A 72,089-nucleotide genomic window follows, 5' to 3' on the forward strand; every position below is an offset into this window, starting at 1 on the left:
AATATAGTGTTTTTTTTTTAACTTTCGGTAGGAGTTTGTGTTTTTATTACCAAAGCATCAAAGTCGCGATTACCATTGAAATTCTACTCTCACTAACATTATGTGGAAAACGCTATGTAGCGATAAGGCCACCAAATTGTACTATTAACCGACTTCAAAAAAAGGAGGAAGGTTCTTAATTCGGTTGTATTTTTTCTGTGGTGTATTCATTTATTCATTCATTCATGTTACTACTATTACAAATGCGAAAATGTGTTAGTTTGTCCTTCTACTTTAAGCAACCAATCTACTTGATTTTCGGCACCGAGTTAGTGGATATGACTGAGAGTAGAGTAACATAGGCTACTATGGCTGGCTGTTTGTATTTCTGGATATTTTTATCCAGAAATACAAACTCTTATGGGATTTGTAAAAAACCGTAAGGGCCAGATAACAGCTGGTTGTATGTATTTTAAAAATCTTCCGTTTATTCTTGAAACACTTAAGAGTGCGTTAGAATGCAATGTGAGACGTCAATGTAATGTCTTTGTCACTTCGTACCCTGCAACAATTAATTTCAACCCTCCATACAATAAATGCACGCCTGGATTTACCGAATCGTTTTCCAACATGTACAACAATATGACAAACTTAAGAGAGCTTCCCAGATTATATGTAGAGAACAATTAGTAACATAGTGCAATGAATATAAGTACAACAATATGTCAATAATAATAATAACTATAAATGTAAACATATTAATGCACCGAGCATCAAAAAAACCTTACAAGACGCCAACGGAAAATCTGGTCCCAAAGAATTAATGTACCAGCGCCTTACCAGAGACCCGAGGAGAATCCGCCTGGGGGCACGCGCACGCGTTTGGGGGCATCAGGTTTGGAGGTTTCCGTAGGGGTTACGGCTTTGGGGCTTTCAGATTTCACCTCTGTAGGAGCAGATGGAGCTGATGGGGCAGTGGGAGCGGTAGGGGTTACTTGAGGGGTGGCCGGAGCAGGCTGGGGTTCACTGGCCTGCCCGTTTTGGGTCGGGGCGTCTGCGCCGTTAGTAGGCTTCGCCGGCTCGTCCCCTTGACCTGTAATTTGATACGAGGAAAACATTTAATACTCGTCATACTTAAGCATATTTCACACGCAGAAGTGTGATCATCCAACACGTCAAAAGCTTCTTTGGGAGTAATTGGATACGTGAAAAACATTTTATACTCTTCATACATAAGTGTATTTGACTAGCAGAAGTGGGATCATACACGTGAAAAGCTTTCTTGAAGTTATTTGACATAGAAAACATTTAATACGTGTCCATCACTATCACATCAACGGGTCAATGTGAAAGGAGATCTGTGGCCTATAGTGGTGGTGGGTAATGGGTTGATATGATCATTTATTTTGCTTGAATATGGTACATGCAATGTTTACATAGGTGTTAATTAAATTTTATAAGTATCACATATCCTGCCAAGATTGGCGTGCAAAAATTATTCGTTAATTATTATATAAATTTTCTACATTAAATAACAAGTCACATTTAAATAATTAATTAAAAGTAAAAACACAAAAAAAAGAAAATGAAAATATCAGATTAATACTTAATAAATAAAATGAATTCATGAATGTCTATAATTATAATAATTTTCCATTTAGGTAGTCATTGATATGATAATAAAGTCAATCCAAAAGTTTGACTGATTAGAATCTAATAAAACTGATATGATGGTGAAGATGATAATAAATATTTAACGGGGGTGAACTTCTCCTTTTCCCTGTTGCCTTGCCGTGCTTTGGTAGGGGGACACGTTAATTTTATCCCATGTCAGGGGATATAATTTTCGTCCCCTGCCTATACTAGTATACAACTACCGTGTATGAAGGTCATAATGGTTGCTTCATACCTTGTGCCATGTTGGCGAGGACCGAGGGCGCAGGACGCCTCCCGCCTGCCCTGGGGGGTTCGGGCTCTCCGCCGAAGATGTCGGTGTGGCCACCGCCTGGAGGGCGAAGCACCCGGCTGGACAGCCGCGACCCGTCACCGATGCCAACGTTGAAAGATGTGGAAGTCATTCTCAAGTTTAATTTTCAAATCTGGAAACAAAATGAATATAATATTAATCCTTACACACTCTATAATATAAATAGAGCAAAGGTGTGTTTTTAGTTTGTCCCAAAACATCCCGGTGGGAAGAGGCTGTTAGTCCAGCAGTGAACTGTTACAATCTAAGGCAAATGATTGCAAAAAACAGAACGGTCGTGTATTAACACGTTTTTACTAAAACGCTGTTTTAAATCTCTAAGCAAACAACACGTTAACATATCGCTGCGTGAAAGTTGTTGTTTGTGGGTGCGGCTTCACTACAAAGGTACGCGACCTTACCTAGTGTAATTTGCCTAATAGGTACGTTGTGTGGAAGAATCCGAAAAGTATGAGGCCATAATCGAAGGCCAAATATCTTTTTTTTTAATTCCACTAAAATTTAGCTGTTAACTACAATGGCAAGCTAAGTGATGATGCAGTTTAAGTATTACTTATAAACTAGGTCTAATTTAAATAAATTAATTTTGATTTTATTGAATTTTAAACATGGTAACGGGCTAACCTATTAGGGGTAAGGCGAATATATCAAACATATCTTTATATATATATTTCTTGTGTGCGTGTGTATGTCACTGAACTCCTCCTAGATGGCTGGACCGTTTTGAATGAATTTTTCGGTATGGGTTTGGGTGGCACCCTGGATGGTTTAGATTCACAAATCAGCCCGACAGATGGCGCTGGGATCCGCTAGTACCATTATAAAGCGACACGACCGACATCGTACCGGAACGCTGAAACGCTAAGCGGCACGTCTTTGTCGGTAGTAACTAGCCACGGCCGAAGCATCCCACCAGACCAAAGACCCGTTTAACCCGCGCTGCGTGTAAAAAGTAAAAACCCACAAGCATACTTAGGAATTCACTACAAAGGTACACTCTTAACTAGTGTAATTTGACTAACAACGTACCTAACGTTGTTTCCAAACCACAAACTACTCGACCCTTCCGCAGGTATACATGCTGCCAACAGACGGGCCATATTGATCCTGCCAATTAGCTAGCCGGGAGGGTTTGGCATGGGGTGACAATAAAAGCATCGCAAAAGGGAAAGTCCGACAAGTATTTTTCACCAAAGTAGTTACAAAGATATAAACATAACAAATAAATATACTACGAAAATACACGCATCGCAATCTAGCCCCAAAGTATAATGAATTTTTTTTTTTTATGAATTATAAACAATAATGTGTACTTATAATATAAACATTCATGTTCGTAACACAAACATTTTCCAGTTACGGAAATTTAACCCACGGCCTTGGATTCAGAAAGCTGGGTCACCGCCCACTGCGCCAATCGGCCGTCGAAATACAACAAGAAGGCACAATTTGGTATAACTTTAAAAATGGCTTTTTTAATTCGTTTACAAGTTAGCCCTTGACTGCAATCTGACCTGCTGGTAAATGATTATGCAGTCTAAAATGGTAACGGGATAACTATTAGGATTATGGAAATTATTCAAAAATTCTTACTTATGAAGCGTTCATACATATATATAGGTATGTTTACATTATTGTAAGGGGCTGGTGATAACTACGTTCGCCAGCTTAAACCTAAAGCTAAAAGGATTCCAAACGCGCCCTGGTCTAAGAAGAGCTCACAACAAACTTAGCCAGGTATTTTTTTTGTTATCACCATCTCACAATAAATTAATATTAAGCTATGAAGTTAGAGCTATTCATATCCAAGAATTTTTACCGTTAAAGTAGTCCTTAACATTATAAAAGGATTTTTCTGTAAAGTTACGGTTCAAATAAACTTCGAAGTTATTGAGAGACATCTGACAGATTTCATTCGATAATTTATTATAATATAATATACAATTTCCCTTGAATGACTTAGCAATTATATGTAGCCTAGTAAACTGCACAACGAGTTCATGTTGGTTTTTGTATCTAATATTCTCCATACCAACCCATAACCGCAATCGGTTCCTATCGTATCCTTAGCGGCACATCTTGTGTCGGTTGGGTGGTAACTAGATACGGCCGAAGCCTCCTACCAGACCACTCACCTCACCTCACTTAAAACCACAGCGCTCACCGCTTCGCCAGGGAGGTCGTTGAAAAAGGAGGTGGCTAGACGAAACATTGTGACGCTCGGAATGTGTCTAGACATTTTGATTGTAAAAATGTATCATGCATAAGGCATACCCAAGACAATAGGATGGCGGTCAACCGTAAACAACTCATCAATCCACTTCAAAGAACACAAAATGACTAGAAAAAAATCTTTTTAATCAAAGTAAATTTGGATTAAATTAGGAAACAGGAAGTATTTATATGTACGAATTATTTATAAGGTAGATACTAGATGTTATCCACGCTAACTTCCGTTTTTAAAAGGCTTCGCTGCGAAGCTGTACAAAGGTTATCTATTTTGAAGCCTACGGAAACGTTAAACAAAGTCAAAGTCAAAAATATATTTTTATTCAAGTAGGCCCAATTCAATAGATTTTGATGCGTGTGCTAAAAAATATAGAGAATGGAAGGAAGGGGTATTCAGATATTCACTTCAATACCCACAATGTTCAGGATGGCACTTAGATCTTTCATTAATTAACAGTATTATTGAAGCTAAATACCTAGTTTCTTATATTAAAGTATTCATTTTATAAAAGACATCATTAAAGCCCACCAACCTGCTTTAGAGCAGTGTTGTGGGTCTGTACTCTATAAACCTGACTTCCCAAGGAGTGAAATAAAACAACTAGACTGACTCTAATACTGTATATTAGGCTTCTCTATAATTCATATTACTTATTACCTTCAAATGACTCTACTACCAGTTCGGAATGCTGTCTTCGGCAGAGAAGACCACTGGCAAGAAACTCTACCGTTGCTCTTTTATTCAATCAATTAAAACAAGACTTATAAACACAATTACAACATTATCATATGTTATAACGCTAGGCCCTTTGATACAAGACATATAAGACAGGTCAAACATAACTACTATTATCACTTATAACATCAGGACTTTTGAAACAAATTGTTTGTATAGAGCAACGTATGCTACATAAGCTATCTGTATGAAATAATGCTAGGGCTCCATATATGATACCTGAATAACCCAAAGGATATAAGAGATATACTTATCTGATGCTACATCAGGTACAACCATAGTACCAACAACTTTTAACAACTTATCTCAACTCCATCACCAGTATATACGACTCTTGTTTTGCCACAACAATATTTCGTTAAGTATGTCGTTTCCATTATAAATCATCTATTCCCAATTTGTAACGTTCTATCCACAATACTTTACTTAATCTTCTATTCTCAATTCATTAATTTAAATCCGTCCTCACTTTTCTTTTGCCGCCAATCTAACTTGTCAAACTCGCGTCTCCCGCCATAGATCCTATACTTTTGTTTGACAGTTTACTAAAGTCCTTTATTCTATTTTCAATACATTATCAATGAGTATACAAACTATTATTTGTTGATATATTTAATATAATCATCGGGTTTATCATAGATAAAGTGCTGTAATTCCCTATTTCCTAACACGTGCATTACAAGAGAATTCCAGAATAAATTTTATCTAATAACTAACTCAAGGATGCAAACTATACCTACGTGTATGTTTAGGCATACATTGTGGCAAATAAAAGACTAACTTATGACATTCGTTACTTTAATAGTGTGGATTGCAATGGATTGGAGTGCAATGACATTTGAACTGGCTCCAAGTGAACATTACGAAAAGTAAGTCGACGCCTGACGGAAATACACTGCAATGTACACTAAACTAAGAATTGGTGATCCCAATGTCTTAGGCCGCTTAATGCCCTAGCCCGGGACGTCCTAATACCTTGGGCCGGAACACTACATGTTTTCAATTTTATCAATAGCATAGGTTACAAATAAACAGACACACTTGCGAATTATAGCAATGGTTAATCTATTTTTTCAACTGTTTAGAAATTCAGAGTTGAAACCACTGAACAATCAATTATCATTATAAATTTGAAAACAGAATATAATAGAAGACGCCATTCAAATTATGACGTATCCGCAACAAAACTGCACGTTTGGTGACACTAGTCGCACCTATTCCTCGAATAGCATCGACAGGTGCAATGCACCGTGCACGCAGAGCCACAAAACGAAACATATGGATTTACAAAATGATACCAACATGGGTTTTTCGCACCGCGTTACATCAAACGCGGAAGGGTGACAACCCTTCATAATGTAACATCGAAGAGGCTTCAGACTAAATTACTTTTTCCAACAAACTACCTGTACACTTATTGGAAAGAGTAATTTATTTAGCAAACACCCCCTATTGCTTTGCTTTTTTTGTGTAAGTAACTCACGTTACATTTTTACCCGAGTACAGGGTATAATGTTGCTAGTTTGCAACAATGGTGACACACCTCAAAATGTAGTATTGACAATGTGAGATAGTGTTAACAAAAAAAACAAACATCCGGCTAAGTTTGTTGTGGGCTTTTTAGACCAGGATGCGTTTGGAACCTTCGTAGCTTTGGTTTTAAGTTTACGAATATGGTTATCGCCATCATCTCACTACCGTGTTCTCTTGTAATGTACGCATCAAAAGTGCCACCTATGGGCCTACTTGTACACAGAACATTTTTGAATTATATTTTCGAAACGAAAAGATTAGCGCTCTATCATAGCATTTTCTCTCCCGCCATTATCTTACATATTCGAAAAATTCCCTCATTGTAGCTAAAACTAGATTTTTTCTGTTATTAGATTTACAATTAACCAAAACATTTTTTTTGTTATAAACTTTGTTGCAAATGCATGAGGTGTGTAAACAGTCTATGTATGTATAGATATTCCACTTTTCTTTCACGTTGGATTCCTCTTAGCGATCCAAGTATTCTTCAAATCGCTATTTGACGACACAATATATCTAATATCGCGGATATGACAGTTTTGATATAATAAAAAAATATTTTCTCCGTAATTGGGCTTCGGCTTTTGAACACACCTGTTCTACGTTTATATTAACATCCCCTTGGCTGAAATCATCGATCAATACTACTACTACTAGATATTCATACGAAATCATACAAGTTAAGCTTCTTAGATGTCTTCGCATTAAGTTACGGGGACCTATGTGTATCGCCCGAGAGTACAAATAATATTAAACAAAATCATGTATACTAAACATGTGCTTTTTAAAGCGCGCCTAAGCTCCCGAAGTAGCGGCCATAAAAGATCAAGAGGAGATAAAAATAAAATCAAGTACGACCATCGTCTTACAATTAAGTTTCAAACTTTTAACTAGCAATCATTTTACAAGTGGTTTAATACAAGTTTTATTACACTTGTGATATACATAACTCTAATAATAACACAACTTATACAATATACAAATAGATTCACTCGGATCAATCCGGGTCTAAGTCCTTAAAAACTGACGAAAGTCTGTTAAATTGTTACTATAGTCTTTTGATTATTTTTCATGTGCCTTACAAGACAAAATGTCAAAACTACAACCTGACTATTCTCTTTTGAAAAAATAACTCTTACTCTTAACCCCCTTTGGTAATCCCCAGATTGATTCCCTAAATAAAAGTAGACATGTCCCTGCCTGTTTGGCTGTCGAGACTTAGTATATATTCATAGTAAAAAAGCAACATCAATAGCCCGTATCAAATCGCTGCTGGACTAAGGGCTATGGGAGGGATGAATACGGCGTCTATTTTGTCTCTGCCCAGAAGTATGCAGACCGCGCCTTTAGACATTCAGATCGACAGTAAAATCGTAAACGCCTGCGATATCATGAGAATCACCAACAAATCTATAAGTTTCATTGTCGAAATGCTGGAATGTTCGCTTATAATAGAGTTAAAAATGCAAACAATCATAAAATTAATTTTAGTTCATAGGTTAGTGTTTCTCGCAAGCTGTGATCGAACATCGCAACTAAGAGAATCAACTTTCCTCATTAGATGTTTGAACTTAGGAGTAAAAAACCTTCATCATATCAACTCACTACCGGCCCACTACAGGGGTCTCCTCCCAAAATGAGAAGGGGTTAAGGCTGTAGTCCACCACGCTGGACCAGTGCTGATTGATGCGTGCGTCGAGCTCGGCTCCCCGAAAGTAAAGTCGAACTCCTGCCCACTGAGGTAGCAGCGGTAGAAAAGCTTAAAAAGATATTATCACAGCCACATAAAGATGTTCGTGTAGCTATCATGTTTTATGGATAGGCGAGTAACATTATACAGGCCATAACTTATTGCTTATCGCATTTCGACCGGCACAGTGAAAGCCACGATGATAACGCGAGATAACAATGAGAGAAAGAACGGAAGCACAGCACAGATACGTACGGATGGTCATAAATAATTAATTATTATAATATCAATTTAATTGCATGTTTGCATAGAAAGTATATATGATAAATATAAAACAGTTTATAAAAATGTTTGTTTGTCCGTAATAACTTTTTCAGAGTAATTTCTGAAAGGACTGGACCTTTTTTGAAGGAACTTTCAAAGGTTGGCAGGGGATTAAACATGGCTAGTTTTTATTACGAAAACCTACCCCTAAACTGGTTAATAAGAGTTGAAGATAGGATTAGAGTTCTGTTTAACAAAGTCAAATATTTCTTTATTCAAATAGATGCCACTTTTGATGCAACATGTAAAATATGACATAGAAGTGAGTTGTTAGCGATAACTAAATTCGTCAACTTAAAACTAAAGCTACGAGGGTTCCAAGCTCGCCTAAGAACCACAACAAACTAAAACGATTTTTTTTTTGTTATCATCATCTAACATTGTCATTTAAAACTAATAAAGGGAACCTCCCTTTAAGTTATTGGTATTCACTAATTCGAAAAATTCGAAAAAATAATCAAAATTAATGTATTTCAAGTACTTAGGCACTTTTGAAACGTCTAGTCTGTCTGTTTGTAGTGACTCTACCATTGGTTCGGAAGGCAGATTCTACCGAGAAAAAGCCGGCAAGAAACTCAGCAGTTACTCTTTTTCACCATCAACTGTTAACATTTTACATTTTTCAATTTAACATTAATTTTTCTATCTTGTGAGAGATGAATGCCGAACCGGGCTTCCAAGCTACCTTGTCATAAAGAAATTAATTAATTGTATAGTAGCCTCGCTGTAATAAATGTGTTTTAAAATATTCTTTAAACTTATGCATTGGTATGTCCAAAAAAAAAATCGAGATTAAGTAATTTTACCCTCCATAGTGGGTTTAAATTTGAAGTTAAAATAATTGTTATGGTTTTACTTTTCATTTCATTCGTGTGAACTGTTCGTTTCCCGAGAATATTCATAAAGCGAAAAAAACGGAAGAAGTTCCTGGCAACAGTTAATTCCTCCTAGTTAATTATAATTAATTCTTCGAATTAAGACCAAGCGGTGTACATTGTTAATTTATGAAAGCTTCAGTGTTGAATAAAATGTAGAAAGTGAATAGTTAATTTGCTCTAATACGCCAAAATAAAGAGGTTTTAAACATATTTTTATTTCTAAGTTCGAATTCCGGATCGGGCCAGTAATTTTAGGTTATTGAGTATTCCATTTAAGAAATTTTTAGTGTCAGGTGCCAGGAAATTCACGTCAGTACCGGTTATATTATCAGTAATATGAGATATTAAACTTATCGAGTGCCGCCAACTCGCATTGAAACAGAGTGGTGGGTCAATACTCTAATTCCCTCTACTATGTGAATGGATAGACACCTGGGATACATAGTTATACCCAAACATACAATGCAATAACATACACATAGCGTCTTCTTTATTCATCAAAGTTGGTTAAAAATGTGCGCAACGGTGAGCGCTGTAAATTTAACTAGGTGGACCCGGGTTCGATTCCCAGCAGGGGCAATTTGGGAATTTATAATTTCTGAAGCTTCAGACGCTCGTACTAAATTATTTAAGGTTTTATCGATGCGGCACCCTATAACACCTATTCGTTTTCTTTTTAGTTTTCCTAATCCTAAGGTTGCCTGGCAGAGATCGCTACTTAGCGATAAGGCCGCCTTTTGTATCCTGCTTCATTCTTCATGTGTTTGTTCTTTTTTTTTGTCTCGTTTTTCTGAGTGGTGTACAAATAAAGAGTATAAATAAATAAATAAAATAAGAAAACCTTTTACTATATTGTTTAGACTTAAGATTTTTTTGGAAATAAACATTATGTGTGTTCCGGTGTGATGTCACGTAGAAAGCGATAAGGTGTATTACTACCATACCCCGTAACCCCTAGCCCGCTATCATTTTAGAATGCATCATCACATGCCACCAGGTGAGATTGCAGTCAAGGGTTAACTTGTATAGGATAAAAAATGTATTTAACAAATATCTTAATGATCCAATAGATATAAATAACCGTCCGCCATCTTTAATACGGCACGGCGATGGATATGTAAAGATTATCATCAAGTCAACTACAGTTATGTCTGCGCGGTACACAGTGGCATTACCATCTGGCGGGTCGAGCCAACCGCTTTGTGTTTTTTGTTCGGATTTTAATGGAGCACCTTTTATTTGAGACGCATCAGTTTCCTCCAAGAATTATTAGCGGATTTAAGCCATATTGAACTCTGTTTGTAACGGAAAATACTAACTATCGGGTAATTTTGTATCGGCCTAAAGTGCCTCCCGTTGGAAGACGCCTTTTGTCCGGCAGTGGACTGTTATAGTAGTATTTTGATGACGCTTTAACTTCATAGCTTATTAATTGACTGTGAGATGGTGATAAAAAAAAATACCCGACTAAGTTTGTTGTAGGATTTTCTTAGACCAGGGCGCGTTTGGAACCCTCGTAGCTTTAGGTTTAAGTTGGCGAACGAAGTTATCCACATCCTCTTACAATTAATTAACATATATGTATGAATGCTTCATAAGTGCCTGATAGGCCTGCATGAATAAAGACATTTTAACTACACTACACTACACTAACGTTGAACAAGGCAATGCCTAAATAAGTAACTCCTAATCTAAGGAGATTCCTAAGCACGCACCATACGCTCACCAATAGTTACACCTAAGAGTTGGTGAAATGCTATTTTTCTACAGACATTGCATTTCAAAGTTAGGCATTCCATTTAGGCCATGCCCAGGTTTAGTGTAAACGGGTATTAGTATACCAATAGTAGGCACAGGCTACCTGCACACTTGCAATATTGTTTGCCAATACTTCAACTCTTCGACAGGCAATATGATTGGTCATATGCTGAATCATCGTCATCATAACGACCCATTACCATCCAACTACAGAGCACGGGTCTCCTTCCCACAATGGGTAGAGGTTAAGGCCTTAGTCGACCACGCTAGCTTAATGCGGATTGGTGGACTCCACACGCCTTTGAGAACATTATGTAGATCTCTCAGGCAAACAAGTTTCCAAACAATGTTTTCCTTCACCGTTGAAGCAAGTAATATTTTAATTACTCAAAACGCACATAACTTGGAAAAGTTAGAGGTGCGTACTGGGATTCGAACTCGGCCCCCGAGTGTGAAGTCGAGCTCCTACCCAATGCGCTATCACCGCTGCCATACATGTATATGCAGAATACTGACAGTCAAATTGACGTGTTTGCGGGCAGCCATACGCAATGAGTGTAGACTATAGTTAAGAAATAAGTCTTAAACCAGTTGTTATCGCGGCAGAGTGACTAGTGAGACTACGTTATGCGTAATGTAAAACAACACCCCTTTTAGTCACAGTTGAGCAATAAAAACATTATTGTTACGAATAGGTGCGTTGACTCATAATGAAGCAAAACATTTCTCATTAATGTGAGTAATAGAACAGTTACTTTTTTCCGTATCGAACCTAGCTTGGTTTGTGCTGTCGACTTAACGCCCCACCTACCCGCGTTGGAGAATCATTGTGGGTAAATGCTCCCAGCAGCAGGACGTTATTATTAACGTCCTACTATTGACTTTATTGACAATTGACTTTATCATTTTTTAATAAATTCCAACAATCCTACTTAATATATACTAAGTAGGATTGTTGTAATTTACAAGTACTAGTATGTTTATCCATGGTTTTTCTAAGCTTTATTTACGCAGACCGTGTTGCACCCTATTTTCTCTGAATTTAATGCAAACAGCTATGAAAGGCTTCCCAGATAAACTAATCTAGCCTAAATTATGCTTAGAATCTGGGCAAGGACGTTCCCAGAAAAAATAACGGTTAAAAAAAACCCAAAAAAATTGCAGACTGAAGTCGCGGACATACGCTATATGCAACGAATTACGAAATACCGTTGAACGGTGCATAAGTATAAGTCATAAGGAATATCTTTGTAAAAATATTAAATAAAAATAGCATATTTATTGTTCCATACAAAATAATTTAAAACACAATTGTTTACTTATGACAACCCTATTGAAGATAAAAGACCAACACGGGCATAGTACCTACGGTACGCGACGCGCACCTAAAGTCACTTGATTTAAATTTTGCATGTGATGATGGGGCTGTATCTGATTTCTTTCAGTACAAACTATGGGTGTGGTTTACTCGAAAACAATTAGCGTTTCGGTTTCACAGATAAGTCTCTGAGACAGATTGTACCTCCATAGACTGTGAAGTTATATTTCGGTTTTTATTTACACGTTGTACATATATTTTTTAAAACCTTTAATTAAATTCGACAAAGCTTAAAATTGCAACATATGTAACTGTAATAAACTGGGGTAAATTTCTGCTTTTGCCTTTTGCCGTGCTTTAGCAGGTGAATACATACATTGTATATCTTGTCAGGGGTTTTTTTTCTCCTACCTACCTATGTTAGCCGTGCTAAAGGGCTAGCATGCGAGACATGAGATAATGATCTCTACCGGTTACTCGCATTTTTTCTATACATATACCCTACTGGAGAGAGTAAGCGCTTGGTTACATACGGATCGAAATGGAGAAGCATTGTGTCTGCCCTTTGCCCTAGAGGGGGACTTATGACACAAAGATAGACCCTTAGTCAAAGATTAGTACGTACGCAATCATAAGAGTTCTATTCGAGTATCGAACCGAATATACTTCCGGGTAAAATATAACTTATCCTAGTTTTTTTAAAGCTCATATTCGTCTGCTCGTATACAGCTGCTACTTTTGGCGGAACGTTTGTATAAGTTGTCCCGAAATTTGCAACTCTAAAACGAGTGATATATTGTCCATTTTGCAATGACGGTGCAGTTTCGATACGCTAATACGGTCTATCGAGCGTATTGTTAGTTATTGAAAAGTGTGAAAGTGAGCTACAGATAAAGCTGAAACGTTAAAATTAATTGGTAATCGTAAATGATTACGGTGCTACATTATTAGAAATTTATAGAAAGCATCACAAAATCGAGACTTCAGAGCAAAATTCACGCCTTATCCATTATATAAGTCTTTTTAGTTTTCCTAATCCTAAGATCGCTACTTAGCGATAAGGCCGCCTTTTGTATCCTGATTCATTCTTCGTGTGTTTGTTATTTTTTTTCTCGTTTTTCTGAGTGGTGTACAAATAAAGTGTATAAATCCCTACTAATATTATAAATGTCAATGTAAGTTTGTTTACGCTTTCACGCAAAAACTACTTAACCGATCCTCATGAAACTTTGTACACATATTCTTGGAAGTATTAGAAGTATATAGGATACTTTTCATCCTGACATTAAACTCAGTTCCTTTGGGAGAGGGGAGTGTTTGACGATTTTACACCATAACTCCGACAAATTATAACCGATCTAAATAATTATTTTTGTACTATTGAGGTTATATTATGTGTTTAATTTTTCCTAAACTTTGTGTAGTCCCTCATTTAAGGCTTAGCGATACTGAATACTTTAAATTTTTTTAGTACTACAACTAAAATTGAACGCCACATCAAACAAAATCAAACGCAGACGAAGTCGCGGGCAACAGCTAGTAAACAAATAAACCCGACACAAAAATACTTTATCGTTCAGGTTTAGCGCATTAGAGCTAAAATAATTACTGTCCACTGCTAAATGGATGGAATTAACTAACCGCCTGTTCGAGAAACACTACTAAAGTGTAGTGGTTTTTGATGCTCTAATATTTGTCGTGTACGGGTTTCTGTACGTTCTGAATTCTGTGTTACAGGCTCATGAGGCTTAACACCTACGTCTCAGGTTTATGGACATAGGACGGCACGTCGCATGCCCTGAAATTGATGCGCTTTTTATAGGCGATGCTTTTCCACTTACCATCAGGTGGGCCATCTGCATGGTCCGACAATACTTACTAATTTCATAAATGCGAAAGTGGAAAGTGGTGAAGGTAGGACAAACAAACAATGTTTGTCCTACCTTCACGCCCTAATGAGCCAATCTTTATTTCTTCCAATATTTTGGGTTACTTAAAGTAGAGTTAGTTAGAGTAGACTTTTAATCCCAGAAAACAAACAGTTCTTACAGGATTTGTGAAAAACTATAATAACTGTAAAAAAATATATGTTTAACTGCTTTTTGTGTGTGTGTATCCGTCTATGTAATTATATCACTGTAACGGATACGAACATAGCTAAGTTAAGAAACATCGCGTTTAAAAGCTTCAAATTAAAAATAGCCCGTACTCAAGTCGCTCCATCCATGACACATACACAGATAAGCAAACAAAGAGGTGTTTGTTATACACCCTTCTCCCTGAGTATGTATAAAAAATGCCCTACTTTTTTTAATCCACTACATTTTGTTAAGTGTGATGCAGACAAAGCAAACGTTTAAGTGAGTGATGTCACCTGTTTGGATAGTAATAGTAAGAGGATAGTAATAATAAAACAGAAAACCATTCGCCTAAAAGCAGAGCAACAAGTCTCAGGGTAAGCAAATAGCCACTTCCTGCAACATCCCGCCCTCGGTCCATCCATTTTGGGTACAGGTGTTGACAGTGGCGTGCATTTCATACATGCACAAAAGCACTGCTTACGCTAAAATTTAAATATAGCTCGTATAGAAGTAGGATTTTGACGTTTTTTGCCATTTTCCTGCTGTATGCATACCCTGGTAAGAAACCCAGTGCACGTCACTGGGCGTTCAGCCTCACGAGCCAGTAATTAGACCGGCAACCACGCCCATAATTTAACTGACTACCTACCTTGTTTTTATTTAATTTATTTATGTCTTATTTTTGTTTCTATTCATTTTTTGTTTGTTTTTCTTTTTATTGTTGTGAGCATTATTATTAGTGTTTCTCACTTATCAATTTTTGTACCCTAATTTAAAAAAAAAAACTTTGTTCTTGTAGTTCATACATATAATGAGAATAACAATGTAATTAGTGTAAATGGATTTGTCCGTACTAATTAATTGATAATAAATAAATAATATGAGCATAACGTGTTCAGAACAGAACACAGCATTATGATATGTTTAAAAATGCATCTTCATCATCATGTTTTATTTTATAATTTCAATGCATTAATTTTAATTTTTCATTGTAATATTTTGTTTTATTGTAGAGCACTGCCTGAACCTTACTCCTTGAGGGTCTCTTCTCAGAATGAGTAAGGTTCAGGCCATAGTCTACGCTGGCCAAGTGCGGATTGATAGCTATATTTCACATGCAGTGGCGTGCACTCCATACAATCGCAAAAGCACTGCATACCCAAATTATTTTATATAAGTCATAATTTCCATTTTATGCCATATACCTGCTTTATGCATACCCTGGTCAAAAACCCTATGCACGCCACTGTTCACATGCTTCGAAAACATTATAGGGAAATCTCAGGCGTACTATTTGCTTTCACAGTTAATGGTTATATTCAATTGCTTAAAACGCACATAACACCGAAAAATTAAGAGGTGCGCACCGGAGATAGAACTTTGTTCTTCGAACAGGTGGGGTAAAGACTATAACGCTTTGTATTAGAATAATAATGATTAAAAATTGTAAGGTTAGAATTCTAGAAACCTTCGATGCCTGATGTCCTCACTGTCAGAGTGGCCTTCAGGTTTGATTACCGGCGGAGGCAATGTGGAATTTATAATTTCTGAATTTTCTCTGGTCTGGTCTGGTCTGGTGGCTTTCGCCGTGGCTAGTTTATTTACCGACAAAGACGTTAAGCGATTTAGCGTTCCGGTACGATGTCGCGTAGAATCCGATTAGGGGTAAGCAATAATTCTAAGACCACCAGCTAAGATTGCAGTCATTGGTTTTAACTTGTATTTTTTTGTTTAATCACAATAACTCTTCATCCATACGTCGAACACGAAAAGGAGCGAGTTTCTCCGAGCTTATTGGACCAAACGAATAACGCTATTGTCTCGCTGACCGCAACGGACACTTGCAACGGTCGGCACTCCCGCGTCATCACAATACGCATTGCAATTTCTATCGGAATCGGTCCGATGCGTCCGCGGGAATTAACTCGCAGCTCCGCAGGGTTGCCAAAATCATTGGCTTAGTTTCAATTGGAATCGAGCGGTCCATGAGCAGTGGCCTGCACTGGGTTTCTTACCAGGGTATGCATACAACAGGAAAATTGCACAAAACGGCAAAAAACCTCTTCTAATAAGAGTTATAAATAAATTTTAGTGTAGGCAGTGCTTTTGTGCATGTACGAAGTGCACGCCACTGTCCATGAGTACATGAAACAATGGACGGTTTCAGACCAACCAGGTGCGAAAACGGCTCAGGAACAGAAGAAGTACATGAAACATGAAGCTTAAACTAACATCCACGTTATTTTAAATGTCATTTTCATACATCATGACCCGGTTTCGGAGATTTACGTAAATTTTCAGTAAAATGCCTGTAAAAAAATATCTAGACAACCTATCGCGTTTCTGAACAATTTATCTTTATCAAAAAAGAAGATAGAAACTACTAGAAAGTTTCAGTAATAACGGAATGAGTACATCAGAGGCTTTTTTAAAGTTCTAAGACTGGAGGGTCGACCCCGAACAGAGAAAGCATCAGAAGATAGGAATGTTTCAGTAATAAAGAACGCGACCGATCTTCAGCAAACCGGTAGATCTAAATATCAGCACGAGTGACAACCCTGTCCGCCGAGCGATACAAACGGAAACGTTTACCAACATGGTGGCGTATGCAATATTAAAACAATCAGTCATATAACACAACATATCTTTATTCAACAAGGGCGTCGAACGTGAGCTAGGCCTTATAGAGACAGGAACGATTCATACGAACCCAATTAAAACAAATGAAATCAATATAATGTTTATTCGAGTAGTCTGTCCATAAAAAGTTTATCTATAACTACCACTAGTCGCTCAGGGCTTGAGAGTCGATTATCGTTTCGACAGAATTTCGTTTCGCCAGATTTTTGTTTTGTGGGAATTTCGTTTCGCCAGATTTTTGTTTCGACAGTAAAAGTACAATCAAAAGGAGCGATGCATTCAGTTTAGTTAAAGTTATATATTTTTCATAAGCTCTTACTTATAATTTAAATTTCACGCAATACAAACCATTATATTATGCTACTTCCTATCAGACTTAATTCTGATTCCAATTTCCGATTGGAACTAATTAAAAAGTATTTTACTGTTTCATAACTACACTTGATAATAAAACTATTTATTTGAATAAAAATTGATACCGGGATTCTAACTTCGAGCGATGTAACTTACGTTTGTTTCTACCGGCTACGTATTTAATAAAATTTTAGAATACAAAACACACTATTATAGTTAGATTAAATATCATGTAATACATAATTTTCATGTATCATCAATAGTTTTCTCAGCGCACGTAATTAATTGAATAGGTAAAATATTCCTTCTTTAGTTACATTATTGTAACTTTCTTAAGGATCTCAATTTTTTTTCCCATTAATTATATCCTATTTACTTCTTGATAGTTTACCTTTCTTTTGGCGATGTAATGATTAAAATCTTTAAAATCTATCGAAGGTTATTTGATACAAACTAACAAAATTCTCTAATCTAAAAAATATTAATATATACTAAAATACTATTATTTCCTCCAAAATATGTGCCAACCCTACTACAGACTTACCTCTTATAATTTGCATTTGATAGACTACACTGGAACTATCTAGACTCGGCCGCTAAGCCAGCTAATCTTTCGGGTTTACCAATTTTAATTAGATTTATTTTTAGCACCGACATAAATACGTCTAAAAATATCCACATAATAAACCTGATTACTTAGGTATTGTTTTTTCCTGTCTGCCCCCTCTAGTCATTACTAATTACACAGCACTTGTTTACTAATTTGACGAACTACCTGGTGCATAGGTGAGAATCATCATCATCGTCAAAGCTTTACAGCCCTGGATGGGCCTTGGTTAGATCAAGCCCATTTCTCCATTTGAGGCGGTCAGAAAAGCTGCTTCTTTCCCAAAACCCTCATATCCCTCTTAACACCATCACTTCACCGACCCCAAGGTCGTCCTCGGCCTATACGCCCCTCCATGCCCTCCATAAACCTCTTTGGTGCTCTCATGCTCTGCCCATCTCATTCTTAATAGTTTAATGGTTTTGACGACATTTGGCAGTGGTGAGCGTTGCGTTCTTATAAAGAGAGACCCCGGGTTGGATACCCGGAAGAGACGATTTGAGAATTTATAATTTCTAAAATTTCTCTGGTCCGGTCGAAAACTTCGGCTGTGGCTGGTTATCACCCTATCGACAAAAGATAACTGAACAAAGGTTAATAACTTCTCAACAAAAATAATATGAAATTACCTGCTAAAAGCTTTGACAAAACACTTAGCAGGTCATTTCATATTACTTTTGCTGATAAATTATTGACCCTTGTTCATTTATCTTTTTATTAATCTGTGTTTTAATCTTTTAATTAATCTGAACTTGCAATAATTAAAAACATCCAATAGAAATACTGAGTGGACGAATAATATACGAGCGACTAACTTTCTTATTACTGTTATAATTACAAAGTTTATGTACGAAAGCAAAAGCGACCTAAGAAACCAACTGCCGCAACATTCATCCTGGTGGGATTTTGCTTCCGCCGTGGATAGTTACCAACCTACCGATAAAGACGTGCCGCTAAGCGTTTTATCGTTCCGGTCCGATGTTGCGTGGAAACCGCTTAGGGTATGGCTTTAATATAACTGCTATACTCTTAAAATGTTAGCCCGTTACCATCTTAGATTGCATCAACAGCAGAAGAGATTGCAGTCAATGACTAACTTTCAGTGTAAAAAGAAATTCATATCTATGCAACAAAATTAAGTGAGTATGTTGCTCCGTTTCTGCGTGAAACAAGGCTCAAGCAACAAAAATGTATATATATGTCATACCAAAGCCATATATTCGCTAAACGGTGAGCTGAACAACATAGTAAGTACATATAGTATGCTATCGAATTACGATCGAGTGAGGAAATACGCTAGACTGACTGATTATCTTAGCTAATACGGCGATGTGAAGGTGACCAGACATACGAAGCAATCTATATTCCATATAGGTATAATTTATTTATATTACTCAGGTAATAACATGGACTGAAGAGAATGTATATCATTATGTATTAACATCTAACCGCGCCTTCTTCCGCGTACAATTTGTAAATTATATGACTTTCTTATAACCTACCGACCCGTTTCACCCCTTTACTACTAGATATAGAAATTCCTTTTTTGCATTTTTAGCATCTTTTACTGTTAGGATATATTTATGACTTCTAAGCACATTTTCACTAACGTCGAAAAGCAAAGCCAGCCTTAGTAAGTAACGTCTAGTCGAAGGAAATACCTAGTAATAGAGTTGCATTTCATCAAATTTTGTTTTATTTTTTTATCTAGTCAAATGTCACTTTATCTATCCCCTAAACTTTACGATCTGGTGAATCGGTGTCGAAACTTTAGACTGCGCCTAACTTCTTCACTATGTTTTGGTGAAACTTTTGTTTTCTACGATTCACGTTCGATAGTGAAAACGGGCATAATTGTTACTACATCGGTTCACGTTCGGGGGTGGGATGAGTTAGAACCCGATCACATTGTAACTTTTCAAGTTAAATACCTCTAATTTTAATTGCGGAGGAAAACATCGTTAGCAAACCTGAATGCCTAAAAGTTCTCTATAATATTCTCAAGGACGTGTGAAGTCTACCATCAAAAAATTACTTTCAAATGACCATGTGGGATGGTGATAACAAAAAAAAAACAACCGGCTACCTTTGTTGTAGGCTTATTCTTAGACCAGGGCGCGTTTGGAACCCTCGTAGCTTTAGTATGAAGTTGACGAAATTAGTTATCGCCATCAACTCACTTCTTTGTCATATTTTACATGTCATCGCATCAAAAGTGCCATCTATGTGCCTATTTTAATAAAGAAATATTAGACTTAGACTTTGAAACTGCACTAGACTGGCATGGTAGTCTATAGCCCTTCTCATTCTGGTCTGGCCCTGTGGCCCATCGTCATTATCGTATCAACCCATTACCGGCCCACTACAGGGCATGGAAAACATTATAGATAACTCACAGGCAACAATGAGAAGGGGTTAAGCCAACACCACTCTGGCCCAGTGCTGATTGTTGGACTTCACACACCATTGAGAAAATCATGTAGAACTATCAGGCATGCAAGTATCCTCAAAAAATTTTCTTTCACCATTAAAGCAAGTGATTTTATAAATGCATAAAACACATATCTTAAAAACGTTAGCTTTGCATGCTGAGATTTGAACAAAGACCCCCAAAAGTAAGGCCCAAGTCCTTACATCTCTAGGGTCACACCACTTCAGCCAATGATATAGCTATACAATGTATCCAGTCAAGCACAGACTTGCTACTGGGCTGTAGCCTAGTTAACGATGTTGGGCACACAAGTTGATTATTGCAGAAGATATTAGTTGTAGCACAGAGGATGTGGCTGGCCTGTTATCTTTTATATCAACTTAGTTGCCTCTTACAACACCAGTTGGACAAGGTGTGGTCTGCTGCCACCACAAGGCAAGTTTGTAAAATACTTACATGAAGTGTATAAAATTTTTTGTACAAGCCCTATTAGTCATTCATTTTCAAGTGTTGATAGCACGTTATTATATTTGATAAAAGATAAAGTTAAGGGTACACAATTTTATGTTGAGTGCCTGACCTACATTACTGTAATATTAACAACAAATATTTTTATGCTAAGCTAATCCAAGTTACCACTATTTTTATGGTCTTAGAATTGAATACTGTACATAGTTAAAGTTATTGCTTTATTCACTACCACTTTGCATTAGGAGAGCATGAATTAACAATTGTTACAGCCCAACAAGCTGCATTGAAACAGAGTGAAGGTCAAAGCACTCCTTTGTCTTTGCCCAGCAGTGGGACATTATAAGGCAGAGCCCGATGATTGCAATAAAATCTCTTCTAATAAAACATTACATGTATTTTGGATATTGCAAGGTGATTGTCACCGTTATATTGTAATAAGTAAGATTTGTGGGTCAGAATAACCATAACTTATTACTACCAAGTTTCACCGACAGGGATTTTTCTATTTTGCTTTCAATTCATACCCTACAAGGTTGGAAGGTATTACTAATCATTTTCATGAAGAGCAGACCAAAGCACTTTCTACCCAACAAAATAACATACAGATTCAGTGTAGAAAACTAATATTGAAAGCAAAAACCACCACACTTTGGTAGTGTTTTTCAAATTGGCAGTTAGTCACATCAATCCATTTAGCAGTTGACAGTAATTATTTTACCTCTAAAGTTGTAAAGGTTTACCATAAAATGGGGAAAGTTTGTAAGCTACCAACTTTCAGCAGGTGTGAGAAGTTTGGTTGTGAAGTGAGTATGTTTTCACTGTTTTATAGACACAATGCACTGCATACCATAATGTCTGGATGAGGTTTCTTTTTGTTCATTATTCTGTGTTCCTACTGTTCATTTCTTAAATAGTACAGGAGGAGGATTTTTCCATTTTATGACCTGATTTATGTTATCATAAACTGTGTGCCGACTACTGTTTTCATGTACCCATATTTGTGCAAATAGATTAAACATCCTTTCAGCAATCAGTATTGCAGCCACTAAAAGAATACAAATTATGCAACAAAATCAATCTTTTACCCTGATGCTGCGTGAAAGAAGTCTGATCAAACCAGTATAATTTCCTAGACTTAGTTAATGATCTGTTACAGTCAAGTTGATTAACACTGCATTTTAAACGTGTGATTATGGCAGTCAATGGAAAATTTAATTTAATTATTTTAAATATGGAATGTTCTTTTATCACACAGACTTTTTTTTTAATAAACACTCATTTTTCGTCGAAAAACAAAGTTATCCAACCTCATAGTAAAAAAATTACCATGCCTAAAAGATGTAACGATGAAATAAGGCCACTGACTGTCTAAGAGCTCACAAAATACTTTAACAAAGAAGGAAAGCCGCAATTATACTATGACTAAGTAACTGTGCATAATGGCCAACGAAAGAACGGGTCGCATGTAACCCAGCCTAACGGTTTTTCGCATTATAGGCAAAGAATAATCCCCAATTTTGCGGTTTATTCGCAAATATGCAAAATCCGCCCATACAACGCTTGTACAGAGCACATTGACCTTACTATCTTGAAAAATAACGGCTTGCGATCTACTAACTTCTTACCAACCCTGTTAATTTCCTCATGGAACATGGCACACAACACAGCAAAATAACAAAATACACTTCGTTAACCAAAATACACGACACAGGGCACACGACAATAGTTTTGTTCAGTTTTAAAGTGATTTTTATAAGAAAAAGAATTACTCACCACCAATTCGTCTTCTTCTTTTTGAAAGAATGAATTTGATTTGTGAATGAATGCGAAAGCGACGTTTGAATGACGTTTTCAGTGTTGCAACGCGTTTGGCATAAATTGTACTAATACATACCTGTCATGAAATGTTCAATTGAAATTTTTTTAATGTTCAGCTTATGTTTAGCTGAGGATGATGAAAGACGTTGTGAAAAACATTATGATAACCTTTCAATTTAGACCTCAGAATCACGGGAAATTTAGTTTATGAGCGAAAAGGGATTTTGGCCTTGAAATTATTTTCAGAGTAATTTTAATTTTTTTTGAAAATTCTGTAATTCTACACTATGCCACAGTTTCACCAGTGAAGCCTTAAACTGTTTCTTAGCATAAAATATCTGCTAACAATGACAGCCCTGATAATCCAACTAAAATGAGCAATAGCAAAGACAAAAGGATGCAGTACACCTTAGAGTAGTATAGTTATATAATTATCAGAAAATAGAAGATTCGCTCAACTTCCGTCACATTTTTATTGTTACTACAACTGTTAAGTAGTTTTTTTTAAATATCGGGCAACATTATTTAATAATCTGCAAAAAACTAGATAGTTCCAGTTAAATTTAATTCGTTCAAAATTTTGAGTTTTTTTTTGGCTTAATTTAATCGCTACTTTTACCAAAAACAATTAAATCATAAGTAAAGTAAAACTTTTGTTGTAATAAGTGCTAGTATCATTCTTAATAATTAACAAAAAAAATTTAATTAAACCTTTGTTTCCGAGCATAAATGAGTTCAAGTGTTGTAGGGTTTTTGTATCGAGTACTATATAATTAAAAGTAAAAAGGTACCCACCTAAATGTTTACTTTTTTACTTTTAGGGCCTTAGACAATTCCACACAGGTATAATAGATGGCTGGCAGTAACTTATAGTCGTCATCGTGAACGATTCATCAAACCATTTAACTATTTTTCAACTTACGATGAAATGCATTTTGCTGTACTACGGATAAATAAAATTTCATTTCATTTCAACGGAGATGTTCCTGTCATTGTGCTATTCATGATTATGAATTTAAGATTCTATTTACGTATGGTAGTAGTAGTAGTAGTAGTTTTGTACCCTCGTCCTGTTACTGTGTGCTACTATTCAACAGCAATAATAGTGCGGGTACATCATTTTAAACTAAGTTATTAAATAGTGTGATGGATATGCCGACTATTTTTTTTGAAATAAATAAGTATCCGAATATTTTTTCTAGTACTGTCACTAAATAAGTTATCTACATTAAGTCGATAAAGTCAACGTGCTCGTTTACAAGCTCTTCCCTATTTTTAGACGTTTGCAGACTGTCGTTGTCCATTTGACTTGAGTCTTGACGACGTTCAATTTTAGTTTTGTTTGTCCTGAAATTTTAGTAGAAATAATTTGTTTAAATGGAAGCTGCAGCAGAAGAAGTTCCTAAAGAAAGTTCCGAAAATGTTTTGCCGGAAAGTAGTACGGCAGTAAGTATCCTATCTAAAAAAATGGCTAAGATTTAAAAATAGAACTAAAATAATATCGGATGACTAGATATATAGGTACTCAGAAGGTACGAAATTCATGCAGTTATAAGGTTTTCTGTACCTATAAACACGATTTCTTTGTCTAAATTCCATAAACATGCTTATAAGATGATATATTTAATATAAGTCAAATAATCGGGTAATGAACATAACCTAAGCCGCTGTTTGTTGGCGTCATGCCAAAATAGAGATGTTTACGATATTTTCGTTCGGAAGCACGTTTCAAACGTTTTATTCTTTTAAGGTTAAAGATAACCTGATGCCAATTTCGGTCAACGGTTTTTTAACAATAGAATATCCCCTTGAAAGTTCCCCCTGTTATCCTGACCAAATGTATCTAAGCATATTCTCTGCAGTTTGGTTGCCTCATCCCTAGTAATATTATAAATGCGAATAAGTGTTTGTTTGTACATCCTTTACACCCAGACATGGCAATAAATCCACTTAATTTTTGGCACAGAGTTAATTGAAAAGTCAGAGAGTAACATAAGCTACTCTATGTCCCAGATAATCGGAAAACTGTAATAAACGCGGACGTAGAACGCGAGCAATATCTAGTAGAGAAATATTTTAGACAATAATCACACCAAATGTAAGTGTGTAAATGTAGCTGTATAGTATGTAAACACAAAAGCATGAGACATTTGGTTTATAATTAACTGTACCGCCGCTTTTGATTATCAAACAATATCCTTAAACTGAAGGTATTCAGATAATTACTAATAGAATCACCTACTTCACATCTTAAATAACAGTTGTTGTGTATTTAAAAATCATGCATAATCTGAATAATCTAAATATCATTTAATTTAAATGAACCAAATTTTACTCACACAAATAAAATGTCTTCTAATTATTGAATCTAAAGTTACTTGTTCAGTATCAGGTTGAAGAGATATTTGATACCAATATTCAAGATGGCAGGAATCAGCCATAACAATGAACATTAATTGATCTTTTTTAATGTAAGATAATCTAAGGGCATTATTTATTTTATTGGGCATGGTTTATTTCATCAAATCTACAACCTAAATACCAGAGGTTATTCATTGTCTGGTTGCTGAGTCTCTCAGGAAGAGGCTCGAGTTTGTATCAAATTGCTCTGATATGTTTAATAAACACAAACGGTTAGTCAATTATGAATATGATTATTTCTTTAAACTATTTAATAAAATTCCTAGGGATTATTATCAAATTCCTAAAATAGCAAATGAATTTTACAAAGAAGCTGACAAGTGCTACAGCCTCTTTCTTTCTTTATTGTTATTTGAGATAAACTGCAGTTTTCTAATTTACTTGTTAACATAGTAACTAGGGAATTATCAACAATTTAAGGCTGTATGTGTAAAATTTTCACCTCAGCAGATTCAACTTAAAAAAGAAAAAAAATCCTTGGAACATTTTGGTACAAATGTTGTGCTCGATCACAGCTCATGCATTATCTGTATTCTATTGTTCATTGCACCGTAACTTATTAATAAATTTATAAAATTTCCATATCAATGTATAGTTACTTCTTCTGGTCAAGGTTATGGTTTTGATTCAGTGGTTGGACAAAAGTTGGTTTATTTTGTTCTTCTAACGAGAGGCATTACCTGGCCAGCCTGGAATGAAGTCATTAACATTTTTCCTTTTCCTAGTAACCTTTATGGGGAATAGGGTGGAATAGTCCTTACAGATGACTGATCACCTGTCTGGCAATGGCTCGTGTCCCCTCATTAAATATATATATAACCGAGAGCATGTTAAGCCATTAGTCCTAGTTACTCAACTTAACGTTTTATAATCAATCATAAAAGCCTATTAATAATAATAAATATACTACAAAAATACACACATCACCATCTGATGAATAATTTTTATGAATAATATACAAAAATACTTATAATATATAGATAAACACCCAGCTACTGAAAACATTCATGTTCATCACACAAATATTGTCCAGTTGTGAGAATCAAACCCGCAGCCTTGGACTCAGAAAGCAGGGTTTCTGCCCACTGCGGCCATCAGCCTAATCCATTTAAACAGTGCGGAGGGCCTATACTGTAAAGCCCTCTCCTCTATATAGTAGAGATCTTTACCTTGCATTATACCTCAACTAGATGATACCCGCGACTTCGTTCGCGAAGATTGAGCATTTTATTCCTGCGCGCTCATTAACAATTTTTTATCTCACAACGGGAACTATTAGAGATCGGTATAGAAAGTACACGTCCTTTTCCATAGCATTGGTGGTATGCATACCGAATTTCAAAGCTACCTGCCCGCGGCTTGGATCGTAAACCATTTTCAATTTTCCCTCGGGATCTACTCAACTCGGGATAATATCGGGATAAAAGCCGTTCAGCCGTTTTTGCGCGATTGAGTAACAAACAACCACATTTTTACATTTATAATATTAAGTAGGATTTTAAAGATTGTGACCTGTGTGATTTTGCATTATACAACATCTGTCTTTAATAAAACAATGAATATTTTCGTTTTCATTTACACAATCTACCAGGATAAAAGGAAGCAAATGTCACCTCCAATCAGTTAATTATCTCAGTGTAATAAATAAATAATAAATAAATAAATATACTACGACAATACACACATAGCCATCTAGCCCCAAAGTAATCGTAGCTTGTGTTATGGGTACTAAGATAGCTGTTGAATATTTTTATGAATATAATACATAAATACTTATTATATACATATAAACACCCAGACACTGAAAACCATTCATGCTCATCACACAAACATTTTCCAGTTGTGGGAATCGAACCCACGGCCTTGGACTCGGAATGCAGTGTCGCTGCAAACTGCGCCAATCGGCCGTCAAAATAATAAATGATTTGAGCTGGCTGCACTGAATTTCAAGCCTTGATGCTCATTAGTCCAAAAACAGGTTTCAATTCCAGCTGTTACGTTATTTATAGCCATTTTGGACAATGCAAAGTGGAGCCATTGCTACTTGGAACATTGGATGACATGCGAGGTGGTGGTTGTGTGCAATGAGTTGGAATACAAAGCCACTAACAGGAGCTATTTACATCTTTCTTTGACAACATATCAACCCATTAATGGCCAACTACAGAGCACGGGTCTCCTCCCACATCGAAAAGGGGTTAAGGCTATAATCTACAACGCTGACCCAGTGCGGATTGTTGGACTCCACACACCTTTGAAAACATTATGTGGAACTCTCAGGCATGCAGGTTTCCTCACGATGTTTTCCTCCACCCTTGAAGCAAGTGATTTTTTAATTATTTAAAATGCATATCACTTTGAAAAGTTGGAGGTGCGTGTTGGATTCAAACTCGGCCCCCCGAATTTGAAGTCGAGTTCCTATTACCGCTTTCATACATGTGTGTCTTTCTTCATCATTACAGGAAAAAACATCAACCCCACCAGTTCAAGACCCCCCAAAAAAGTCGAAAAAAGATGACCGTTCAAAAAAGGATGATAAAATCATCGAACAGTTCATGAAATCATTAAACTCAGTTCCTACACTTGACGAAAAACTGTCATTAGTTTGTAAGAAATATGTACAGACAGCTGACGACAATAAGAAACTACAGTTCTATATAAAGCAGTCAGATAAACGTTATGCATTGCTGGTGAAGGAGAAGGAACAGTTACAGCATGAGTATAACAAAACTGTATTGGTCAAGTCGAAACTGGAGAACCTCTGTAGGGAGCTGCAGAAACAGAATAAGGCAATCAAGGTTCGTATTCTATTGTTGATTATCAAGTAATATAAATTATTTTAAAGCAAATATCACCTCTTCTTCCCTTCCCGCGTTTGTCGTACGAGCCGACTAGGGGAATATAAGGGAGAGCGGGCAGCAGTGTCCTTTGTGCTACAACTGTCAACTACCATTTACAACAATCACTAACTTGCCTGCCCAGCGTGCTGATTATGGGCTAATCCTCCTGTTGAGAGGCCTGCAGTCCAGCAGTGGACTGCAATAGGCTGTTTATGATGAAATATCAAAGGTAGCTGAGGTACGTGACACCTGTGAATCGCATAAATATCGACTCAAAACAATTAAGTTTTCGAGCAAAAGTTAATGAATAACGCCCAGGTTTTGAAATTCCCCTTATTATTCTGTTTTTGGGTCTATCTCCCTTTTTAGTCTGTGGCCTGTCACAAAAGAAGCCCACAACTTTATATCTCAGACATATATTCACTTTGTTATCAATCCAAGGTCACATTGGATAGAAGCAGGCGTTACTTTGCAAATCCATGATATATTATGCAAATTAAGCTAATTTTCATAATAATCCAAGGTAACCTTAAAATCCTAAATTCTTTTTTTTTTTTTTTTTATGTGTTCCTTCCTATTTTCCTCCGACATGACTGTCGGAGACTGTTCTAGGTCGGTACTTACAATTCCACTCAGTTATTGTATTTGCTCTGTTTTGTGTATTTTCATAAATATTGAGGTGCAGATTTGTCGGTGTACATTCTTATCTATCACGCTGATTATGCGTATATACTACTTTTACATTACATCAAAATACCTACATATTGGCCTTACGTATTTCATAGTGCTTACCTACAAGCTAATAATATTTAACCATTATATTTTTTTCTTCTTTTACAGTTGTATTTTTTTTTTGTTTTAAAGTTATCATTCTGTTTAGTATTTTTTTTTCCTCGATGATATCTCCCAAAGATATACCATATATAACAAAATCTTATTTTCTAAGTACTCATACATATTATGACTTATTCCAATATTTACTAGATTTTTCATTTTAGACTATTTAATTGTTTTTTATTATTGCAATATGCACTATTGTATTCCTCTTTGTATATTTAGTTTATACTTATAAATTGAAAATAAAAAGAAAGTCTACTAAAATCCTAAATTCACAGCTGCACTGATTAAAAAATTTTGTGTTACAGGAAGAGTCTCTACTAAAAATCCGTGAAGAAGAAGAGCGACGCAAGGAAACGCAGACGAAGTTCCAGAGCACGCTATCAGAGATTACAACCCTGTTACAGCAGAACAATGATAAGAACGCCAAGTTACGTGACGACAATATCAGCATGACGGAGAAGTTTAAGAGCGTGGTTCAGCAATATCAGTTGAGAGAGCAGCAGGTAAGGCTCACAAAAAAATCCTGCACACATACTGTTCTAAAAGTTAAATAAAAAAATAATTTGTTACCAGTAATCACTGCAATTTACTCATCAATTGCAGGCATTGAGCAGACAAAAGCATAATTTTCAATGATTTCGTTTTCTGCCCTCCGAACTTGTGGTGCTTATAAACTGGGCCTACTTGAAATAAATGAAATTTTGAATTTTGAATTCATTTATTATTCCTCCAAACACACTTGTTCTGGGGATCAATATTCTTGGAGGAAGGCCACCAAATGAAAATTATAAAATACGCGGTGACAACAAGCTTATTTATGTTTAACGCCAAATAGAGTCATATAATCAAAGAGCTCAAGAAATTATATAGACGCATCAGCGAAAGCGGTTTAGTCTATTATATAATAAGTACTTACCTAGCCAGGCATCAAATTACAGCTGTTTAAAAACGTACTCTTTTACTTTTCCTCCAGGTAGAAAAAATGGCGAAACAAATGTCATTAGAATCTCAACTCTCCGACGCCAAGCTCCAGAAAGCTGCATTAGAGCATCAAGCGGAGAAAGAACGTTTACTTGCAGACATGGAGACACTAAAAGTGAATCTGTCACAGTTACGGGCTAAGAATATGGAGCTACAGGGCAACGAGTCAGGTTTAAGGAGCCAGTTGGCAGTATATACTGATAAATATGACGAGTTCCAGAATGCCTTGGTGAAGAGTAATCAGGTGTTTGGTGGATTCAAAGAGCAGATGGAAAAGGTAAGTGCAGGTTTTCATATCACTATCAAGTTATAAATTTTTTTCATGAATCCTACGGGAACCGTACATTTTCCCAGGATAAAAAGTAGCCTATGTGTCAATCCGGGGTATAATTTATCTCCATTCCAAAATTTAGTCAATTTGGTTCAGTAGTTTTTACTCGAAAGAATAACAACCATCCATCCATCCATCCATCTATCCATCCATCCATCCATCCTTACAAACTTTAGCATTTATAATATTACTAGCTGTTGCCCGCGACTTTGTCTGCGTTTGTTTTTGTTTTTTGACACACATGGACATTAAATTTAGGAGTAGTTGTAGTGTAATTTTTAAGTTACGTATTCTAATTAAAAAAAAAAAAAAAAATCTATTCGCATAAACAATATCTGAAAAGAATTGTCTGACCAGTCTCAGCTCCTCCTATCGCTTACAAAAATTAGTAATCGTTATAGGACGAATCGAAATCGCATTGTTAGTTGATTTATATTCTAAATGTTAACGAAGAACATTTCTATCATTTTTTATATAGTCCTTGTGTAAAATCGTCAAACTTTTTCATCACCCAAAGCAATGAAACTGAGCATAATTTCGGAATAAAAAGTATCCTATATTACTTCTATTACCTCCAAAAATATGTGATTTTTAGTGTATATTGTTTTTTAGTTGTTCAGCTGATATTTGAAACTTAAAACCTACTTAAATTTAAGACTCAGACTGATGGAAAGTTTCATGCTTGTAAAGTATACCTACCAGCTTATGCTGTACGCCTGTCAGCCAGTCAGAGTTTGAATTTTCTCTAGTCTGGTCTGGAGAAATGCTTTGGCCGTGGCTTGTTAACTTCCTGCAGACAAAGACTTGCTGTCAAGTGTTAAGGTTTTGCGTATAGGTCTGTAAAGATTTTATGAAACTGCTACACCTCTTAACAAGTCAGCCCATTACCATACCATCCCGAACTGCATAATCTTCATCACTTACCATTAGGTGAGACTGCAGTCAGGGGCAAACATGTAGTGGGGTAAAAAAACCTGGCTAAGTTTGTTGTGGGCTTCTTCTTAGACCAGGACACGTTTGGAACCCTCGTAGCTTTAGTTTTAAGTTTAAGAATGTGGTTATCGCCATCATCTCACTACCGTGTAATTCTTATGTACGCATCAAAAGTGCCACCTATGGGACTACTTGAATAAAGGTATTTTTGACTTTGTACTGAAATGTTTTGTGATTTTTGGCTCACCTGAAGAATTTTAAATGCATAAAAAATAGGACACTTAAATTCGAGGTTACTTACTTAGGATTATCGATTTACAATATTTTCGTTATTTTATACAGATGTCAAAGAAGATCCAGAAACTAGAAAAAGAGTCTCTATCCTGGAAGAAACGTTGGGAAACGTCGCAGACCGCTCTGCTGGACATGTGTGGCGAGAGGCAGGCCAGTGAAGAGAGAGCCGCCGCGTCAGCAAGACATCTGACCCAGATGCAGAGCCTCTGCAGGACCTTGCAGGTATTTACCCACTTCCCAAAGGAGGAGATTATCGGGTCATCCTATTAAGAGATGCTTCTTCAAAGCAGGTAACCTTAGCAGATTAATACTTGCACATAAACCCAACTCTGCTTTCTACCTCGAAAGTAATTATGCCATGTGCGTAAAAATATATATCAAATTGCCTCAAGGTTTGCGCGACTTACCACTTGGAACGCTGATTATTGAATAAATGTTATTATTCAGTAAATGAAATGTTGGCTATAAATAAAAAATATTGAGTAAAGCATTTTAAAATGAATTTTGAAAATGACATTTACTAAAACAGTTATCATCATTATTTAAATTATAAAATTTATTGTTTTATTTGTAAGCTCTCTGCTTGAATAATATTGCACGTCTTTTAAGTCCTTTTTAGCTCATAAGACCATTATATGTACACAGTTTATGCAATAAATGAATTATTATAATTAATTATTCGTTTCACCATACAAAAACAATTATAATTTATTTATTTCAAGCAGCCTTGTCGTTAGAAGTTCATCAATCGTTTCTACATGATTGATGATGAATTATTAAATTTAAATTGATATATTATGGATATTAAGCTTAATTTGCCATACACCGCAAATAGAAGGACTATCTGTATGGTGTAATTTATAGTTGCCGAAGATCTGTTTGGTTTGCCAAATTTAGCTTAATTAAAAAAAAATGGTTTTTTCTTTTAGACCTTGTCAAATCTTAAGAAGCCTTCATACGTATAACATGTTACCACTAATGTTAGGCGATGGTGATAACTGCATTCGTTAACTTAATAGTAGCTAAGAAGAGTTTTTTTGTTATCACCATCTCACAGTCAAATTAATATTTATTCTATGAAGTTTGAGCAAATCATACCCAAGCTTTTTTATCATAAATTTAATCCTTAATTTTATAATAGGATTTTTCTATAAGCAAAATATATAAATTTGTAATATATCATGGAATTCCACAAAGCCTGCTTCTATCCAATATTCAAATTGTTTTATTATTTGAAAAATTAATTGTGTTCGTTTAATTGCAGGCGGAGCGCACATTACTCCTAAACTCACTCAAGGAGCACAACATCGAGCGACCTCCGTTACCTACCCCGCCGCCCGCGCCCGCAGCGCCCCCCGCCCCCGCACCCGCCAGCAACGCCAATGTGAGTATCACCGTCATCATTATGGGTTCCTTCTAATCTACAGTGAATAGGCATCTCCTAGGCAAGCGCTCTCCATCGTAGGCCTAATCTAAAGTCATCATCATCATCATCATCATCATCATCATCATCATCATCATCATCATCATCATCATCATCATCAACAGCCTATTACAGTCACACTGCTGGACATAGGGCCTCTCCCAACTGCAGGATTTGCCCATAATCACCACGCTGGACAGGCAGATTGGTGATCGCAGTAGATGGTAGTAGTACCACAGAGGACGCTGCTGCCCGCTCTCCGTTATATTCCCTTAGTCGCCTCGTACGACACCCGCGGGAAGAAGAGGGGTGGTGACAACTGTACTCTGATCTGCCGTCACCACGGCAATCTAAAGTATCTAGTCTTAACATGTCTGGTGCAAATCTTTTACAAGGTAGGCAGCGTAAAAAGGAATCATTTTTTGAAAATTTCTTCTGATCTAAACGCGCTTGTTACAGGTTGACGCAATGGCGGCTAATTGCGTCCAGTTAAGACAGAGCCTTGCACACTTACAGAGTCAATTGAATGTCCTGACCAACAAGAAAGAAGAATCACCTAAGCCGGAAAAACCAAAGAAATCAAAATCCAAGAAGAACAAAAAATTTACACAAGAAAAAGAAGCAGAAGCGGAAGTTAAAGACAGCTCAGAGGAAAGTCAAGCTAATGTTGAAGAACAAAACCCTCAAGAACAGCCTGCAGATAGCAAAGACGAAAAGATTGACAGCAAAACCATGGAATCTCTCATACAAGCTATCAGTATGGCTAATATTAATATTTCTGACTTAGATAATAGCGAGAAAAATGATAAAGTCGTTGAAAATGACGAACAAGATACCGAAATTGAAAAAAATAATGTGACAAATGAATCAAATAAAGATGAAGAATCAGTAATACCACAAGTAGAAGAAGCATTAACAACTACAGAAGATAATAAGCAAAACCTAGATAAAGTAAACGATAAAAACCTAGCATCTCCAAAAAATAAAAAAGATGTGACATTAACACATAAAAAAATGGAAGTTGTTATGACCGACAATGTGGATACAGCTGTTTGTAACAATGAAAAACTTGCGGAAGAAAAAGATAATAATGAAATTAAACAAATTATACAAGAAAAAGAACAAGTTGTTCAAATTAATGATATTAAAGCAAAAGTTGGGGCGGAAAAACAAATCGGTGATGTTAAAATAATTGAAGCTAATCAAATAGTTGACGCTATTACAAAAGTTGACGAAGTAAACCAAATTGTTGACGTAAAAGCAAAAGGCGAGAAAGTTAACCCCATATCAAAAATAGACAATAAAGTTAATTTAAATGCATTAAATACTGAATCGAGTAATAATTTAGATGCGGATACGAAAGTTGTCGAAAAGTCAATTATTGCTGAAAAGTAATGGGGGTTTTTTGTAATTATTTTTGGGATTGTAAATAAAACTTTGACGTATCGTTCGTTGGATGTCTTTATTGAATCGTAACACGAAATGATTTTTAAATCGATTTAAATAAAATGGAATCATTTTATTCTAGTTCAAGGACCTATAAGAAAAAATAAGAAATCAAATGAACCTAAATGACATAAATATAGGTTGAATTCTTGGGTTTTTTTTTGTTAGTGTTTGTTAAGTTTTGTATCGTTATTCATGAGCTTGTTTGTGTGATAAGAAGCGCTATGCCGTTGGAATATCTGAGGTTGGTTTAAATAATTCTCTGAAATAATGGTATTATCTTAACTTATTCACAAATGGCTCATGATATAAAATAATTTCATATTTCTCACTTCTCACTCACATATTAAGACTAGATAAGACTGGTAAGAAAAAAAATGAAAGTGTCAAAGAAAAGATTAGCCTGGACAAATGGACAAATAATAATTTTTTAATTTATTTGAGTAATCAATAGGCAGTTATCTCGATAACATGAACACTCGATTTGTATTTATTTGTATAGATTTAGTTTTTTATTACCTAATAGGGTTAGTTAAAATATTGTCAGTCTATTAAAACATGGTGCTAATATTCGCTAACAAGAATCGAGTTACGATTTTAAAAAGATATTTGTACTGCCTTATTAATAAAGCCGGAAGCATATTGACAACACGCCACGCGTATTGAGGCACATCAGTTTGTCAGATCTATATCATTCATATGATTTTTAAATCAAAATAAAAAATCAACATTAAAATCTGCTCGGACGGTGCCGTTTTTCTACAAACGTAGAATAAGGCGAAAGATAAAAATTTTGAATAGATTTTTATCTTGTTACGCCAAAGTATAACTCTAACGCGTGTACATAAGTACACATACGTCTTGTGATATTTGGAAAGCAAAGTGACAGCGCTTTGTGTAAAGGTTTAACCAAATAATATTCGGTATTCGATATTCCTTTATTCGTCCACCACTATTTGGCGCATCTCTAATTTTTATCCCCTCCGTCCGTCTTAATCGAAGATTAGATTCTACTCAAAATGCGTGGCGTCACGTGTAGAGTGTCGCATCATACATGTTCCCATGCAACGTTTTTCTGTATTATTTTATGCGCTACATTAATTATGTCGATTATTTATAAGAGTCTTTGCACACGACATTATAACGTAATTAGTTAACAGCTGCAACTGTATCGCTTTCGCAGCGCGTTTTTTTTATTCCTTCAGGTTTGTTAGTGTGTGAAGACATATATTTGGTTTCATAGAAGTAAGCCGGCTAATCAACAAACTACTAAGAACCGAGTACAAAGTATAAAGACTGTCTGTATGCTTAAAATTTCATTCATTCTGGATGGACTCTTATCTTAAAAATTTAAAGAAGTATTGGCTCGAAAGCGCAATTCCAACTTCTAATCTACAAACTGATTTAAGCATTATTAATGAAAATGTGTATTTCAATACTCCCTACAGTTCAGCAGCGGTATCTTTTACTAACCCGATAATCACATAGATTATCTAATAAGTACTTAATATGATATGTTTTAAAACTACTTTTATTCACTTCCAATAACACCTAAAAACTAGAGATCTGATATCGTTAATTACAAAATATAGGAGCTGTAGCGTTTAAGACCGATCGTTTTATTATTTGTTTTATTGTTTAATATTGAAAAAAAACAGCCTACTTTTATGAAATCAAACCTTATAGGCGGATACTTACTTTAAACATGCAATGCGTCTTGCCAGAACGCTTCGTAATAATTCGACGTCGTGTATTCTAAGTGGGATAGTAGCAGTATTACGAAATACTGTAGTTGAAAGGTCGCGTCGCATGTTTAGAGTGTGCTTCCACCGTGTGTTTTTAGTATTACGATGACTGGTCTAGTTTGTGTGTTCAAGTTTGGATTTGTTCAATTACAAAGTGCCTGATAGTAAATGTCTAGTCAAAACATTTTTAATCTGTGATTCCATCGACCCGGTGTGTTTTATAATAAGCATTTTTCTAAAAGATAAAATACTGAAAAACTAAAAACATTAAAAAATGTTTGGTAAATTATTTAAAAGAAACTGCGCCATATTGTTTTTGTTTTTGTTTCCCACCAAAAACACCGGTTCGATAGAACGAGTTAAGTAGCGTGCAGAATTATATTATTTTCATTAAATCACTTTTCTCTGCAAATGGAAACAGTCTTCGACAGTATCGCGTTTGCAGCGCGTTTTACTTGCGTCACACGCTTGGTGTGATCGAGAATTATTCGATGCAATTTTGAGCCAGCTTTGCGCAGTGGAGCGCTGTGACCAGTAAACCAGAGAACCAGTGATTCCTGGAGCAGTTTGGGAATTAATAATTTCTGAATTGTTTCGGTTTTGAGGGAAGGCTGCCGTGGATTAGGGATATAGGTTTAATTTAGCTGCGATACCCCTTACAGGTTATTTAAGACAAAGTAAAATGCTTTTCTATGAAAATTAACACCCGATACTGCACGTTACCCATGTTCACAAAAAGTATTAAGTATTATAATGATTATGTTAAACTACCACGAATTTCGACCAAATGTCTGAATCTGTCTGAAATAAAGAACAATGTTTTGAAAAAATTTTTTTTTTTTTTTCGTCATACCTTAGCTATAGCGGTGATAACCTAGTGGTTAGGAGTTCGGTTTCACTTAACGGGGGCTGAGTTCGAATCCCAGCACCTCTAACTTTTCAAAAGTTACGTACGTTTTATTCTATTAAGTTTTTTTCCCTGTGTGTTTAGGTGCAATAAAGTGTTTCTTCTTCTTCTTAAGCAACTCTGACGAGTTCGTACCCGTATGGGTAACCGAGTCTTGCCATACAAACTTACTATTTTAGCTTAGGATAATATCGAACTAGTTGTTGCCAGAGACTTCGTATGCAAGTATGTTGATCTCTTAAATAATTTATATATACTACAACGCACACATCGCCATCTAGCCCCAAAGTAAGCGTAGCTTGTATTATGGATACTAGATGACTGATAAATATTTTTATGAATAATATACATAAATACTTATAATTTACTTATAAACACCCAGACACTGAAAAACATTCATGCTCATCACACAAACATTTTCCAGTTGTGGGAATCGAACCCACAGCCTTGGACTCAGAAAGCAGGGTCGTTGCAAACTGCGCCAATCGGCCGTCAATCTCTTGCTTTGTGATTATCAAAGACAGTGACCAATGTAGACATGCAAAGGCGGCCTTTATTGCTGTAAGCAATCTCTTACAAGCAACCTTTGTAGAGAGGACTTACAGCAAGAGAACGGGATAGTGCCAAGAGTGTTTTAATATATACTTAAATACCAAAAATGCTTAAATTGGGGAAATAAACTGTATTATTGCGGAGGTATCTTATCGATCATTTATTTAACTGTAGTAAAAACAACATTCCTACGCACTTCGCAATCGAATAAAAATAAGTAGGCTTGTGACACCGAACCCGAGCTTAGCCCCGACAACGTGAAAAAAATTCAGTTAATTCTTAGTAATTATTGCACTTTCCTTGTCTATTAAGTAAACCTATTTTTTTCAATGGCAACTTAAAACATATTTTTACCTTTTGTGCTGTATTTTTCTTTCAATCCAATATTTGGCCTTTGGGCCAAGGTCCGGTCAAATGTTTGCAACTTTCCACTTATAAAACACAATGCTATATTTACTTAGGTTTGGTACCTTAACATGATTGTATAATGTTTATAAAAAAAAAAACCTTTCTGTCGGCTAGTTATATTTTTTACGGAAAATTTATTTGCGTACCGCCTAATTCCGTCCGATTCATATATTATGCCCTGCTGGGTGAATATTTTTATAGATTTTTGACATTGAGAGAAGCTCGATCAGACCAGCGCTCCGATAAATGATCAAAAAAGCTCGGAGTAAGTAGGACAGCGAGCAGTTTTTCGCTTGTACCTACCAATATTAAAAAGCCTTAAAAACGTTAAGAAGCGTTGTGAATTGATTTCGCCCTAATGTAAAAACTATACAATCACTTGGGACTTGTCATTGAATCAATTTCTCCGTGACATTATTATTTATCTTATATTGTACGACTACCTAAGGTAACTATTCAAAAGATTGTAAATATAGACACGTTTTTTAAATGGCCTCAAACTCTAAACAGAGTTGGTACCTAGGTAACATTTGATGCCCGTTTTCACTAAACATAGGCATCGCCTAAATTACGTGCCTAATGATTAAGGCGATATCTTAAGAAAAAAAAACGCCAACTCTTAGGTGATAACTATTTGTGAACTGTTGATGGTAGGCCTAGGAATATTCTTTGATTAGGCGTTACTTATTTGGGCATTGCCTTGTTTATCGGTTGTATAAACGGGCATAAATGTATTATACGTGCTACCCTATGCCCATCAACCTGAGGCGTAGGTATTAAGCATCATAATGTATGTAAGTAAATAATATACCTAAGTACATCATGTACAAAAGTAAATAATATACTTAAGTACATAATATACCTGAGTACATAATGTACGTAAGTAAATAATGTATGTAAGTAAATAATACACGTAAGTACATAATGTACAAAAGTAAATAATATACGTAAGTACATAATATACCCAAGTACTTAATGTACAAAAGTAAATAATGCACGTAAGTACATTATATACCTTAGTACATAATGAACGTAAGTAAATAATTAATGTGAGTAAATAATTTACCTAAGTTAATAATGTTCCTAAGAACATAATGTATGTTAGTAAATAATATTCCTAAGTACATTATGTACGTAAGTAAATAATATAAGTAAGAACATAAGATACGTAAGTAAATAATATACGCAAGTACATAATATACGTAAGTACATCATATACACTGTATATACATCATATGTATATCTCGTACATAATGTACGAGGGTAAATAAAATCTACGTTAGTACATAATAGAGCCTGGTGTTGTGGAAAGCTTCGGTTTTGGCTAGTTATCACCCTACTAACTAGGATGTAAGCGTATAAATGAATTGGGGTGCAAAGCACAAACAGGTTAGCCCGCTAACATTTTAGACTGCATCAGCACTTAATAAAAAAAACCAAACCGCTTTAGGTGAAAGAAACAGTTTATAAATGCTGCCGAAACTAGAAATATTGTGTAATTTAATATTTTGTAAAATAAGCAACCTTGGTTCTATATTACAGTTATTGGAATTTTAAACACCATTAATAAGTAATACTTTATTATAATTATTGTTCAATGCTGTCACAACTCTTGAATTATATGAAACGCATTTATAGAAACAATTTGCAACAAAAGATTCAATTTTTCAATTGTAAGATCAAATTGAATAAAGATACCTATTTTAAGAAATTGATTAAGTTCATAAACGTGACACAATTGGCCGATTTATTTTGCATGGATTAATGAAGGTTTTATAATGATAAAAGTCTTTGCCTGCACCGGATATAATTTTATCTCGTTTGTACAGTTGTAAGCTAAGCTAAGCTTAACAATAGTGTTAAGCTAGCTTATATTATTTGGACGCAGTGTTTACTCAAAAGTAGTTTACACTTTGTCTTTGTCTTCAAACAGTATAAGCTAGTTAAATTGTTTTTTTCTTTTAAATTCTAAGCTGTTTGTGAACTAATAAAGAAGATAATAGTTTCGTTTCTTTTAATTATTTGAAGATAGAAGGAATCGAACCGCGGGCCTTTTGTTTATGAACCCAGTGTATACTGTGCAAGAATCGATTAATCTTGATGACGGTATCATTTATCGCAGAGAGTTCCTATCGCACATTCCAAATGGTTAATAGAGCAGACAACCTTTTCTTTCGATAAGTCTGAGGCGTTTTATGAACTGAAATCTGTGATTATTCCCAATCTGATATTATGACTGCGATTTAAACATTTTTCAGGGTCTACAATGAAACAGATAAAGTAGCTGTAAGTATTCCGCGAAAAGCAGAAATATCTATACGATAAAATTTATAGTTAATATCTTTGTACTCCACACAAAACAAGTAGTTAAAGATTGAAGAAATTAGAAATTACGCCGTATAGATTCTCTTACTTTTCGAGGAGTATAGCAAATTAAGGCTAATTTTCATGGCATTCTGCAAAGTAATGACAGCCTTCGTGGGATCGCTAACCTCAGAGCGTCAGGAAAAGTTTAAAAGTGCGTTCCATCCGCCACGCCCGCCTCCGAAACTTAAGCTTTGATTATATTATGTTCCTAAAACAAGTTGTTCTATCAATATAGTAGGTACGAGTACCTCTACAATTATATCGTGCGCATGCAAGAAACGGATGGATTATTTAATTATTATTATTTATAGTTTGCTGGAATAGTCAATGGGTTTAACTCACGTCGTAGGAGTTGGAATTGTCAAAATTCCCAAATTGGCTCTTCGCTAGGAATCGAAGCCGGAAGTTAAATACTAAAACCGCGCATTACCGCTGTGTCGGGGAGGTCGAAAAACAAACAAAATCAAATATAGAAATCTTTTACAATTAACAGAAAACTGATTAAAATATACTTACCTAGATTCATTTATTTAGTTTTTAAATAGAGCAAAAAGTAGTCTAGCTTACTAGAAACTGGTTTATTCTGACGATCCGAAAAAAGCCTGTAGGTGCATTTATTTAATCCAGATACTTTGCGATGCAAATAAATTTGGTCCTTAATAGCGATGTATTTGACAGCCAGCCAAGTGCGAGTCAGACTGTAGTAGTAGTACCTAGAGCTTTTTGTGACAGCTCGTCCGGGGAAGTACTACCGCTTTATGCTTATTTCTGCCACAAGCAGCACTGTTGCAATGCTGTGTTCCGGTCTGAAGGGTGAGGTTTCCGGTGTAAACGGTTTAACACCTACGCCTCTGGTTGATGGACACAGGGCTGCACGTTGCAAGGCGTGTTACTTGCATGCTCTGAGAAGTTCTGCTCTGTATATTGGCGATGGTTTTCCACTTAGCAACAGGTGGGCCATCTGTTTGGTCCTTCAATTATAACTATAAAAATACACGCACGACGTTATCCTTCTACTGCGTAGCAACATAAAAATCTTTTCAAAAATTTTGTCCTTCGCCTTATTCTACGTTTGTAGAAAAAAGGACACTAACAATGGAAAAAAGGAAATATTATTTGAATTATTGAAAGTCAACTGTCAAACCTTTTTTAGAAAAACTAAAATGTTGACTATAGCTAACTTCATAGTGTCGGTTTTTTGTGACGGTGTGCGCGCGCATCGTAAAAATGTACTCTCACTATTTTTCCCTAACGCGCCAAAAGAAGTACAACTTCAAAAACTCGGTTCCGAATCGATTTAATATTATTTTGTTTAAAAAATAATATTATCAATCGCTTCGAAAACATCGAACGGCGTACTTCGTAACTATGATACTAGAACTATATCATCATATCAACCTATTATTATCCACTACAGGGCTTCCGTTGTCTACCATGCTGGCCCAGTGCTGATTGGTGGAAGGTGTCCGCTTCGAGGACATTTTGGAGAACTCTCAGGGTGCAGGTTTCCTCACGATGTTTTCATGGGAGGGTATGCCCGTAATCACCGCACTGGGCAGACGGGTTGATGATCGCAGTAGATGGTAGTAGTAGCACAGAGAATGCTGCTATTTTTGGGTCTAAAATCACCACACAGCACGGCAGTGCAACAAAAAACTAGACATTAATAAAATCTAAATCTCATGATATCACAACCCAAATACTAAATAATAATAATTGTTTAATTCAGGTAAAACCCATCTCAATATACACGTTTAAAAAGTAGCACAGTATTTTCAAAGATGTAAAAAATAAGAAATGAAAACAATAAAAAAAAATACAAATAAAATATTACCCCAAAAGAGGGTTCGTACACTATAACCTACTATTTACGGTTTCCGTCGCGATGCACAGCAAGCTATTACGATAGGATTATCCGGGTACTCGGAGCATACACAAAGGATTTCGTTCTTGGAATTGCGTACGGAACCAGAAGGCTGCATCTCGCGATCTAATAAGCGCGAAATAGGCTGGTATTCTGGCATCGGCAAACATGTTTGACGCACTATTAAAAGCATCTGAAAGAGCAATCTGCTGAGTTTCTTGCCGGCTCTCTCGATGGAATCTGCCTTCCGAGCCGGTGGTCACTACAAACAAACTGCTTATAAACTGGACCTACTTGAAATAAATGAATTTTGAATTTGGAATCTAATTATCATTTGTCAGTCTCTATAGTCTATGCAAGATACACACTCTGGAGAATTCAGATTGAAGTAAAATCTCCACCTGGAAACCGTAGACGTTATCATCATCATCATCATGTCCAATGCTGGAAATCTTGTACGGAGCTTTAAATACCCTCGTCTTGTCCCGCTAGACGTTAGGCCGTATAACGTACAATTAAAATATCCGTGGCATTCGTAATTTTACACGTTTCCTACTTCCGATACACTTTAATAAACTATTGTAAAAGGAAAGGGGTATTCTTATGACAAGGTATTATTAAAATGAATTCGCTCCCATTTGCAGTATTCTGATCACGCACTGCAGTATGAATTAGGATCCACAAGACAATAATGGCGTACGAACCTATAGTAAAATTGAGCTAGTAGGTCAAAGGTTCGAATGCTGTTTTCCCTTTTTAGCCGATTAGGAAAGAAGTTGAGTTATGTTTTTCAAGTGTATGTATGTATGTAAGGTATGTAAGTACGTCAATTTGTGTGGCACGCCCAAGAGCTCAAACGGCTTGTCGTCTTTTTATGTTAGTCAATATATTCGTCTTAGTCGTGAGAGTGACAGTGTTTCCTCTGTCACTCTCAGTGACAGTGGAAACACTGTCACTCTCAACAAAATTAATTGAAAAAAAAAACAGAATAAAGAATTTTTCGCGTGAAGAAGTAATCTCAGGTTTTTTTGTTATTGTTTAATTTTTTTTATTAATCAATAAAGGATGTAAATTAGCGCTAAAAAAACAACGCTAAAGTAATATTAACATGTAAACTCGTCACTATTAGATGAGATTAAGTATGTTTGGTTTTATAGCCGTGTATAGGTAATAAGGGTAACAAAGGTATATTATAAAATCCCCCGGGAAAGAATATTTAAAAAAATTAATAATAATAATATTATTTATTAGAAACAGTATACATTTAGTACAGTATAGAAAAAAAAATATGAATCGTCATAGTTACATTTGTAGAAACTGTATAGAAATTACCAGACCAACCGTTTGGTTAGTTACAATATATAATTAATGCAAAATTTGATTGACTATTTTCGATTTAATTTGTGTTGAGAAAGATTTGTATTACCTTATAATAATACTAACCTAATTCCAATAAGTGTTTAACAAACGGAACCATTGCTATCATTATGCAGAGGTTACATTATCCCTGTTGTATTGTCGGTGTACTTATTTAAAATTACGACAAATCTCTCATTTTGTGATATAATTTTTGCATCACATCGCACCCTTTGTAAAACTTATCGGGGCTGAGGAAATTATATAGAGCTGGCATTACCCTAATTGGAAAATAAATTGATTTTCGTTTGCTTTTTTATTGCACAATAACAGAAAAAAAAACATATCACAGGGCGACTAGCTGTTCCTAAAATTATTAGCCCAAAAGGGATAAGTTTGTTTAAAATAAAGCGATTCAGTATTTCCAACCGAGCCATGCAGAGTCCTGTATTCTTCCTATGAGGAATCATCCATCCTGCAGGAATAAGGCTTCATTAATTCAGGAAGGCCTTTCTGAATTAATGAAGCCTTATTGAAGTTCAGACCGGTCAAAGAGACAAAAAGATTTAATCTGTGTGTCGATACCTCGAAGATACTCTTTCATGTCTCACATAATAAAAGACCTCAGATATAAAATTAATGATAACATTGTAAATAGTTGATGTGTGGAAAAAAACAACTGCTGTTTCTTGGCGAATTCATCGGTATCTGCCATTTGAACATTTGCTAGAGTCACTAGAAATAGACAGACTTGATGTCTCGAAACTGTTTATTAAGTAAGCCTACTTGAAATAAATGAAACTGTCGAATTTTAGGCAGAATTTCGTTCCTAAGTTTTAATATGATTTGTGATATCAAACTCGATGGTTCTTGTATACATAGATGAGAAGTAACCACATATCGAATAATAAGTTAAAAAAGGTGTTTGAGTACCTACTTAATACAGACTGAGAACTAATAGGTACTGTGACTCAATTAAGGCAATTTAGTGTTAAAATCACAGACAGAGACACAATATAACTTTGTCTATTTTTAAATGTTTTTAACTCTGAGGCTAAGGATGCTATAAAGATCTCACTCATGGCATGTTACAACATATCACAAAATCTTGTTGAACTCCTTACTAATATTATTAATGCAAAATGTGTTTGTATGTTAGTTATTTCGTCCACCCTAAGCCAACAATCAACTTCATCTTTGGCATAGAGTAAGTTGTTAGGATAGAAAGTACGGCTTTTTGTCAGTATAAAAAATTCCACAAGAGATTTGTAAGAAAGTTGTAATGAAAATAGACGAATAACGCGGGCAACAAATAGAAAATAAATACTCACTGACTCATGAAAACGTGAAAAAAAAAAACAACATAAACGTAAAGACAAAACACTAGCAACAGCTCTATACATTTATCTAACACTTTCAGTACTGGCGGTCAAAGAACATTCTCTATAAATAGTAATGACCGCGGTCTGTCGGTACATTGCTTCACAAGTAGAGCTAGGGGCGCTTTCGACCCCACTACAAAAACGTTATATTTTAAATATCCGTGAAAGTACTGGAAGGTTAGATATAAAAGTGACATATTAGTGAAAAATTAAATTAAAAAAAATTCTGTAGAATAATAAAAAAAAATTTAATACATAATTTTTTTTTGGATTTATTGAGTGATAAATATAATTATTTGGGTGTTTCAGTTCGACTGAGAAAAATGAAGGCTTTTACATCAGTATTATTGTGTATCGGTGAGTTCAACTTATTTAATGTAAACTATTTATTTATTCTTTAAAATAATTGTTTTATAAATATAACCTAAAATAAACTATTTAAAAATAAATAAAATCTAAAATGTCCTCGAAGCAACTTTGGATGGCCAAACTAATTCGTTGGCCAAGGTAACTGCCCGCTCTAGGATCAAACTTATTTCATTAACAATTTATTTTTTATAATTTTATTAAAATCAAAATCATTTTAATTTACATTAATTAACTAATATAATTATCATGAAAACAATTATTTTTATTTAGCTATCAAAATAACTTTTAATAAATTCAAATCATAATGTAGCTTCTTCAATTAATTTATTATAATATAATTTAATAAATTTATTTTCATTCAAATTTCCTACAGAAGAAGAAAATTGAAACTATCGCACTAATACATGCTATGCCATAAACATTATTTTAGGCTGTACTGATATATTTTTTTAATTACTTAGGTCATTATTTTAGTGACATGTTCATAATTTAAATACTTACCTTCTGATTTTTGTATCTATTCAACTGAGTATATTATTAATAAAAATATTGCCGAAAGCCTTATGAATTTTCTTACTGGTCGTATAACTTACTTACTAGTCTAAACAATATTTTCATTACTTTTGAGTTATTTTTTTTATCTCAATTATTTTGTAGGCCATTTTAAACCCCGTTATTATTTATGTATGTTAAGAAACTTTCCTTTATAAATCACCTTTTATTATTTTTAAAACAAACTTTAGACGTAAAATTAAAGAAAATATTGTTAACATTTAACGACAAAATAAACTACAAGTATACTTTTTATTGATGTTCATGATATGCATGTTATCGTGCCCAATCACTGCATTCTTAACATAAACAGAACGAAAAAGTATATCTACCTAGTTAAAATAACCAAGTAAAGATGGTAGATCGAAAATAATAAAAAACATGTTTTAATTTCAAGAAGCCCACTTTACAAGACGGACATGAAGATTTTAAAGACGTATAATCTTTTAGTCATGTCTGTCTGTTTGTAATGACTCTACCAGTACCACCGACCGTTTCGAAAAGCAGATTGGAATCAAAAAAATCGTTAAACACGGCCATCGTGCTTTGTATGCAGTACGTAATGCACTACGTATTATAGTTTACTGGTTTTAAATTATGAAAACCACATTACTTATCCATTACAATTAATATGTGATATTATATGTTAATTACTTTCTACTGAAACCGAAGATCGTGTAATTATATGAAAACCGCAACGTGTGGTCATGAACTTTCAATAAAGGCTTTGAATTACGTTTTTAAAAAAAAATATTGTAACGTGTCAAAGATATCATCTGAAATTAAATGATAAAATCTAATGCAATTTCCTGAAATGTATTTTTTAAAGGTAGCTTAATATTAATAGTCCTACACGTTAAACTAAATTATGTTTTGCTTCTGACACTCAGATTATTTCACTCATATTTTTTCTTAAATCTTTTTGTTTTTAATATATAAAAAACTTAATTTACAAATTTGTATTTGCCATGCACTGAAATTAATTTATTTTAATCTCAGATTTAATTCAGAGACAAAATATTTTCAGCTGCTTGAATTTAAACCTGAGTATTTAATAATGACGCGATAATGTATGGAAATATTACAAACGTAACAAATCGATGAAAGCGATACTGATTATAATTTCTTTACTAATGCAACTTTTACCTATTATGAATAATTGATTTTATCACCAAATAAATTGTAACGTTAACGTGTAATATCACGCTAACATTGTTACGTAGTCCGGTAAGTATATAACAAAAAAATGCAACAAGTCAATAATTAAAAGGGGATGTTACCTAATCAATATTACAGCTAGGAAGTAAATACATACACACTTCCGAACTGGTTCGATTTATTCGATTCTGCTCTACAATATTAAATAATAAACTCGGATCAGTGAATCGGACGATTGTGCGTGTAATTGGCTATAATTAATTATTATGTAGTTTTGCTTACATAAAATCACACGGATTTGTTAGTTTTTGTTTATGAGTGATTAATTATATTGTTCAATCCAATTAACGTTTAGTATTGGATTAGTCACAATGTTGTTTGAAATGTAGACTTCTACGATCTGCCTTCCGAACCGGTCACTACAAACAGACTGTTTTGAAATAAGTTAATTTTGAATTTTTTTGTTATTATACTTCATTTTAAAATCTGCTTTTTTATCATTGGCCATAACATATTACACCGTTTGATTGAAAACCAAAAGTAAACCACAAATGTTCAATTTGCAACCCTTAATTCAGTTTAACGCGTAGGTAATCTAAGTTTGGACTCTCCCTGTCTTGAATGATTTTCAAGACAGGGAGACCTGCACCAGACCTTTCCCAAACATGTTTTGTCAACAAACCCTTCCTAACATCTGTTCTAATCAATGAAGGAACTCTTACTTCCGATACACTAAATCAGAACTCCTTCAATGATCCGTTGAAAAAAAAAATTTTACACACGAAGTGAAACTTCTGAAAATTAGCCAACGAGATTGACATGGATGTAGAGTTTTGAAGAGATGTAGATGAATGAAACGTTTATTATTTCTTGCAAAGCTTAATAATACTTGCGTACTATACTGAGTAACATAACATTTTATTTAGTTTCAAATAGGATACACACAATCTGTAATGTATTCTATCTCATTCTCTCCTGTACATTTATGTATTTGTTAATTTACCGTGACGCATTTTCATTTCATAGGGTTTCTAATCAAAGAGTTTCACTTCAAAAAGTGTTTCTGTGTGTGTCATCAGTTTAAAATATCTATATAATATAACATTTGCTATTTTTGTTACAGGGACACTGTCTCTCGTATCATCAGCACCGGCCGGCCACAAACATTCCCCACAAAGAGCTGAATACAACTACGATTATGACAACTCAAAATCGGCTCAACCAAGGGAACAGCAAGAGTCAGCCAGCCACTACGACGCCTACATCCAGGATGTCCAAACAGCAGCCACTGGTGGGAACACAGCGAAGAAGGGCTTCAGTCAGGGCAGTGGTCTGAGGACGATAGCTGTAGGGTCAGCCAATCAAGCGAAGACTGCGTTAGGTAAGCGCCATGTTGGTCATCTCTTCACACCCCAACTTTGCTACTATACCTAACTTAGCTACTACACCTATCCTAGCTACTTTACATAACTTAGCTACTATACCCATCTTAGCTAATATACCTAACTTAGCTATTTAACCACGTTAAAAAATAAATTCTCCAATGTGCGTTTTGCATAACGAAGCGTTAGTAACATAATGAGTGTCACAACAAAAAAAAATATATAAATAGAAAAACAACAACCCTTACTCGTAACAACCAATCAGGAGTCAGAGTGCTAATGAAGGTCACGATGACGCATAGACGGCCGCGTGCGCGATCGGTATCGATAGCGGGTTGCATTGCGTGCACATTCCTACTGTCAGTGACATTAATTGCCCGACGACTCAGTTTAAAATGCTTGGATAATCAACTTAATCTTTGGCATAGAGTTAGTTGAGAGGACGGATTATTATATAGTATTACAGGCTACTTTTATCAAAAAAACTTTGTCAAAAGCCTAAATAAACGCAGACGAACACCGGGGAAAACAGCTTAGGGGGCGTCCATAAATTACGCCAGGTGTTTTTTTTTTAGTTTTCTAATAAAATCTCACGACACCTCACCAGGGGAGGTAGGGAGCTACCTCCCCTGGTGAGATGTCGTGAGATTTTATTCAACCCCCTCCCTCATCCCCCAATCTCCAAACCAGAAAAGTATAATTTTTTTTTAATTTAATCAGAAAAAAAATGCGTGATATTTGCCGAGACCCGAGACTCGTTGACTACGTTGGAGACAACGTAAGATTAGATGAGATTTGACTCGACCCCCTCCCCTCCTTAAACATCCCACGTATTTTATGAACACCCCCTAATATCTTTAATATTTTATACCGATAACGGAACCTTCGAGAAATAATGTTTAGCGTAAGATAGGCTTAGGTTTAAATGCTTTGTTTTGCTTACAACAACAAAAACATGCTCTTTTACTTACAAGAAAACTTAAGACTCCCTTTTTTATTATTATTTTAATTGATGACTCGATAAGGACACTATAATTAATAAGCAACATTTACAAATCTTGACAATATGAGTTTTAATTTTTTCTTACATATAAAAAGCGACTTTGCTACAAAAATCTCTTTTGGGAGATATAGTTGCACTCCCACAAAATGAATAGCTTTTACACCAAGTTTAGTTCTTGTCTTCTTCTCAAGCTACTTGTAATTTGTGTATGTTGGATTCGGATATGTGTATTTTGACTGCAAGTAAGGTTCTAAGTGAGGTTTCAAATTTTTAATTTTGTATCTAAAAAAGACCAATATTAAGACCAACATCTGATCCCATGGATTGAATCTCTAAAATAAAATAAGCATGTATTATCAGCATATAAAAATAATACTTCATCAAATCCTAAATTCTTTCCTTATGTTGAACAAGAATAAAAGGGGGGCTAGAATGAGCACCTGTGGTACAATGTGGATGGCATCGGGTGGCATGCATTTTGCAGGATGTACGAGTATATCTCGCACACCCTGCGAAGTGTTGCTTTGTTAACTGTGGCCCATTTACTTCGTCCGTCAATTGTTACTTTAAAAAATTACCAATCAGTTCTATTATTGTAATTATCCAAATTTCAAAGTCCAAATCGACTAAAATCTCGTCGTCCCGTTTATTCCGAGGCTCATAAAATAAGGAAATTTAACCTAGAAAATAGCTGAAGATAAGAATGGAAAGCTACCCGGGGCGGCGGGGACCGACAACATATCTCTTCAATCCCACAATGAAACCCAAGGGTTTCCATCTGCCTCGTAACCTGTGGTGTCGACTGAACTGGCTAAGATCAGGGCATGGACACTGCAACTATCTTTTGCATAAGTGGGGTTGGAAACTATCTGCTACATGTACCTGTGGCGAAGAATATCAGACGATGGAGCATATAATCCAGCGCTGCCCCATCATTTTATACCAGGGATTGCCCAACGACCTTTTTGATCTCCCTGCTCGGACCGTCACATGGTTGGAGAAACTGGACATTGGCTTGTAACTGTTGTGACTAAATAAATAAATCGTTATAATGACACTCATATAGGGAACCAGCAGGCAGCAGCGTACCAAGCAGCATATGTGGCTAAGAACACGCTGGCGCAGTCTGCTGCCCAGTCCAGTGCGACCGCTCAGGCAGCGTTAGCCGGCAAGCAAGTGATCCTGTCCGGCTTGGAGCAGCAAGTGCGAGATGCCAAAGTGGGGCTGCAAGGCGAGGAGATGCAGTTGCAGCAAGCCAAGAGAGCGGCCCAGGCAGCGGCGCAGGCAGCGCAGCAAGCGATGCACCAGGTACGTGTATATACTTGGCTTATTTTTATTTGACGGCCGATTGGCGCAGTGGGCAGCGACCCTGCTTTCTGAGTCAATTGTGTGATGAACATTAATGTTTTTCAGTGCATGGGTGTTTATCTATATGTTATAAGTATTTATGTAGGTATATTATTCATCAGTTATCTTAGTACCCATAACACAAGCTACACTTACTTTGGGACTAGAAGGCGACGTGTCTATTGTCGTAGTATATTTTTTTTTAACTAGCCTTCATACCAACTTTCATTCTACGATGATAGCGATCCCTTTGCTTCGCACACCCGTCACCATCAGAATTGTTATATTACAAATTTATGTATTTATTATATTACTATTTTATTAATATATAAATTACATCTTGATACCAACTTTTATATCCTATGTTAGATTTAAGAGGTAACGTTTTTTAACATAGTCTATTAAGCCTTGAAAATTGGGATATCAAATGCAAAATATAAAAATCAAATCTGACTGGTAGTTCCAGTTATTAGCGCATACAAACAAAGAAACAAACTCCTTTGAACCTGTCCAGTTAAAAGATGTGTGTACTAAGAAATCAGAATCAGAATTAGCACTTAGGTATATCAAAAAATTTAAAAAGCGCAAAATATCAACAAAAGCATTTTAGACAAATTTTAACTTTGTAAATTATTGAAACAATTTAAATATTACTATTAAATACGGCTCAAAATTACCTTTTTATAAAAATGTCGTATAACATACTTTATAATATCAAAATAAATCAATTTAAATCAAGTTGTTGTTGTTTCTGAAAAGATCTAGGTAAAAAATTGCGTAAAACTAGACACTAGAAAACGCAAACAAAATGGACAGTAACTACGATCTATTTACGTAATGGGCGATCTAATTTCGTTAGTGATCCGGCTTGTTTCAGTGAAATGCAATTTCCGAACAATAAAGTCAGTTGTGATGTAAAAGGTATCAGGGAAATGTATTGTTGTTGTACCGAAATCCAAGGTGAGGTGTATATTGTGTATAGATAAGATTGACGTATAATTTACTAAGTTTGTAATAGTTAGGTAATTTACTTGGGTTTGCCCAAGATATTTGGTTTGATAAAATTGAGGCCGGTTCTCAGTGTTTCAATTTAAAATCGAATGAGATTTCTATTGAAATTCAAATATTCCATTTTCATTTTAAGTAATTTTCAAATGAAACCTTTTTAATTAAAAGTAATGTAAGTTTGCGAGATGAGAAATAATTTTAATTTTAAACCTGCAATTAGTAATCTAAGTAATAGGTATACTGTGCCTAATGAAAAAGAAGCTATACGCTAACAAATATAAATGAATAAAATCTATCATTAAGTAACTAATTATTAATTGAATTTTTCTTATAAAATATAGTTAATATTTATTGACTCCATTATGTTCTCAAAGGCGTGTGGAGTCCACCAATCCGCACTGGGCCAGCGTGGTGGACTACGGCCTCAACCCCTTCTCATTGTGAGAGGAGACCCGAGCCCTGTAATAGGTTGATATGATGATTTATTGTGTCACTCAATTGATAATTACAAATAATTTTTATTATGAGCTTAACTTATATTATTACTAGATGTGCCCTGCGGCTTCGCCCGCGTAATTTTGGGAGGCAGCGTACTGCTTCATAGTCTACACCTGTAGTCATATATGAGATTTTTAGATTTTTTCACAAACTTTTTTTATCTTACTACGTAATTTTCTTCAATGATATAGATATATATATATATATATATATATATATATATATATATATATATATGTATACTATGTTATTTCTAATACCTCCAAGAATATGTATAAAAAGTTCCATGAAGATCGGTTCAGTAGTTTTCGCGTGAAAGCGTAACAAACAGACTTACATGCACATTTATAATATTAGTAGGGATTTAAATGATAAGCCAAACATGCAGTTAAAAATATTGTTTTTCATTTCAATCCGACAACTTCTAATCGATGCTTTCTGCATGTTCGTGCGGACTATCTTCAAAGCATCTGAACCAGTTTGGATGGGATTCTAGCAGACAAGAAGAGGACATTGTAAAAATTAGCCTTCTATGTTTCTTTGATTGGGGGAAAGTCAATTTATTTTGACTAAACTGTTTCAGTAAATTGTTGGCTTCTTTTTAACGAAAACGGTAGAAAATAAATTCGGCAAGGATTTAGTCGAGTGTAATAAACGTTTTCATAGCTATATTTTGACCGACTTAAGCATAGCAATGACCTCTTATATATCACAGATATACCCACTTACCTCGTAGTGACCATTTTAATGAAAATTTAAAAAACAACAGGTCATTTCTTGCAACCGATTGCAGAGGCATTGCTAAACGGAAAGATGGCAAAAAAGTTTAATGTAATTTTGCGAAATTGCATTGATTTGATTGCAACCCAAATGACACAGCCGTGGCTAAACGCGTGGTGAAATAAACTAAGTCAAACAATAAATACAGAATAAATTGGTTTTACATTGTATTGTTTAGCATTGTATTGGTTATTGAAACCCCTTTATTCTCTTCGTCATACTGCAGCTTTTTGTGATAAGCTCGTCCGGGGAAGTACAGCCGCCAAGCAGCAATGCTGTGTTCTGTTCCGGCTTAACACGTACGACTCAGGTTGATGGGCCTGTAGCAACACTTTACTGTTGCTCTGTTTATAAGCGATGGTTTTTATCACTTACGACGGGTCTTGGACAATTGCAAATTATTAAACTGCAATATTTTTAAACTGTCATTCATAAAAGTGTTGCGTTTTTGAATAATGATAGATAAGTACTGTACTCTATAATTTAATTGTACAAATAACAACAGAAAAAATAAAAGAGATACGGTTGAGGCTTCTTCTCGGTTGAACCTGAATTGTGAACCCACTCAAAAAAATATGGTTGTGTTTTTTTGTAAGTTTATTTTAAGATCAAGTTTTAAATGCTTTAAGCTTTAGTTAAGTGTATTCATAATCATTGTTAGATTCTGAGTTTTTTAGAATCTGCTTTTCGAACCGGTGTTTGAGCCACGACAAACGGACAGACTTGACGAGATGTTTCAAAAGGGATTATACATTAAGCCTACATGAAGACATGAATTTTGAATATTAACAGAATTAGCATTTAACAGATATTTACTTATCTACCATAATATGTAGGGTATGGCTTATAACTGTCTTACCCCTGACTGGTTAGCCCGCTACTACCTTCTGCATCATTACTTATTATTAGGTGTGATTGCATTCAAGGGCTAACTTGTAGTGAAAATCTATCCTTTTGATTTGTGAGATAACCTCAGCTCCACAAGTCACGCTCCAATAAATCGAAGTTGACACAGAAAAGTAGCAGACAGTTCAATTATATACCACAATAACTGCTTTGTGTTTTTTACTATTTTTGATTTCTATCGTCTAATTTGGGATAAGGTTACTAATAAAAGGCACGTTCTTCTTGTTTTTCTTAATTTATATATTTGTGACATTCTTTTTGGAGGTTTTCATTTGAACATCTCAAGTACTTACAATTAGTTTTAAGGCTTTTAATGTTGTGGTTTTTTTAGCTTTTACCCGCGACGTTTTTCGCGTTAAATACCGTGTTTTGCAAATCCCGTGCGAAACGTCAGTTTTCCCGGGTTTTTTGTAGGCAAATAATAACTTTAATCTTTTATGTATCATCTATAGTTTACTTAGCGTCAAATGCCTTGGGAATTTGTATAATTTTTATATATTGCTACTTTATGTTTCTTCAATGTGCTTGCAATTGTCTTAAAGATTTCTTTTTTTGAAAATAATCTAGGTACAAATAAACAAAGGAAAATCTTTGCTCTTTATACTATTAGTAAAAATAAATTAACGCATTTAAATGCTAAATTTAAACTTTTAAATCAGACACGCACGTACGTAGCTTTTTATAAGGTTCACGGAAACTGTAGAGCAGTTTTTATATGAAATAGTTGTGATTTTTTGTAATTTTTGTGGCTTAACAGGAATTTAGTCACGGCGGCGTTGGTAGGCACACTTCACTTTTCTTATTCAAACCGGATGAAAAACAAAAGTCTTTAACTAAGTACATTTAAATACTTTTGTTCGAATTTCAGGTGATTGCTTATATTTATATTTTATGCCTTCCAGTACAGACATTGCAGTTATGCTGGCTCATATTTAAAATCCTTCATTAATTTTCTTGTTTTTCATGGAAGAAATAATTTGTCAGGTTCTAATAAGGTTGAAACATTAGTCTTTATTCATCTACTGTTGCGCATAGGCATATAACAAGGAACCACAACTGGCCGACAAAATTTTGATTCTATTTATTTCTTCTTCTGTTGTTGCTTCAGAATAGTTAAGAATTCCACTGCTTTATTCATTCCATTCCCAGTGAGATTTTTTCAAAACTTTTGAAACGTCAAGTATGTCTGTTTGTAGTGACTCTACCACCTTGGCTTGGAAGGCAGATTATAACGAGAAGAAGCCGGCAAGAATCTCAGCATTTACTCTTTTCTAACATCATTTTACAGTTTAACAATAATTTTTCTATGTTGTGGTAGATGAAATCACAGCAGCTTGCTTAGAAGCGACCTTGTGTTTTGCTTATACTGTATAACCTACTTGTCACGCGCCTGACCAAGATCGTTTTAAAAAAATAAGGTCACCAATTGTACAACTACTTATTCAATGTGTCACTTTTTGAAAATATGGTATGTATTTCTTGGTATACAATACAGAATACTTACTTTCTTACTTGTCCTCGCGAATCATGAGATGATATGAGAACTAAACTACAAGCAACTTCACAGGTCAACGTAATCCAAGCGGCTTTGAACGCGGCGCAAGCGACATCAGAAAACGCAAACGAGGCAGCGTCACAGGCCGCTGGTGAGCTTGGAGCACAGACCGCCATGGTCGGAGCCGCCAGACAGAGACTTCAGACCCTACAGGAGCAACTCAAGGGAGTCAGGATTGACTTCGAAGCTACCCAGTCCGCTGCGAGAAAGGCCCAGGTAAAACACAATCTAGAAACTGTCAGGCTGTAAGGGGGCGTCCAGAAATTATGTGAGGTGTTTTTTTTAATTTTATGTCCCTTCCCCCCCCCGGGTTAGATGTCGTGAGATTTTATTAAACCCCTCCCCCAATCCATTTTCACGTGAGATTTTTCAAAATGTGATTTCAAAATTGAGATATTTGGTATAAAACAAATATGCTGGTTCGTCGAAGTATGAATGATTTTTTTTTCTTTCGAACGAATTAGTGTAGTGTACAATCTGGATTGGAAATTGAATGGACCAAAATAGTATAATTTTTTATTGTTTCAATCAGAAAAAAAATTGCGTGTTGTTTGCCGAGACCCCCCCTTTCTTAAGTAAGATTAGATGAGATATGACTCGACCCCCTCCCCCTTTTAAACATCTCACTATTTTATGAACGCCCCCTAAAGAAGAACGCTTATAATCCTGCTAAGGAAATACTCTGCAATGATCGACTAGTCAGTGGTATCTTGAGGTATCTCAGGCAGCACCAAGTAAAGTTCAGGTAAGGTAAGTATCCTCAATCAAGACACAGACAGACATGGCATGTTGGATGCAGTCAGATAAATCCACTTCCAGTGCAAACATCGCTCAGGTATTCTAAATAATAGCTGTGATTGCTACATAATCATATTAAGAGATTTTCACTAAATGTTTAGTATCATCATCAATCTATTACCAGTCCATCACAATGACCAAGTGTTTTCCTTCACCGTTAAAGCAATATATTTAATTGCTTAAAACGTACATAACTGAAAGTTAGAGGTAAGTACTGTAGTTCGTGCCCCGCCAAAGTGAAGCTGAAATGTATCCATTAGGATATCGGCGCTTCAAATATTTACCAACACGAAATATTTGAAAGCAGTTCCGCTCGTAACAGATGCTCAAGTAAGTTGTAACGAACATTATAAGATCAACTATGCCTGTACACATCCTGATGAACTTTGTTATGAGTTTTTAACTCATAACTAAGCACAGAAAAACTCCTTCAGCTGCAAAAATGGAGGGTTTTGGAAGGTAAAATAATGATATTGTTATAAAATTATAACTCCATTCTACTTTTTTAATTTAGTGGTTTTCTAAATATTAATTATTTTATGGACAGGAAACGAAAATCGGCAAGATGTACATCATAGAAGATGTAACAATTTCGATGTCCTTCTGATTCCATCAGCTGAAAACTTAAATGTTTTATCTGAATAAATATTACGAGTAACTGCTTCTTCTTTTCTTTCCATTATTTTAAACTTTGACCCTTTCACACACTTCTTTTTACGTTCTCAATTGTCATATATAACAATGGCGTATCTAAATCTTATTGGACACGAGTATAATTATTTTGAACGTGTGTTTGTCACTTAACTCCTAGGAATTTAAAGGCATTTTTATGTGTACATTTCAGTGGGTACCATTCCACGAGGGCATGACCTTTCAGGAATTAGTTTGGTTATAAGATATATTGTCCAAAAAAATGGGTATCTGGACGGATTTTAAATAAAATAAGACCCGGTTATGATTCTGCTTTTCCAAGGAGAGTCCGCTAGTTATTGATTTATATTTTAAAATCATAAATAACTTTTGAAACTAAGCGCATCTATGTGACGTCAATCAATTTGTTTTTACTGATATTTTATATGTGTTTGATGTATTTAATTTGTTTAGATATTAATAATCCAATACGTTGCGCTTCCATTAGGCTGCTGCACAACAAGCTCAAGCGAACGCCGCTGAGGCAGCCGCAAAAGCGGCGGCAGCTGGTCTTGCGGCCGGCCAACAGAACAAGGACGCCTCCCACGAAGGTAGTAATAGCTACGAAGAGTACAAACAGGCCCCCGAACAGAGCAGCCAAGAATACTACCAGTCGGACTTCCAAAACTAGTAACAATAAGGGATAGGTACACAATGTTGAGTACTTGATATTTTCGTGTAACTGGTTCTGAATTTATCCAGAAATGGGAGCTGGTTTAAGTCATAACAATGACTTCTAAGCAGCAGCGTTCCCTGCATTTTGATGTTTATCTGTTTTAATTCACACTAACAACTCCATGCCTTTTTTAAACTAACAATCTTATTTCTACCCTTTAAAAGAACCAGTGACAGGAAAACTGCAGAGAGTACATCGAACGTAAATTTTGTAATTATTGGAATAGGAATACAATTTTTTTTTAATCTTATCTTATACTTATCTCAATAAAATTAAATTCCAAGATATAAGATTTCGCTATCTTTTTAAATACTTTATAGATGGTCTTTTTGTAAGATTTTTTCCTATTCCAATATCTGCAATTATTTGTAAATACATTTTTCATATTTAGGTAGTTTATACCTTAGGCTACAACTTGTGATATTTTTTTTACATCTTTCTTACTTTTACTATTTTTGAATGCAATATTTATTGATGTGGTATATAGTATACTTTCGTTTTTGTATTTTTGTATTTAGAACTTTACGACAAAAATGAAAAGTATCCGTTTTGTAACATTACTAATTAGCAAAATAAGTGCGATGTCTCAAATTTTAGTTATAATGGAAAGAATTTTATTTAATAAACATTGGTTTGTTTTACGTTTCGTCATTTTAATTTGACTTTTGACTTTTACTTTGACTTTTGACTTCATCTCATTGGACACTTTCTGACTTCTGACATCACACTTATTCTTTTGACGGTCCTAGACTTGCCTGTTATCGCACCGTAGAATAACTTAAATTCGCCTTTTTTATATTTTCTAACTTTAAATTTCATATTGACTGCATTGGATATTCAAGTTGATAAGACTCATTATTAAAGTGGAAAGAGTAAGTATGTACCTATGCATTGACTAAGTTCACTTTAATTTAAAACTACAGTAACCTTTAAAAAAAATACAATTTACGCTTGACACGCTTGCTAAACGTTTCAAGGATTTATTATTACTGAATATTAGCAATAGAAGGTAATAATTTAATTTGCTAATATTCAGATATGTATATCGTTACACCCTTTACTTGCTACATTATCTGTACTAAAGGTTACTATACTAACCTTCTGTAACTTTTTTTTACCTGCTTACCTGAAGCCACTGGTATTGTATATTACGAAACATGGTTTATTATTTCGTATATGGAGAAGTTGAACTAAAAATATGATGAAAACGTAGGTAGTTGGTTAAAACTAATAAACTCTGCAATCAATTTAGTAAAGTGGCAACACGCCAACCTGCTATGTTATATGGCTACATAAAACCAATACACCTCATCGGGATCGTCAAAGCAGAGCTGACACAGAATTTGATACGCTATCATGATATTATTCGTTCCGCTTCCACAATGAGATGTTCCACTGTGAATGAAACGGTCCAACAAGTAGGAACTTTTCCAATAAGTGGCCAGTGGTCAATAAGTTGACAAAACAAAGTTGAACGTTGGCTATAGTAACGATTGTGGCAGAGCATTATTACCCCTAGTATGAAAAATGCAAGCTCGTATAAACAGAGTCGTTTTCGAGTATCGAAACACGTACACGTAAAATTATAGTAAAACGTATCATATGGAACTAGTTTGAAAGCTCAAATTCCTCCACTCAGCAAGCGCTCCTTGCGTAACTTTTGTGAAACATGTCGTACAGAATGAAAGATTTCGAAACGTTCAAATGAACATTAGTTTCTTTACTATACTAGGCTTTTTTTCAAGGAGAAAATTGGAAACTCGGTGGGTTCATCGTTATCATCATCAGCAGTTCCAAAATGCATGGTCGTGGGCCGCCTTTTTCCAGCGGCTTACAGCTACTCGTTTGATATCGTCTGTCGACCCCCATTGGGGTATTACAGTATTTATAATTATAAAAAAAACTTTTTTTTTGTAGTGTTCTTATCTTGTATTTCGTTTTGGTTTTAGAATTGTATGCGGCGATAATGACTTTATCTATCTATCTATTTTGATATGTGAATACTCTAGACGTGCGAGCGTCTAAATCTCTAGGTTCAAAGGGCCCATACACTGACCTTTGTTATTACAACTATTAATACAGGATGCTTTAATTTCTGTGCGTCCAGGGTATTTTAGTATGCCAATATTGTGTCATATATATCCTGTCCAAAATTCTATTTGCAGACATACAGGAAGAAGTTGTAATAGTTGAAGAAGAAGAAGAACACGAAGAAGACGAGGAAGAAGATGACTGCGAAGAATAACAACAGCTTAGCTAGTACAATGCCATTATTGTTAGAGTATTCGATTATTTTTAAATTAATAAAAATATTGTAGGATTTAAACAAAATACGATGCAGACTTCTGTGTGTAATCTAGTAAGGGATTTGATAGTTTTCGAAAATCGAAATGTACAGCGTTTCTACATAAGTACATCCTGGAATGTATACTTTAGAAACGACAATTTACAATCTACCTACTGCTAGCATGGCGTAAATTTTGAGAATAAAAAACGAAAGCAGGTACAAAATATTATTGAAACTTATAAAAATACAGGTCTATAGTGTTATCCTTATCCCAACGTTACTGGTTGATAAGGATAACACTATTTTTAGAAAATAAATAAAAGTAAAGGATTTGTGCAAAAATAATACAAATATTATGGTTTTTGTAACAGAAGTACATTTCTCTGAAGAGTAGGATATAAGGCCTAGCCAGGAAAAATAAAAAAAACCTCACGCTATCGCGGAGGAAAATTGTTTTTTTTTACACTTACTCTGTCAAATGTATTGCAAACCCCCAGCATCCCCTGAACAGATTTTTCATTCTACGGGTCAATCTTTTAGAGGTCAGTGGGTAATCTGCTTCAATTAAGACCAGCGAACTAACAGTAATATCATAAAAACTATAACTAGGTACTCAGTTTCATGTACATTATAGACCCCTTGTAAAAGATAGTTTATGTACGACATAATTCAAATTCAGAATGTTTCTAATTGGGGTACCAAAGTCTTCTTTTTCGTTCCTTCTTCAATTATTATTAATTCTATGATACAAATAACGCCGTTGAATTGGACAAAAACTATTTTTAAACGTTGATGAACATTTAAATTATACCGTAATAAAAAAGGTATTCCTAGACGACTTACAACCGTATTTTTACTAAATATATCTAGGTTCTTATTTTTAAAACTATTTATAAAAATCAATAAATTAAAAAAATATTACCTGGTTTTCTTATACTCGTAACATTTCGTCATACCTACTTATGCTTTTCATCTTCATACACTGACCTCTATTATATTTTAGGCCTTTATACAATAACTGTATCTACGTATAGTTATTTTTTTACTAAGTACCTACATGAAGATGAAAGGCAAAGTTACGCCAAACGGGAATACCTATTTACCAAACGAAAAGTGGTCCACATAATATATTATGTCTGTCTGTATGCACTTTGTCCGTTTGTCAGTTTACCATAGTCCAGTAACCAAATAACTAAGGCAATTCATCATCATCATCATCATCATCATCATCCTCATCATCATATCAACCCATTACCATTAAAGGGTTAAGGCCATAGTCCACAACGCTGCCTTTGGTCGGTGGACTCCACACACCTTTGAGAACATTATGCAGAACTCTCAGGAAAGTGCAAACAAAACTGTGTAGTTTTCGGATTAATTAACTATTCTTTCTATTCTCTAGAAGGTGTAAAAATATTAAAAGATCAATAAAAATATGTTTATTCAAATAGGGCAGAATACAATACTAAAGCTAGTAGTTACAACAGTCAATCCAATAGTAAGTTCTATTTCACGTGAGGTTCTCGACTGATTTTTATTTGTATCTTCATTACCTTATTGGCGGTATTTTATTTTTTCCAGGCATCTAAAATTTTGTAAGGATTAGATAAAATAAGGGAACGTCATAATCTTGTTGGCGTATGACATTTCACAGATGGCTGTACGGTGATATACCTTTGCTTTTTCTCTATGGGAAAGAACAAGAAAAAAAAACGACATTTGACAATCTCAATTTGACGTTTTTCTTTTTCGGTATCGTGGTGTTGTTTTCAAGTCACCCATGTGAGTTTTTTTAGTAAATAAATAATAAAAAATGACTATCGTAAAAAAGAAAAAACGTGTCTCCAAAAAAAGTAAAACCGCTTGGCGAAAACACTGCGATATCACCGATGTAGAGGCGTTTTTAGAAGACCAACGGTTGGAAGAAAGACTTGGGTAAGGTTATGTTTTGTTTAGGTATTTAACACTCAAATAATAGTTGAATTCCAAAAAGAATGCATTTTGTGGAATTCTGTTGGATTATCTTTGTACCTTCTTTGTGAATAATTATATCCATAATATTGTAGTTCTGAATTGGACGTATGTAATTAAACGAAAAGGGGTGACCCTTTAAGTAGTACAAAGTACAAAGTTACAAGAAATATTTCACACTGGTCTGTGACATTTGAAGGTCTGTTGAAATGTTGGATCCTTTTATTTTAGCTAAACTATATCCAATATCTCCCTAAATTTCTTAATCAAATCAAGATGGGTACTTAAGACTGCCGTTTATAAATATTGTCTTTTTTGTTACACAAACTAAGGAAAGTAAATTCTACAGTTTCGTATATTCTCTCGGTACCATGACACATGTCCTCTTGCATTTAATTGTACACCACAGAAATTAAAAATATAGCAGAAAACAAGAATACATAAAGCAAGTTAGTGTACAATTTGGCAGCCTTTTTGCTACATAGCGATCCCAAACAAAGTTGTATAAGAATATAACTACAGATCCAAGGTAGGTGGTGTGAATGAGTACACATTATCACACCATTTACATGTCTTGCCAGAAAGCAAAATTTTTAAAGCTGAATGTGTGATCTACTGGCAATCCAAATTTTGTCTTCACCTTAGCCTTAACAGTCTATGCTACAAAGTCAAGGGTAGTAATGAGAATTTCTAAAATTCGAGTAGGTATCTACAAATTTTTGATCCAACCTGGGAACCAAATCTAAAACCTGATCTGTAGTGTAATATACCAAAAGACTAATAGGATAGGTGACTAAGTGTAAAATTTGCAACTTTTTGCAGCACTGTTAGATTAGCTTTTTCATAAGTGTATCAGTGTAGATACAGTGAATTTTTTGTACTTTTAAAAACTATCTATTTAGTGGCTCTGTACAACACTTACAATAAGTTTTAATGGTACTAAACTATATAATTTATTTTAGCAAGTTTGAAACAAAACCCGATGCAGAATTGTTTGTGCTTGACACTAAAGGCAATGAACTTGAGATCAAAGAGGATGTTAAACCAGACATAAAGCCCCTGTCCGCTAAGCAACAGAAGAGGGCGAAGTTAGCAGAAACACCAAAATGCTTTGAGGTGCTTTTGCCTCGATCTAAGGTAATGATCAGACCTATAAAAAGATCTTAAAAGAAGCAGGTTAAGTAAGAGCCTTAATTTTCTAAGGCAAGTCTGAATTCATTTTGTGATTTAAATTCTGACACCTGTAGCTTTAGTACCAGGTTTGCTTGCTTGCAATTGAGAAGTTGCTGTTGAGTATTGAAAAAATTGGACTTCAAGAGTACAATGCATTCTATGCTAATTGTTATAAAGCTCTAATTCGATATACTTTTACTTTTAGTCTGCAAATACAATTCTTCAGCTATGTCTTTGGCAGAACATTTGTGAAATATAAACCAGACATATAGGATTGTGAAAACAAGTAAAATAAGGCTCATTTGAATACTTTTATTAATATTCTTTGACATAGAATTATGTTTGTTATATGTGAAAATTACACCTTGTTTAAGTATGTGTGAGTGAATCTTCTACTAAGGCTACTGAAGAGGTTGCATACTTTAGAAATCAGGGTCTTTGTTTTAAATGCTACAAGTAGAATTGTCACTAATTTTTTTTGACGTTTATCACAGTGTAGTTTGGCTCACTTCTTGAAAATTTGATCATTGTATTAGCTGGGCTGTTAGATTTGTACATACAGGTTTTGATAAGTTATTTTGGAATTTTTTTTCAAGAGTAATCTATTTGATTATTGTTTATGAGTATTGCTAAAACATTAAAAAAAACAGGATTGATAAATCCTGTTTTAATTTCGAACAAAGTCAACTTAGAATCGATTTACGTTGATTTACAAGTGGTTGCGTCATAGAAGGAAACAAGTATCTGAATCTGATTTAATCACCTAAAATGCAAAATTGTGTACTTTACAAACACTTTAAATAATCAAAATTTGTCTTAATTAATAAAATTTGTTATGATGAAACTCATGTTTCCAGGTTCCAGATCCCAATGCAAAACGCAACACTGTCAAAAAAGTAGGATCCAAGGCTACAGATCTATCAAAATTGTCCGAAAAGCGACAACTGGCCAAGGGTATATTACAGAGGAAATTAGAACTAATGAAGAAGGATAAAAAGTTAGCTGTAGAAAAAAGAAAAAAAGCACAAAGTGTGAGAGAGACATATGATAAGAATATTTGGGAGCAAGATGGTAAGTTCAAAAACATTTCATATTGATGTAATGCTCTAGCATTAGTAGGAGAGCGATTTGTGACGAAACTCATCCAGAGAAGTATTACCTCCATGCTTATATTTTTATATAGTTAATAATTACATTATTATTAGTATACAATTTTACAATAAATTACCGGTTGATATATTGGGGATGTCACTAAAGAAGTTCAAAGTTTGTATTAAGCGAAAGCTTATAGAAAAGTCCTATTATAGTATAAAGGATTACGTAAACGATAAAAAAGCTTGGGTGTAAACAATTGCTCTAACCAGGTTGCTTCTTAAATATTTTCTAATGAATTGTCATTGGTTGAAGTCAATGTCAATTGTTGAGATGGTGATAACAAAAACAACACCCGGCTAAGTTTGTTGTGGGCTTCTTCTTAGACCAGGGCGCGATTGGAACCCTCGTAGCTTTAGTTTTAAGTTTACGATTGTAGTTATCGCCATCACTACTCACTGCTATGTACACATTTTGTATATAATAACGCATCAAAAGTGCCATCTATGTGCCTATTTGAATAAAGAAATATTTGACTTTGACTTAATTGATGGACCAAGCAGAAAGCCCATAGTTATATTCTTGGACAACTTCTTCTTTTTTTTATATAACGGGTTGTAACTATATGTGACCCAAATTACTAAGCCTTCGACCTTTATTGCAGACCTGGAATCGAAAGGCATACCAGAGACATTAGTCGACGACTTCATCTCCACAGAAGCACAACTCCACAATGTACCCATTACTAGGAGGCTCAGATCAAAGCCTCCACCACCTAAAACTGTAGTGACTAGAGCCGCTGTGGAAGTCCCACACCCTGGAGTCAGCTATAATCCTTCTTTCAAGGTTAGTATTGGGGATTCACCACTTGCCTCACATAATGGTCATCTGTATTAATTTGTCACCAAGTTTTTTATTTGATTATTTAATGAATTGGTTTATCAACTCACCACCGGCCCACTCTAGGGCACAGGTTTCCTCCCACAATGAGAAGGGGTTAAGGCCATAGTCCACCACGTTGGCCCAGTGCAGATTGGACTGCACACAACTTTTAGACCATTATTTAGAACTCTCAGGCATGCAGGTTTCCTCACGATGTTTTCCTTCACCGCTGAAGCAAGTGATATTTTAATTGGTTAAAAATCACACAGCTTAGAAAAGTTAGATGTTCGTGCTGGGATTCGAACTCGCCCCCCCGAAAGTGAAGTCAAAGTCCTACACACTGGGCTATCACTACATGAATTGGTTAGCAATGGTATTTTTTTTTTAACTATTGCACAACCAAAGAAACGGTTTACAAAGGACGACGGTGCTAAATTGTTTTCTATGAGCCAGCCTTGTTATTACAATTGGTTATTACTATAGTCGGAAAAATGTAATAGGCCCGTTTTGACATTTGTGCAAGACCATAGAATGTAACTTGGAACGAAACTGAAAGAAACAAAAAAATAAAAATCAATTACATACAGTGTTTTAAAAAACACAAAAATTTTTTTGGGACGTTAAATAATATGAAAGAATATATCGCGAGTATTCTTTTTGCGCTTACTTCATAGTAGCATGCAATTTATAATTGTTGCGAAACGTTCCGAAAACAGTTACGTTCTCAGTCTTTTTTTTTTTTATACTAGAGCTGTAACCATTTTTTTACTGAATATCGAAATTAAATATTGTGTAGTTATCTTTACTGCAAAGAATGAGCTTGGTTCTCAAAATGGGTTCTAAATAATGAGTCTGAGTTGATGTATCTGACCAAGCGGCACATGACTGAAGCGTCCCCGCGCGCACTGCGCAGTTTTTCGTTCCTCATCTTGTAAAGTTGACTGTGCGCTCGTTTAAGTTATATATAAATTGTTTACTATTACGTTAACTATGGCTATTCTATTTTGGACAATAATTTAAACATAGAGATTTGACTCGATTTTTGTGTTTGTTGTTATATAGTACTAACTCTGTTTCAACATATTAAAAAGTGGACGTATAATCAACAGCCAGTTACGCGTATTGCTTGTGAAGTTAAAGCGAACACTTTACAATACATAATAATATCAATCAAGTACTGATACAAACTTGAATTGATTTATCGTGAGTATCGAGTACAGAGTCTTATGGTTCCATAACTAGTTACGTCGCGATGACAAATGTCAAAACGGGCCTATTACATTTTTACGACTATAGTGGCCAAATTAATAGAAAACCCAAGATATCCCCAGTCACTTTAGCTGAAAATTTGCATACAGGTACGATTGGATTGGATGACAATGCATAGTAGCTAATTGGTGTCACTCGAAGTCCAACATGGTGTGTCCACAAAAAAATTAATACACTCCCATCTCGTAGAGTAGTAATTTTTGTGCAATTCCATGATATAGGAATAAAATGAAATGATAAGTAAGTTTTGTCATAACGAGAAAACGCCGGAAACTCACCTACATTAAATATCATTTTCAGTTTTTTTTTTGTGGTAAGGTTAGGTTTTAGGTTATCTTTGTTTTTTATCGTCTTGAATACCTTTGAAGCGTTTTTGCCATTTCTTCTTCGTTCCGCTAGTCACGGGAAATTACAGAGAGAAATCCTGAAAAGTAATTTTTTTTTTATAAAAAACTATTTAAACAAGTTCTCCCAAAATTTACATAAAAAAGGCTATGACTTATCTTACAGGAGCATCAAGAACTACTGCAAGAGGTGGTTCAACATGAGCAGAAGATGATGAAACGCGAAGCGCATTTATACCGGGTCACTACCGGACTCTTCAGCAAGGTCACTCCTAAGGAGAAAGAGGTAGGTACTTCATTTATTTAAAGGCAGTTCTATTAAGTATTGTTTACACGTATACGACTTCCTATGCTGTGTCAACTTTCAAGATAACATAACACTTAAATATAATAGATTAAAATTTAAAAAACGGTTGCATTCGTTTAAGTGTTTACAAGTAAAACTAATAAATAAATAAAAAAACGTGTCTGTACTTATGTACAAGTGTTACAAGTTATACTTCTTTGGCATAACAAGATAAAAATACTTTCAAAAATTTTATCTTACACCTTATTCTACCTTTGTAGACAATTACAATAGAATAAAGGTATTTAATACATTGAAAGTTTTATTATAACGCATTACCTAGTTTTCCATTCATTATCGGACCACCAAATTTTACTGAACATTAGAATTTGAGATTTTTGTACAATTGAATCACTTTGACAAATGACACAGTCAAACCTTTTTTTGAAAAACTAAAATGTCGACTATAGCTAATGGTGTCAGTTTTTTGGGATGGTGTCCCCTCTCACTCGGTTTCGCGACTACTTTCACCCTGTTAAAATCGTGTACCATGTGCGCGCGCATTTAGTTACATCGTATAATTTCACTCCCGTGATTTTTTAACGCCGCTAAAGAAGTCTAACTTCAAAAACACATGTAACTCTGAAAAGTTGGAGGTGCATCCTGGGGATCGAACTCGGGGTCTCCCCGAAAAGGAAGCCAATTAAAAAAAAAAGCCTTAGGAAAATGAAGCTTAATTTGTTATACTCCGCGAAAAGCAGGAGTATCTGTATGTTGTAATTTATAATATTTTCTTCTAATACAAAAAGCTCTACATCTACTAAATACTACTAAATGTTGTATTCTAGGAGAATTGGCGCGAGGAGATGAGCGCAGGGTTGCCGCAACCACACAACCCGGCCACCGACCCCGACCCGGAAGACGAGCCCGCCGACAACGAGTACAAGGCCGTGAACCCGCCCGTGCAGAACAAGAAGAAGGACCACAAAACCAGAAGGAAGCAGAAGGAGCGGCTCGCAGAACGAGAGGTGCTTAAGCGGAAGAAGATCGACAAACAGAAGATCACAGATATTTACAAGTAGGTCGTCAATATTAATGAATAAATTCAAATTCTAAATTTCTTTATTCATATAGGCCTATCACAGGCACTTATGAAGCGTTCATACATACATATTTACATAATTGGAAGTGGATGGTGATAACTTCGTTCGCCAACTTAAACCTAAGGCTACTAGCTAGCTAGTCAAGAAGAGCCCACAAAAAACTTGGCCGGGTATTTTTTTTTTGTTATCACCATCTCATAGTAAATTTATATTAAGCTATGAAGCTAGAGGAATTCACACCCAAGCTTTTTTATCGTTTAAGTAATCCTTAATATTATAATAGGATTTTTCTAAAAGCTTATGTTTTATATAAACTTTTTGTTTGTAACAAAGAACTTTGAAGAGTCATTTTCGAGTATGTAAATACTTGATCATCTGTGTAAAATGGATCTTATTTACATTATATTAAAGCTCAAACTTGATTACGATTCTTTATGTCAGACTTTTGACGTAGTTTGTAAAACAAATCAGGTACAGGATTTTGTAGTAGTAGAGCTTATTGAAGCGGTGATTGTGCATTGGGTAGGCGCTCGACTTCACTTTCGGGGGCGGAGTTCGAATCCCAGCGCGCATCTCTAACTTTTCTAAGTTATGTGCGCTTTAAGCAATTGAAATATCACTTGCTTCAACGGTGAAGGAAAACATCGTGAGGCAACCTACATGCCTGAGAGTTTTCCATGTCCTCAAAAGGAATTGGATTTCTGACTCTAAAACCAGTGGCATTAGGTCCGTTTCACTTTGACGATACCGATTGATGTGCGAAATCGACGCCGCAGGCATGCAGGTTTCCTCACGATGTTGCCCTTTTCCGTTGATGCAAGTGATGTTTAATTTCGTGAAATGCACATAACTCGGAAAAGTTATTGGGTGCTGGTGATCGAACTCTGTAACCCGAAACGGAAGCCGAATTCTACCACACAGCTATCAGAGTGCTTAGTGTGAGATTTTCTACCCACGTTTCGGAGCGCCATCTATTTACCTATTTGTTAAAAAAACATTTTTTTTTCAGGCTGCGTAAAATCCAAGCCTCCGTGTCCAAGAAAGAAGAACTCGATGCGGAGTCTCGCGTGAAGCGCACCTCGAAGCGCTTACAGCACGCCGCAACAGCGCTGCCGGCGCTGAATGCGCACAAAACCCCCGTCAGGGAGCCCGAATTCGTGGATCCCAAGCTGCTCACGGGGGACTTGAGGAAAATATCCGGATCGGGTGAGATTCAAAATTACTGTATAAATTCTGGTAATATAAAAAAAAAACCATCAGTTCCTTAAATTATTATTATAACAAAAGCAGAAAAACAATACTAAAAAACAAAAAGGCTGTGCTTCAACACACAGCAGAAGTGAAAACAATGAACTATGTTTTTATACTCATTAATGTTAATAATGTTTTATCAATATATAATATAAACCGCTAACTACACACACTCACCTCACAATGTAAACCAAATAATATTTATTGCGTATTGATAAAAACTATTAAATTAACAAAGACAATTATTAGGTATGAATTGAATATTTAAGTATATTCAATTCATTTCACATAGCGTCACAACAGAAAGAGCAGCTGACTCTATCTTTCTGGCTAGGGTACACTCTGCGATCCCCAGTTCACTCGATCGAACCTCAGAGCGTGACTGTTCAGCCTAACTTACTACCTACGCTGGCTAGGGTACACTCTGCGATCCCCAGTTCACTCGATCGAACCTCAGAGCGTGACTGTTCAGCCTAACTTACTACCTACGGAAAATCGGCGTGCGGTGCGCCAAAAGAAGTTTTCACTTTAAAAACCTAGATAAAATAGTTCTACGAAGTCAAAATTATCCCCGTATGTAATATTTTTGCTGCCGCACTGCTATAGCGGTAATAAACTTCCACCACGGATCCAAACAAAAGCTAGTATCTTTAATGATTAGGAGCATTTACAAAAATTTAATTAGGTATTTAAAACGGTGGCGATGATCTGTGACGTATTAATAGGTATTGATTTCAACCCATTCTTTAGTTGACGCATCTGTTTTGAAATTGCTTAATCTTTGACCTAATTAGAGTCGTAAAGTTCACGTATCACGACAGATAGCGTTAGTAAACTTTGTGTAATTTTGTAAGTATGGTATTATATTGGTGTGGTCGAAAAATGCTTGTTAATATTGGCGATGGAAAAGAGCAACTGCTGAGTTTCTTTTCGGCTACTTCTCGGTAGAATCTGCCTTCCTGACCGGAATCAATACAATACCTGTCGTTTCAAAAGTGCCTGTAAGGTAGGCCTTCTTAAAATAAATTAATTTTGATTTTGGTTTTTTTCTCGGAATAGGCAATCTTCTCCGCGATCGCTTCCAGTCGCTCCAGCGCCGCGGAGCTCTCGCCGCCTCCAAGATCATGATGACGAAGCGGAAGAAGCTAAAGAAGTACTTCAAGCCCGGCCACAAGGTCACCGACCAAGATGTTGATAACTTCCTCAAGAGATCCGCCGCCAAGGATCATTAAATTCTATTTTAAGAAGAATAAAGTTGATTATATTGCACGCTGGTTTCTTGATTCATCATTATCAATTACCGACAAACTAATCTTACAATGAGAAGGATTTAGCCCCGTGGTCCACCACGCTGGCCCTGGATTTGTAAACTTCACACGCTTTTGTGATATCGAGATCTCTGGCATTCCTCTCGACTTTTTTTTTCCATTTAAGGAAATGCTATTTAGTAATTGCTTAAAGCGTACATAACATCAAGAAGAGCTTTTTTGATCGACCCTCCGTGGAAGTATTACCGCCATGCTTATTTTTGTCTCTAAACAGCATTATTGTGTTCCGGTCTGTGTAACTAAAGACACGTGAAGCGTATCAGCTGCGCCTGAGATTGACGGATCAGTGCGGGAATTCGAAGGACGTGTTTTTGCATGTACTGTGAAGAGTTGCTCTGTTTATTGGCGACGGTTTTCCATTAGGTGGAACGTTAATTTTTACCTTAAAATAAATTCCGGAAAGTTACAGGGTTGTGAGCCGAAGTTCGAAGGCTATTTCGTTGTTTCTACCTCCAAATAATAAAAAGCATCCTCAACATTAAAAATTCTTAAAACGAGTCACCAACAGATGGCGTTAACAGCCGATTGAATCGCGCTCGAGTATAGTAAGATGGGTAAATTAAAAGATTGTTATATTTTAGCTATGTTTATTTTATAAAATAACCTTAAATTACTTTTAACTATTTCCCTATTAAATATAATTACAAAATATCGATTGGCAGTGTTCGAAAGCTTATTATAACTAAGTATAAGATCATAGGTAACTTGAAATGCTTACAAAATAAATTTTAAATTAACCTAATTTACAATACTAAGGGCAAGTCATTGTTACAAATTACAAAACAATAAATTAATTAAGTGTATAACACATTTTTGAATTATTATCTCCAGAAAATCATTCGAAAATTAAAATGGCTTTTAGTGTTTGATATCTACATAATCACATTTACAGTTTTTAATTTTATACTTAGGGTTCGTTCGTGAATTAATTGAGCATTTTCATTATACGAACTATACTTTAATAGCTTTTTCCTGCGACCTCATCCACGTAGATTTCCTGCGATAAGAATTAGCCAATACTGTCAAGCTATTTAACTATCTCTATGTAAATTCGTCGGTCGGTTGCTCCGTTGCTATTTTAAAGAAAGACTCCACCGTCGTATTTATTATTTTATTTAAAATTATTACTGTGGCGTGCATTACATACATGCACCAAAGCACTGCCTAAACATTTTTTATTCTATTTTATGCTTTGTTCCAAAAGGAAGGAAGGTAGATGACCTTCCTTTGTTTAAAACTCTATGCTCACTATTGAATACTGTTGTGGTGCTCTTGGATTATACGCAAGTCTAAACTAAGTTAATAAGATTAAAATACTTTTATCAATACTTTTGTCAGTGCAGCACAGCGACGTAATGATATAAAAATAATGGCCCTATTTTTAGATTAATTATATCTTTTGTCAGGCGTTTACAGTATTTAATAGAATAAGCTGTAGCTTTTTCACGCGGTTTACG

The 72,089-nt window shown here is 35.2% G+C and overlaps 4 protein-coding genes across 6 annotated transcripts; 3 read left to right on the forward strand and 1 right to left on the reverse strand.

Annotated features, from left to right (window-relative positions):
• Positions 1 to 234: 234 nt before the first annotated feature.
• Positions 235 to 22,860, reverse strand: LOC120633626 (skin secretory protein xP2-like). 3 transcript variants are annotated; one of them, XM_039903891.1, is made up of 3 exons: positions 22,790 to 22,860; positions 1,889 to 2,078; positions 235 to 1,072 (listed from the first exon to the last, which is right to left on the reverse strand). In XM_039903891.1, exons 2-3 carry the CDS (start codon positions 2,055 to 2,057, stop codon positions 816 to 818), a joined length of 426 nt encoding a protein of 141 aa, XP_039759825.1. In that variant the 5' UTR covers positions 2,058 to 2,078; positions 22,790 to 22,860; the 3' UTR covers positions 235 to 815. The 3 variants fall into 3 exon arrangements, with proteins under 3 accessions (XP_039759825.1, XP_039759826.1, XP_039759827.1); XM_039903892.1 differs by lacking the exon at positions 22,790 to 22,860 and adding an exon at positions 22,646 to 22,742; XM_039903893.1 differs by lacking the exon at positions 22,790 to 22,860 and adding an exon at positions 22,635 to 22,742.
• Positions 22,861 to 23,975: 1,115 nt separating this feature from the next.
• Positions 23,976 to 34,347, forward strand: LOC120633643 (alpha-taxilin). Its single transcript, XM_039903929.1, has 7 exons — positions 23,976 to 24,280; positions 27,718 to 28,053; positions 29,241 to 29,438; positions 29,909 to 30,193; positions 31,523 to 31,696; positions 32,739 to 32,858; positions 33,357 to 34,347. The coding sequence occupies exons 1-7, from the start codon at positions 24,212 to 24,214 to the stop codon at positions 34,290 to 34,292; spliced, it is 2,118 nt and encodes a 705-aa protein (XP_039759863.1). The 5' UTR covers positions 23,976 to 24,211; the 3' UTR covers positions 34,293 to 34,347.
• A 10,688-nt stretch (positions 34,348 to 45,035) lies between these two features.
• On the forward strand, positions 45,036 to 57,768 carry LOC120633815 (tol-Pal system protein TolA-like). Its single transcript, XM_039904173.1, has 6 exons — positions 45,036 to 45,101; positions 45,234 to 45,281; positions 48,127 to 48,384; positions 50,455 to 50,696; positions 55,495 to 55,698; positions 57,419 to 57,768. The coding sequence occupies exons 2-6, from the start codon at positions 45,248 to 45,250 to the stop codon at positions 57,599 to 57,601; spliced, it is 921 nt and encodes a 306-aa protein (XP_039760107.1). The 5' UTR covers positions 45,036 to 45,101; positions 45,234 to 45,247; the 3' UTR covers positions 57,602 to 57,768.
• A 3,899-nt stretch (positions 57,769 to 61,667) lies between these two features.
• On the forward strand, positions 61,668 to 70,573 carry LOC120633806 (ribosome biogenesis protein NOP53). Its single transcript, XM_039904163.1, has 8 exons — positions 61,668 to 61,868; positions 62,867 to 63,041; positions 63,935 to 64,148; positions 64,834 to 65,015; positions 66,831 to 66,950; positions 67,799 to 68,028; positions 69,063 to 69,259; positions 70,364 to 70,573. Exons 1-8 carry the CDS (start codon positions 61,747 to 61,749, stop codon positions 70,534 to 70,536), a joined length of 1,413 nt encoding a protein of 470 aa, XP_039760097.1. The 5' UTR covers positions 61,668 to 61,746; the 3' UTR covers positions 70,537 to 70,573.
• Positions 70,574 to 72,089: the final 1,516 nt, after the last annotated feature.

Source organism: Pararge aegeria, chromosome 22, assembly GCF_905163445.1.
Source record: "Pararge aegeria chromosome 22, ilParAegt1.1, whole genome shotgun sequence".
Taxonomy (NCBI): Eukaryota; Metazoa; Arthropoda; class Insecta; order Lepidoptera; family Nymphalidae; genus Pararge; species Pararge aegeria.

Excerpts from the sequence above, each read along its gene's own strand:
- LOC120633626 (XM_039903891.1), bottom strand. The coding sequence starts at position 2,057 with ATGACTTCCACATCTTTCAACGTTGGCATCGGTGACGGGTCGCGGCTG. Across the intron at positions 1,073-1,888 it reads CCTCGCCAACATGGCACAAG|GTCAAGGGGACGAGCCGGCG; the intron begins GTATGAAGCAAC and ends ATCAAATTACAG.
- LOC120633643 (XM_039903929.1), top strand. The coding sequence starts at position 24,212 with ATGGAAGCTGCAGCAGAAGAAGTTCCTAAAGAAAGTTCCGAAAATGTT. Across the intron at positions 29,439-29,908 it reads ATCAGTTGAGAGAGCAGCAG|GTAGAAAAAATGGCGAAACA; the intron begins GTAAGGCTCACA and ends CTTTTCCTCCAG. Across the intron at positions 30,194-31,522 it reads TCAAAGAGCAGATGGAAAAG|ATGTCAAAGAAGATCCAGAA; the intron begins GTAAGTGCAGGT and ends TATTTTATACAG.
- LOC120633815 (XM_039904173.1), top strand. The coding sequence starts at position 45,248 with ATGAAGGCTTTTACATCAGTATTATTGTGTATCG. Across the intron at positions 45,282-48,126 it reads ATCAGTATTATTGTGTATCG|GGACACTGTCTCTCGTATCA; the intron begins GTGAGTTCAACT and ends TTTTTGTTACAG. Across the intron at positions 48,385-50,454 it reads TCAAGCGAAGACTGCGTTAG|GGAACCAGCAGGCAGCAGCG; the intron begins GTAAGCGCCATG and ends ACACTCATATAG.
- LOC120633806 (XM_039904163.1), top strand. The coding sequence starts at position 61,747 with ATGACTATCGTAAAAAAGAAAAAACGTGTCTCCAAAAAAAGTAAAACC. Across the intron at positions 64,149-64,833 it reads GAATATTTGGGAGCAAGATG|ACCTGGAATCGAAAGGCATA; the intron begins GTAAGTTCAAAA and ends CCTTTATTGCAG. Across the intron at positions 69,260-70,363 it reads GAGGAAAATATCCGGATCGG|GCAATCTTCTCCGCGATCGC; the intron begins GTGAGATTCAAA and ends TTCTCGGAATAG.